The sequence below is a fragment of the Lagopus leucura genome, unplaced genomic scaffold (assembly GCF_019238085.1).
Source record: "Lagopus leucura isolate 7727_CA_CO unplaced genomic scaffold, USGS_WTPT01 Super-Scaffold_100014, whole genome shotgun sequence".
Classification (NCBI taxonomy): domain Eukaryota; kingdom Metazoa; phylum Chordata; class Aves; order Galliformes; family Phasianidae; genus Lagopus; species Lagopus leucura.
In genome coordinates this window covers 3,575,513-3,647,601 of record NW_024962268.1, presented here as the reverse complement: position 1 = coordinate 3,647,601, position 72,089 = coordinate 3,575,513, and the positions used below count along the sequence as shown (strand labels likewise).

General features: G+C 42.5%; 2 protein-coding genes across 2 annotated transcripts; both read right to left on the bottom strand.

Moving 5' to 3' along the window:
• Positions 1-21,933: 21,933 nt before the first annotated feature.
• Positions 21,934-31,374, bottom strand: F2RL1 (F2R like trypsin receptor 1). The gene is made up of 2 exons (XM_042875293.1): positions 31,243-31,374; positions 21,934-24,679 (listed from the first exon to the last, which is right to left on the bottom strand). Exons 1-2 carry the CDS (start codon positions 31,310-31,312, stop codon positions 23,574-23,576), a joined length of 1,176 nt encoding a protein of 391 aa, XP_042731227.1. The 5' UTR covers positions 31,313-31,374; the 3' UTR covers positions 21,934-23,573.
• A 29,145-nt stretch (positions 31,375-60,519) lies between these two features.
• F2R (coagulation factor II thrombin receptor) lies at positions 60,520-69,983 on the bottom strand. The gene is made up of 2 exons (XM_042875503.1): positions 69,867-69,983; positions 60,520-63,463 (listed from the first exon to the last, which is right to left on the bottom strand). The coding sequence occupies exons 1-2, from the start codon at positions 69,943-69,945 to the stop codon at positions 62,268-62,270; spliced, it is 1,275 nt and encodes a 424-aa protein (XP_042731437.1). The 5' UTR covers positions 69,946-69,983; the 3' UTR covers positions 60,520-62,267.
• Positions 69,984-72,089: the final 2,106 nt, after the last annotated feature.

Below are 72,089 nucleotides of genomic sequence, written 5' to 3'. Positions count from 1 at the left end.
TTCATACAGCAGCAGGGCATCCAGTTCGAAGGCCAGAGCACAACTCTCCTTTCTGTAACCAGAGAACATGCACACTGCTCCATCTGGCTATGCTAAGTCACCTTACGATATGTCACCATCTGAGCAAAGCCAAGATAGCAAAACCCCTTGTGATAATTCCACTGGTGCATAAGAGGATCCCACCCTCCTGAGACATGCTATTTCTGTCCGACTCATTCATACTTGTATCAACATTCAGCAGCCTTTGCCCTAATTCATTTCAACGTCCAGTTCCTTCCACAAGGTTTTTGCAGACAGGTACAGCTTGTGCTGCATAACCATTGGTAGCCCTCCTTACAGGGTATGTTGCAGGTGCCTGCTGGCTGTGTCACAGGACAGTGGCCATGTCACCTAGCAGGTTGTAGTAGATGACTAGGAAAATTCCTGTCCCCTTCACATTCTCCAGTGTGTGTGGTTCTCCTAAACTGCCCCTACCTGAATGGCACTTCAGGTCTGACACATGCATGGGCACATGGGAACAAGAAGAGTTTGCCAGTTACTGTTGATGTGAAAGCTGATGGAGATGTATTAGTTAATGAAGATACCTTGGAAGGGCCCAATGTGCAATGGATTCATTTTCTGCTTCATGATGATTTCAACAGCACAGCTGATCCTCTCCCCTGTTGAGCGCTCGGAAACATGTAGGATACCTGCAGACCTTGAACAACGTCCTGCGTGTGCTTTCATTGCTTTGTAGTCTCAAGAAATCACATGCTCACGGAATCACAGGGGTTGGAATGGACCTCAAGAGTCCCTTTGCATACTTCTCTAGTCTCAGGCTAAAAATTCTGCAGCTATTAAATTTAGGAACAAGCTTCCGGTGGCAGTGAGCTCCTCCAAGCAGTTAAGGACCCAGCCCATGTAACTGCACACTTGCACGTATGCTTGGCCATGTCATGATGCATGGGTGGCCACAGAAGTGGAGCTTCTGCAGCTTTTCCATACTCATTTCCATACTCACAGTAAGCTGTGAGATCAAGCAGACCAGTTTTGAGATAAAAGGCAAATAAAATCCCTGGAGGTGTTCAAGGCCAGGTTGGATGGGGCCCTGGGCAGCCTGGTCTGGTATTAAATGGGGAGGTTGGTGGCCCTGCGTGTGGCAGGGGGGTTGGAGATTCATGATCCTTGAGGTCCCTTCCAACCCTGGCCATTCTGTGATTGTGTGTGATTCTGGAATATGACTTCAGAAAAGCTGCTTATCTGACAATAACAAACTCTCCTTCCTTATCTGTTGTGCATGAAGACGAGACTGATTCAATATTTCTGGGTATTGTTGATATGAAGTCAACATATATATATATTTTAAAAAAGAGGTAAATAAAGTTTTCTTCATGTACGAACCAATGAGAAAAACTTATTTTGGTCTGGCGCTGCCCCTTAGTGTCTTGCTGAAGAACTGCTACTTCCAGATCTCAACTCCAGCAGTGACCAGCAACTACTGGCCCTAAACTGCTCCAGGGCACCTAGAAGTGGTTCACTACTGCACCACTACAGCACTGCATAAGGGTCTGCATTATGAACTGCAAGCTAAATGAGAAGAAAAATACAGAAAAAGAAAATGAAAACCAAACTCCAGCTACTTGTGTCTTGTAAGCTAAAGCTACCAACTCTGTAGATAATTTGTGCTTAACACCATTCAGCGTTCAACCTATGGGATTTAGGCACATGCTTTGCAGAACTCAGGCTGTATATCCCACTAATGAGAGGCAGGCAGGCCACAGCAGGCAATTGTGGAAACATCTGGCCCTTAGTAGTGCACCACAAGCTCATCACCTGCTGTGGGAAAACCAAAGTTAATTCCAATCCCAGTGGTTGGGCGGTGACTGAAAGAAGAAAGAACATGGTAATGTAGTATGTGCAAGAGCTGTTACAGAAGCAGACTGTTAAAAAAATAAAAATTAAAATTAAAAAAAGAGTCTTTCTGAAACGCAATGGGATAAAGGAGTCTTAAGAGGGATTTTGGGGGCAGGCAGATGTTCAGGATACAGAACAAGTACCTGGGGAAGGTGAAGCCATAGAAAAAGACGTAAGTATTTTCCAGGTGTTTTCACTGTGGTGAAGCTTGGGGCTTCCAGAGGATGGAGAAAGGGACATGCTGAAGGATCTGTGTCAGACCAAAGTAGAGGAAGAAGCTGTAGGCCAAATCCTCACAACAAGCAGAACGAGTTGATAGGACTGAATGATGTTCACCCCAGAGCTGTAGAGGAACTCAAGGTGGATGAACCATGCACTCTGCCTGGGAGCTGTGTTCTGAAACCTTATTTGGGACTACAGTGCAGGAACTGGGCAGAGAGAGTGTCAATGTGAGAGGTGCCCTGCAATACCCAGAGGGATGCTGACAGTAAATGTTGTTCAGAGTAGATCAAGAGGAGTCCAGCCTCAAAAACAGAATGCTGGGAACATGAATAGAAATAATGTACTGGGGAAAAGTAAAGGGAAGTCATAGCTCAAACCTGCTGATGCTCCCTGGAGGAAACCATAAGTTGATAACCTCTCTCCTTATTGTCTACCTTGTTCACAGAGAGTATTCCTCACTCTTAAAGGAGCTAGGATGCCATGGCATGAGGGAAATGACTGACTGAAAGATAGGATATCAGGAATGAATTATTGATCTGTACAAGTGAACTGAAACTGCCAATGGAATTCTGCAGGAATCTGCACTGTTCAACACGTTTATCAGTGATCTGAGAGGAGGGGTGAATAATGAAGAGATAAAGGTTTTTTGCTGACATAAAACTGTACACACAGAGCAACTGAAAATGTTGGCCCAGTAATAATATGAAAATAAACAGGATTGGGAGAGAAATAGAAAACAGAAAAAGTAAAATAAATAAGTGCAAAAGGGCACAGTGGTGGCCCTGGTGTCCTCATCTTATAAACAGTACAGCAGGATTGGAAAAGGTAAGGAGAAGAGCAGCAAAGAAGATCAAAAGCAGTTTTAATGTTAGAAACAGATAATTACAGAAGGTGTCTCTGTCTGTGGGAGGACATAACTGAGTGAGTATATGACAGAAGTCCATGCAGAAAGTAGCATGGGAAAGATGAGCAAGAGGTAGTTGTTCATAGTGTTTTCCAATATAAAAATAAGGAGAAACAAAAATGAAAAGAAACCAGCTCAAAACAAACTAAATAATATTTTTAATCTGTGAAACTGCTTGATTCGACAAATTCCTGGAAAATATTTATCGATAACTTAGAAATATAAAAGCTTGTGTCATCAAATCATTGTCAAAATGCAAATCACTGGACATGTGATGAGCGTCTGATAGTGTCAGCTTTCCTGGAGGACTGTGGCTGTCTCAGTAGTTTTGCAGCAGGGAGAACATTCATTAAAAAGTTCAGAGCAGACCCAACAGCCATTTCCAGGATTAGACCACAGCAAAGCAGAGCTCTGATGGCAGGAAGCACACATGGCCCTTCCTGGATGGCCCAGTGCTGATATAGCTACAAGTGCTCTGAGGAGTCTGGTCCAGAAGAGTAGATTTTGGATGGCACTAGGAATGAAATCAGACTGGCAATACAGGAGCAATGCGAGTCCTAGCAGGAGCCAGCCAGATTGTTAAAAAAAAAAAAAAAACACAAAAAACTGATGTAGAGTGAGAGCCAGAGGCAGGTGTTTGTGAGGAACAATTGCCTTAATTGTCTTTAAAAGACAAGGAAATTAGGTGGTTGTTCCATGTTTAATGAACACCATAAATAAGGGCCCAGAGATATGTTGCATGCATGTGTGAACCACAAACAACAGAAAAGCCAAGGGGCATCATTGTCTCTCCACATCTTACAGAGTACCTAGAATTTGGGGCTGTGCGTTTCACTTCCATTTGGACAAGAATAAGCAGCACTGTGCAGATACACTCAAGTGGCAGCCAGCCCATGCTGCTGTGCTGTGGTGCCTCCATCCCTCATCTGGCAGAGCACAGCAGGAGCCCCCAGCCCCGCCAGCCCTGCCAGTGCCTTCTCTGAGCCCCAGGCCTGCAGCTGGGTTCCTCCATTGAGTCACACAACACCATAACCCTGAGGGCTGCATGTTGGCCTCCTGACCCACAGCTTCAGCTGCCTTATCAGGGCTCATCTGCAGGTTGTGAGTCATACATATCCCACGATTTTGCTCAAGACTTTCATGTCCACTATATTAATTGCACAAAAGCAGTCTGAACAGCCTAACTTTCAGAAAGCACTTCTAATGTATAAAACCAGTGACATTAAATAATCATTGGAGGAGAAGAAGTAGACACAAGTGACTGTGGAACTACTACTCAATTGAACGAATCACAACCAAAAATATGTTATTAAAATTTGGAAATAAACCTTCTCCCATTATATTGAGCTAGGTGTTCAAGTATGTTCCTTTTGGTAAAAATATGCAAACATCCTCATTTTCAGTTAGCAAGAAGCAATATTGAACACCTGTGTCTCCTACTTAGAGGAGTCACCATGCTGTGCATTGAGTATGGTGCAGAAGTGTGGCAGAAAACAGTATTGTATTAGCACTGATTACAGCTGTAGGTGGATAGCGCTATAATTGCGATACCTTTATCGATTCTATGCATCTGTTTCATCTTCCAGTGGTCATTGAAACAGGAAGTATAACAGACACTGGATGTGTTTTATTCTAATGGCCATTGAAGGAAAATTATACAGCAAATGAGCAAGGATGTCCAATAACCAAAATTACAAATGTTTCTGCCCCACTTAAATCTCCTAAATAACAGCATGACAAAGCGTCTAGATTTTCTTATCAAGGACTGAATCCAGGCATTCCTCATTCTTGTTTGCTATCAAGAGAAATTTGAATTAAAATAAATGTACAAAAGAGATTCTGATATTGTTCAGAGTGGAAAAGATTCTTTTTTTTTTTTTTTTTTTTTTTTTTCTTAAGAAATACATTTATTTCTTGTTTAACTCCATTCTTAACTTGTGAAGAAACCTAAGTTACCACCAACAGAGAACTGTAGAATCAAAGTATGACAGAACCATAGAATCATAGGATCGTAGAACAGCTTTGGCTGGGAGTGAACTTAAGGACCACGTAGTTCCAATCCCTGCCATTGGCAGTATTGCCACCCACCAGATCAGCATAGCCTCTGAAGTACTCAGGACTAAACAGTGGGCCTCGAACCAAAGATGACCTCTTGATGAATCTCACAGCTCAGCATTATATATCATCAGTATTGAATCATTTGTGAAAAATGTATGACGATTAGCAAAATACATATCTTGGACAAAACATCTCTTTAGCAAAAGATGTAGCTTAGATAAAAGGATATGAGAACGTATTAATCTTTCCTCATTTAGAAGCATAGTGTCAAGGCCTACTAGTACACAAACTTCCTTGGTTTCTCCTTGAACTCTGTCCAGGCTCAAGGGAGAATGAAACCAGATGTTTCCGCCTAATTGTCACATAAACTTGTTTATTCAACGAAGTAAAAGCTGGCCTCTCTTTTAGTGAAGTTGGAGACTTCACATATGAGAGGATGTACTGCATAGGATCTCCCAATTGCTGGGAAAGGCTCTCCAAATCCTCACTGTAACAGGGGCTCCCCAGCGACAGCAGCTCTGGATGATGTTAAAGTATTAGGGCAATTGATGATATATTTTTCTTAATCCCTGTCACTATCCACATGTAGTAATGGTTAGGTGCATTGTCTGGTTCTGTTTTATTCTTGCTGTATCATTTCACTTATTTTCTCATTGCTTCAAAATTAAGTAAAGATAAACACACTTCTTTAACTCGGTGCCTGTGACCTTTGTGCCGATCTATCCACAGCAATGCACCATCCAACCTGGCTTTGAATGCTTCCGTGATGGGGCACGCACAGTGTCTCTGGGGAACCTGCCTCTGGCCTCACTACCCTCTGAGTGAAAAATTTCCTCCTAGCATCTAATCTGAATTTCCCTCTATTATTTTAAGACCATTACCTTATCACTATCTGTACATGTAAGAAGTCAGTTACTCTCCTGTTTATAAGCTCCCTTTTAGCAATGAAAGGTCACAGTAGTTCTCCCTGGAACCTTCTCCAGACTGAACAAGCCCAACTACCTCAGCCTGCCATTGTAGGAGAGGTGCTCCAGCCCTTCAATCATCTTAGTGGCCCTCCTCTGGACCCACTCCAACAGCTCCATGTCCTTCTTGTGCTGGGGGCCCCAGGTCAGGATGCTATTTTCCAGACAGGGCCTGAGCAAAGGAGAACAGTATTCCCCCCCTCCTTGATCACTCATGTCCTGCTTTTCATTCATCAGAACCCCCAGGTCCTTCTCTACAGGGCTGCTCTCCACAAGATCTTCTCCCAGTCTGTACTCACATCCGGGACTACAGTGATCCAAGTGCAACACCTTGCACTTGTCTTTGTTGAACCTCACTAGGTTCATGTGAACCCACTTTTCAAACTTGTTGAGGTCCTTCTAGAGGGCATCCCTTCTACTTTATCAACTGCATCATGCAGCTTGATGTCAGCAAACTTGCTGAGGGTGCACTCAATCTCACTGTCTGGGTTATTGATAATGATCTTAAAGAATACGAATCTCAAGATAGACCACTGGGAGACACCACTCATTACCATTCTTCACTTATATGTAGAGCTGTTGATCAGAACTCTCTAGCTGTGACCATGTAACCAATTCCTTATCCATTAAACAGTCCAGTCTTTCCAATTTAGAGATTACAGTTATTTGTAGCTATAGTGGCCATTGTAAACCTGTGTTTTCAGCCAGACATTTGAAGACAAAGCAAATGTCTTTCCATGCTAGCAATCTTCACATGGACTCAGAAACTGTGAAAATAAAGAAAAATAATCATCTATTACAGGTAACAAACTTCTGCATATCATACTAGTTCAGAAAGCTGAGGATTGTGAAGGTAAACAACAGTATTTTTTGCTCAGATAAGATTACACTTGGAAGAATTCGGCTTGTGTTTTAGATCAAAGAATGGGGAGACTGAAAGACGTTATGAGAGTACCCTACTTCAGAAAGTAACCTTCAGGAGCCCTGTATCCCTTAGCAGTCTCCTTCCCCAATCCCAAGCTTAGTGGGGATATTTAATATCAGATGTTAAGTCCTTCTCTAGCATCTGATTTCTGTGTTTTGAAGTGATGAATTGCAAAATTATCTGCACAGCACAGGGAAAGCTGGGTTGTCTTTCATATTTGTTCATATTAAAGAAAATATGCAATATCATCTAGACACAGAAGAGGGAGCATTTCATCATGGTATTGTTCCTTTTTTTTTTTTTTTTTTTTCTTTTTTTCTTTTTTTTTCTGTTTTTGGTCAAACATGATTCTATATTTAAAATTCTTTTCCCTTGAGATGCATCTGATGAACAACAGCTCTTAAATACCACCAGGATGATCTTGGGCATACAGGTTGGCTGATAAAGTGTATCTCTGACTGCTGCCTGAGAAGCCATGATCCCACATCATACTTTTTGCTCTTTTTCTGCAGATACGTTGTGATAAGTCTTCTACTGATAGGAATTTAATAGGCAAAAGCAAGAGTGCATGTTCACAGGGAAGGTTCATGGGAAAACCCTGCACAGAAAGCCACAGAGGCACCAGCACCTCCAACTTAAATGCTGCAGCTTTGGCTTCTCCTATGAGTGGTGGAAGGAAGGTGCTCTAGGAGGAATGAGGAAAGCTTCCAGACTAGACTTACGCAGCTGCCCTCTGTACTATCTATCTACCAGATGTTTAGATACCAAAGCAGAGATGTGCCTTGTCTCCCTGCTCAAGTGCCAAGGAACTGGGAGCAAGCCTGAGATTGACCAATTCAACACAAAGGCACTGAGTTCATATAGCTCAGTGCTCAGTATGATGACTTCAGTAGGTGAATGGTCCTCTGGCCACAGTGCCCTGTAGGCACCATTTTTCCCAAGTGCATTCAATAGGTCTATTTTTTGGTGTTTTGTGTCAAAAAGGAACTCTATGGTTAGTATTCATACCACATACTGTTTTAAACTTACACTTAGCATGAAAGAGAAAAGGATCTTGAAATATCAGGGCTGCTAACACATCTTTTATTTGAAATCTTGCTATCTTGATTTGAGGTGTAGACAGTGGCAGCCATCTTAAGCAGTAGAGCTAGGCACTGCCATTTCCCCATTTTGGACTCTGCTCCACAATGTCCCATTCTTAGATCCAAAATTTTCATTAAGTGCCCACCTGAGCCCACAAGAATAACCAGAATGAAAGTACAGCATTGCCAAAATGAATGTAGCTGTGGGAGGATGACCTCCTCTTCTCCCTCTCTTACCATCCCTCCTTCTATAAGTACCTGCTTGGCTACTGCTACATGATATAACCCGGTAGAGATCGCCCTAAGCTGAGTTTTGTCTGTGCTGAAGACAGCTCTACATTCTTCAGTAGCAAATCAGAGCAAAGTCAACTGCACTCTTCATAGAATCACTGAATCATAGAATCAGAGAATAGCCCAGGTTTGAAGGGATCCCAAGGGTCATCAAGCTCCAACCCCATTACTGCAGGCAGGGCCACCAACTTCCTTAGTTAATACTAGATCAGGCTGCCAGGGCCCCATCCAACGTGGCCTTGAACACCTTCAGGGATGGGGCATCCACGGCCTCTCTGGGCAGCCTGCTCCAGCACCTCATCATTCTCTTGGTATAGAACTTAAAGAACACTTCAGAGACACTGGTGCAAAAAGCCCCCTTACAAGCAGCCTGCCAGCAGTACCTTAGAGAATGACATCGTGCTCTCCATGGCCAATCCTGCTAACTAAAACCCATGCAGGAGGACTGTAGCAGCTAGAAGAGGATTCTCAGACTCAGTTACTCACCCATAGTCCAGCAGCAGTTCAGGCATTTACTGTGGAGTGTTGTGCTCTCAGGTACTTTTGTCTTTCCTTGTGTGTTCCATGGCTGCCAATTTAAACACACGCTGGGAGCCTCCAGGTAACTAGCCCAGTATGCACAACACAGTATTCATAAATTATGACAAAGCATCTCCATAATTTCATTGTATGGTTGCATTTTACCATCAAATCCCTCTTCATAACAACGGAATCCTCTGCACGAGCTCATAATTGCATCACCAAAATGCAGTCCCATCCCTGGAGGTGTTCAAGGCCAGGTTGGATGGGCCTTGGGGGAGCCTGGTCTAGTTTTAGATATGGAGGTTGATGGCCCTGCCTGCAGCAGGGGAGGTTGGGGCTTGATGAACTGTGAGGTCCCTTCCAACCCAAGCCATTGTATGATTGTATGATGATTCTATAAACACAGCCACCTCTGGCCTTTCCAGTTGGCACACATTGTACCCTGAAATTACATGAGAGACAATGATTTAACCCAAAGAAGTCCACATATGAATGCAATACAGAATCACTTGCATCCAACATGCTACAAATTTATGTCTTGTCCTTAATATTTTAGACTGAAGCACATCACTCAGTTCAACCACTCAGAAAAAAAAGATGGATTTGACTGACTGGGAATTCAAGACAAAATGTCAGGAGGTCAGGCATGTCAAGCTTTAGATACACGCTGGTCCTGAGCCACTGCCAGCCACATGCCAGTGAGCATTAGAGCATGGTGTTCTCTTCCCAGCCCACACTCTTCTGAGTCATCTATTGCTTCTTTTGTTTTCTTCCTATTCCCCTTCTTTCTGCCTTTTGTAAATGTGTGACATAGGAGACTCCTGTGGAAACTCCTTTTACATTGTATCTTTTATTTATTTTTATTTTAGTTATATAAGCTAATGTGTTTTTTCTGTTTCTTTTTTTCATTTTTATTTTTAGGTAGGCCAGCCTCTCTAAAGAGGAGAGCATGCCCTTTGTTTTCCTATGTTAGTTTTCTAGGTGCTCCAAAATGCAGACCCAGGCCTATTACAAATTTTCTCTACTGCATCCCACAGTGCATTAAGTGATAGGGCAGTCACCCTCACAGACATTCAGCCAGGAGCAACACATATTATTGCTAAAACACAGCACTAGAAGTACTTACTGCCCTAGATTCAGACCCAGCGTAGAGAAAATCTGAATGCTGTTGCTATATGTCACTGCAGCAATACTTCCATGCACTACTTTCTTCTTCTGTGTGGTCAGAGAGCTGACAAGCACCCTAACTTGAGGGGTTATCAAGTGAACTGCACTAAAGATTCATCTCAGACATGCAGACCACACAATTCCTAGCACTTTGCTTCTTCCAGGTGAGGCAAAAAGCAGAACTGAAGTCACCGAAACAAAGGTAGCAGCTAACTGCAATAGGCAGTCATCCCTCACATGTGCCAGCTCATGCTTGTTCTCAGACAGAAGACTTGTTGCTTGATGGATACAATATTTGATCAAATGCCATCAGCCATGGACAGCAGCTCCCATTCAGCTGTCTGGTTTCATGCATCTGTCTCGGGGCTGGAGGTAACCAGCTGCCAGAGCTGAGAGTTGTTACCCTACTAGATCATTTCTCTTAACTCCTTAATGCAGATTGGTTGCATACAGACTTTTGTTCTCCTCCCACACTAAGTTCTCTTGCTTCATTATACAGGTGCTCACTAATGCTCATCACTGCATATTATTAATACATTCAAAATAAAGGAATGAGGTTTAGCCCACGTGAAGAGCACAGTACCAGCAAACTGCTGGTAAAGCACTCCAAACATTTACATAACTTTTGCTATAAACCTGTCCTTCACAATCAGAGTAACAATCCCATGGAGACCAGATGGAACAAATTTTACCTGCAAAGGTGCTGCCTGTGAGTTACAGTTCCCTTAGGGTTCTTGCTATCATGGCTCATCAGGGATTGCACCAGTTTTCTCACATGGATCATCTACTGGAGTCTGCTGTGGCAAAACACAGTACCCAGATGAGTGTTAAGCAGCTTCACATTACATTCAACAGCTGGCAGTGTATGTGACAAGAAAGCAGCTTGCACAGAGAGATGGCACTGGACACATCCAGCCCAGAAACACAGGAAAATTGTAATTTTATTTGCATTCAGGTGTGCAGCCTCTCTACTGAAGCACACAAATTAGAACTTGGCCCTGATAGAACTTATTACTCAGTAACAGCACAGATCATAGCATCACAGGTCCACAGAAACATTTGGGTTAGAAGGAAACTTGAATATCATCCAGTTGCAGATCCTCTGAAATGAGCAGGGACACTTCCCACTGGATCAGGTTGCCCAAAGGCCAAGGTTCAACCTGGCCTTGGACAATTCCAAGGATGGGGTATCTCTTTCTCTTATAGCTTTCTCGTATAGCCTTCTCTTCTCCAGGCTGAACAAGCCCAGCTCCCTCAGCCTTTCTTCATAGCAGAGGTGCTCCAGCCCTTTGATCATTTTCTTAGCTTTCCTCTGGACCTGTTCTAACAGCTCCACACCTTTCTAGCCCTGGGGGTCCCAGGCCTGGACATAGTATTCCACATAGGGCTTCACAGGGGCAGAACAGAGGGGGACAACCATTTCCCTCTCCCTCCTGGCCACTTCTCCTTTGATGCAGCCCGGAATACTTTGGCCTTCTGAGCTGCAAGTGCACACTGCTGGCTCATGTCCAGTTTTTCATCTGCCAACAGATCTAAATCCTTCTCCACAAACTTTCCTCAATTGACTCATCACCCAGTCTGTATTTGTGGTTGGGATTGCCTCTTATCACTGCTGAATTTCATAAGTTTTGCGTAGGCCCTCCTTTCAAGTCTTCCATGATCCTTCTGGATGGCATCCTTTCCCTCTAGTATGTCAATCACACCACTCAGCTTAGTGTCATCAGAAAACTTGCAGAGAGTGCACTCAATCCTACTGTCCACAATCCCAACAAAGACATTAGATAATATCAGTCCCAATACTGACTGTCCTGTTAGCAGTTGGGATGGAATTAATTTTCTTCCTAGTAGCTGGTATGGTGCTGTATCTTGGATTTAGAATAATATTGGTTACACACCGTTGTTTTAGTTGTTGCTGAGCAGTGCTTACACAAAGCCAAGGATATTTCAGCTTCTTGTGTTTCCCTGTCAATGAGGAGGCTGCAGTTGCACAGAGCTGGAAGGGGACACAGCCAAGATGAGTGACCAAAGGGAAGGGTGGCCAACAGGAAATTCTATACCATTTGATGCCATGCCCAGTAGTAAACCTGGGGGGAGTTGATTGGTGGTGGGGAGCTGCTGCTTAGGCATCAGTCAGTCGGTGTTGAGTAACAGCACTGATTGCATCACATGTTTTGCTTATTATTTTATCTTCATTATAATTATTATGATTCCCTTTCTTTTCTATCCTATTAAACTTTCTTTATGTCAATCCAAATGTTAACTTCTTTTTCTAATTCTCTCCTCCAACACATTGAGAAAGAGTGAATAAACAACAGTGTGGTGCTGAGCCACAACACAACTCCCAAGGGACACCATTCGTTACTGATCTCCACCAGTTTGAGCATGACCACCCAAGCGATTCCTTATCCATTGAATGCTCCATCCATCACATCCATGTCTCTTCAGTTTTTTGTGTGGGACAGTGTCAAATGCTTTGCACTAGTCCAGATAATCCCAGGTAGATCTTGGCAGACTTGAGCTGGTTCTTTTCTAGTATTTGAATCACATCAACAGTTGCAAGTGGTTTGCAGGCTCTAGCACTACTACAATCCTATTTACCTCCATGTACGTACAGGACCAAGTACATCTTTCCTTCTTCCCCCAGTCACCACAGGGGGACTAACAGGCTAACAGGGAAGCTGTTTGTAGCCCCACTTAAATGACTGTGAAGTTCGTGTCATGCTGACTGGCACTGGAACGGATAGGCCTCGTGGATCCAAGTCACAGAGTTTCTGCAGGGCACTCAATGCACCCTTCACAATCACTGGTGTTTTTTCCAATATCCAATGTATCTCCACCTCCTTTGGCCTAGATAACAGTGAACTGACTACATAGTCATCCTGTTATACCGGTCCTGCCAGCAAACAATGCTTGGAAAATGTTTGTCTCTAAGTCTACAGAAGGTTATTGATACTGAGAAAAACGACAGTGCTTGATTCTCAGGAGAGCTACCTGTTTAGAGACGTGTTACACGTCTACAGTCAATTTAAAATGAATGTTTAAATTGTTGATGGTGTTCAAAAGGGATTACTGTGAAAACTCAGGAATAAAATAACTGAATTTGTAACAGTTGGACATTACCTCTTACAGAAATTGCACTTGAGTTCTAGAAACCAATGTCTTAACCTATAATTAAAAGCAAGTTCTTTAGGGTCCAAGAGAGTGTGATCCCATAAGTCAAATATATATACTTACATCTATATGTGCTTATAGCCAGAGCCATCACTAAGGAATGTTTGCATCCTTTGAGGAAAGGCCACTATAGCCTTTGTAAAGAGAAGTCTGGGCTTAATAACTTTTTGGAGTTATTGGAAGAGGAAGAACACACACGAAGTCAAGAGCAGATACAGTCTACCTGAATTTCCAGACAGGAACAAAGGGCAGCAGGAAAATGTTTGGTCTTCACAACAAAGGGAGCTTACCAGCGTAGTGCTGGACCTGTTCTGCACATTCATAGCTGGTCTGAAAAGGTTTAAGCAGTGAGGAATAAAAGTTTGCTGAAGACACAATGTTAGTCAAGACAGTAGGGACTTTGGCAGACTGCAAAGACTTGCAGAAGAGCTTTGCAACACTGAGCAATGAATTGACAGATGAACTAAGTTAAACAACTGTAAAGTGAGCTTCACAAAGAAAAAAACATCTTGCTTTATGCAATTATTATAAGATAAAACTACTGTAGTCACTCTGGAGTGCAGTACTGAATTACAAGCAGTTCTACGGAAACATCAACCCAGTGCAGATTAAAAAACATAATTCTAATAGGAGAACTAAATGTTGCAAGGTACTGGGAAAATAACTGGGAGTAAAAAAACAGCACTCATCACTCTGTCATCTGTGGAGTGGATATTGTATGTAGCTGAGGGACAGAGCAGAGGAAATAAATAGAATTATCACATGTTGAATTGTGTCTGAATTGGAGTGACTGAATTGGCCAGAAAGCCTAAGCCTGGGAAGTAGCTTACAGGAGGAATGTGATACTGGCCTACAGAATTCCAACAGGCATGGACAAGGTGGCCAGAGACTCATTTGCATGCTTTTCTTCTTTAAGAAGCAAGTGCCATCAAGGCACTGATTCAAAGCAAGTAGGATGAGTTTGATTTTCACTGCAAAACAACTCACTGACGTTTCTAACAGACCAGCCATATCGGACTTCAGCAGCTGGATTTTGTGAGTGTACTTTTCTCATTTTTTATTCTGAGGTCCATAGCACACCACTCTTACGGTGGTGAAATGTGACGAACTTCACCTGCCCCATCTTATGTGAATATGTCATGTTGTCCTTGCGCCCTGCTCAGCAGTTCTGCTGCCTGCTGGCACAGTTAACTGTCTCAGGGCATGGTGAGTAGGTGGTGGGCCCTGGGTCTGTGCCACCAAAGCCATTCCTATCTTCTCACATGGGGCTTCACCGCTTTCTGCTTAGGCATTAGACAGAGGCTTTGCAGTTCCTGCGCTTCAACTTGCTTTGCACATCCACAGTGTGAACTGGTGCTGACAGTGAAAGACAGGCTGCTTCTCTTCCTCATGCTGAGCCAATCCCTTAGCAACTACACAAATGCTGTTAATATATAAATCAAACCTTTGCCTCACTCTCAACTCCAGGTTTAACTTCAACTGATTACTCTTCATTGATTCATTCCACCACAAGGTCATGCATGCCTGTGACAGCATGAGGGAATGGTGTGATCTGGCAGCCAGGGCAGGGCAAACATGGCATTACAGCCTATTAGCAGCAACACGTGCTTGAGACGTTTGTGTAACCATGACAGTGTGCACATAAATTACACTGATTTTGAGTTCCTTGACACTTGAAAAGGACTGTTTTTATAGCATCCAAGCCTTCTCTCAGCCATAGGTGTGGAGGGATTTGTTCCACCTTTTGGTGTTCGAATTGCAAGGTTAGTACTGTAACTGCTCAGAATTCATTTGCTATTATCTGAAGGTGACCACCTTCATACCAACTGGTCCTGCTTTAGTGTACAGTTAGCAGCCAATTTCACCTTCCTGGGCTAACTGTGCTTGCCCCATCTCTGTCTGGCTGCATAGGAACTCAACTGTCAATTCACATGTGCTTAATTCAGCTAAGTACTACATTTCAGTAGTGTTAGTTTTCTACTGAATCAGCCCTCTAACCTTTCCTACTCAGCTGCATAACACCAATGCCTCAGAAAGGAGGGGAAGAGAAACAGGATTGTGTCAAGCCAACATAAGATGCTCCTCCAGGATATCAAGTCGCATACAGCACTCTAACTATAGGCATGTTTTATTCAAACTTGCAACCTCTTTTATTATCCTGTGTGCCACAGATAGCCTGGTCTACCTGCCCACTTAATGGGAGCAAAATTAACTCTTCATAAATTCAGGATAGGGACTTGCATTGCAGATATAGATGGGAAAATCTGTATTAAAAACAACACCACTGTTTTAATTAAAGCTTCCCACAATTTGTCATTGCTTTAAGAAGAAATAAAACAAACAAACAAAAAATTCTTACATAGGTTTGTTCCTCTTCTGTATCTGCAAATTAACTTGCTCTCCATCATACTTGGGTCAAGGCACACGAAGAAACACACAGGATTGTTTACCTAGAAGTTAAAGATCTTAAAAACTATTGGACGCTTGATTAAGTTCTCAGTAGCTGTTCTTTTCTTCTTCTCCTAACCCTGCAATAGTTTGATGCTGAGGGAGATGACCCCAACATGCATTAGAAAATAGAATGAATCTCAGCCTCCCAAAACAAAAAACCCATTCTATCAGTAAAACAGTGAATGCAAATAAAAAATGGAGATTAGTAATCTATATTAAAAAAGAAACATGACTGAAGATATCTGCTCAGTGAGAGCAAAGTTGATCATGAGCCTTGAACAGTGTTCATAGAATCACAGAATCATAGAATCATACAATCACAGAATCACAGAATGGTTTGGGTTGGAAGAGACATTCAAGATCACCTATTTCCAACCCCCTGCTACAGGCAGGGACACCTCCCTCTAGATCAGGTTGCACAAAGCCCCATCCAGCTTGGCCTGAATGCTTCCATGGAGGGGGCATCCCCAACCTCACTAGGTAACCTATTCCAGTGTCTCACCATTCTCACAGCAAGAATTTCTTCTTGATATCTAATCTAAATCTACCTTCTTCCAGTTCAAATCAATTTCCCCCATCCTGTCACTACATGCCCTTATAAAAGTCCCTCCCCAGCTTTCTTGTAGGGCCTCTTCCTGAAGGTCTCTATAAGGTCTCCTCGGAGCCTTTTCTTCTACAGGCTGAAGAACCCCATCTCTCTCAGCCTGTCCTCGTAGGAGGGATGCTCCAGCCCTCTCATCATCTTTGTGGCCCTCTTCAGGATCCACTCCAACATCTCCATGTCCTTCTTGTGATGGGGGCCCAGAACTGGATGCAGTACTCCAGGTGAGGTCTCATGAGTGCAGAGTATAGAAGGGCTCCCATCCCCTTGACCTGCTGGTCACGCTTCTCTTGACGAGAACCCAGGATAAATATACCCAAGATAGGCCTTCTGGGCTGCAAGCGCACACTGCTGGCTCATGTTGAATCTTTCCTCAACTGACACTCCTAAATCTTTCTCAGCATGGTTGCTCTCAAGCCATTCTCTGCCCAACCTGTGTCTGTGTTTGGGACTGTCCCAATCCAGGTGCAGGACCTTGCACTTGGCCTTGTTGAACTTCATGAGGTTGCCATGGGCCCACCTCTCAAGGCTGTCCAGGTCCCTCTGGATGTCATCCCTTCCCTCTAGGCGCATCAGCTTCACCACTCATCTTGGTGTCATCTACTGAGTTGCTGAGAGTTCACTTGATCTCACTGTTTGTGCTACCTCCAAGGCTGTAGCATTGGTCTCAACACCGATCCCTGAGGAAAGCCACTTGTCACTTGTCTCCACTTCAACACTGAGCTGTTGATCACAACTCTCTGAGTACGACCATCCAGCCAATTCCTTATCTAGTGAGTGGTCCATCCATCAAATCCATTTTTCTCCCAGATGGGTGACCAGGATGTCATTCCCCAAACTGTATCACATACAGTGAAATCTCTTTTAAAAATAAATCATTCTGCTAATTAAAACTTTTCCTCAGAAAGTTTTCAGTCACACCACAATAACATCTAACTCACAGACCTCTGCTGTTGCTTCAGGTAAAAGGTGAGATTCTTCGTTGCTACCTGCTTTGAAAATCAATGATTGAAGCAGGCCACAGGGAACAAGTACTAAAGCATATCAACACTCTTTCATATGAGCTGCAGTGCTCTGATGTGACTACTTCATTTTCCCCAGCTCTGATCCTATCAATGACAGGAAAAGAACAAAAAGTGAGGGTACATGCAATATTTGGTGCACTTCTAAGTACACCATACACAATATAATGGCAAGAATTAAACTGTACATATTGTCAGGAATAAGCAATGGAAAGCACTAAATTGGGTTAGAGATTTTCAAAGCACTGTCCACCAAGGAAAAATTTTCAGCAGCCTAGTGTGAAACAAGACAATTGATGTTTCAGAATGCACTGAAAAGACACACTTTTAACTTCTGGAATGTTACAGAAAAGTTAGTTAAATAGCTAAAGAACTGTTTTAGATATTTCTGATGCAGTATAGAATGTTACACAAGACTGTACGGCACATATATCCATAAATTGTAGTTTCTGTGTTTTCCGTAACTTCAGGCATGCAAGTGTCCCCCTGGATTTAATGGATATATTTAACACATTACAATAATATAACTCTCACCCGTGGCTTATGAGTGGTATTGTTGTGGCACTATGTGGATGCTCATACAATTCATCACCTTTACAACATTGTGGTTTAACCTTGAAGGCACCACACATCCACTTGCTCACTCTCTGTAGTTAACAAAATACGCAAGTTAGAGATGTAGTCAACGAAATACGTAAAGCGGGGGCTGTCAAGGTCACCAAGCGTAACCAGGCGTAATCTGTGTGGGCCTCCTTGTGTGATTAGCGAATATGTGAAAGGGGGGCTGTGGAAGATATCAGGCTCTGCGGGGGCTCCTTGACTCATGAGAAACCATGATGAGACATGGCAAGACAAGACATGCTGCACGTCTATTGGGCACAGATAACCGTAGCAAGGGTGATTGGTAGCACTGTGATATAAGGGACAACTATAAGAAGAGTGTGTTGCTTGCAATAAACGCCATTTTGGCGCTCACCACATTGGTGTCATAAAAGCGTGTGATTTGGCCGTGGCTGTCTGAGCACTTTACGACGGGACATTAATCAGAGGTTGCCGAAGCAAAGGCAACAACTCTCCCCAAGTGGGATGAAGGAGACAATCAGGGAGGTAAAAGTGTGAGAATTTGTGCATTAAGACTATTTACTAGATAAAGCAAAAGCCACAATCACAAATAAAGCAAAGCGAGGAACTAATTCATTACCTCCCTTTGGCAGACAGCTGTTCAGCTGCTTCCAGGAAAGCACAGCTCATCATATGTAAAAGTTTATTGGGAAGACAAACACAGTCATTCCAAGCATCCCCCTCATTCCTCCTCCTTCTTTATCTCAGCTTTTATTTCTGGGTATGATGTTGTACGGTACAGAACTTCCCATTGGTCAGTCTGGCTCAGCTGCCCTTGCTGACCCTTCCCAACTCTTTGTGCATCCCTCAATCCCCTCACTGACAGGGCATCATGAGATGCTGATCAGTCCATGTCTCGGTATAAGCACTGTTCTGCAACAACTGAAACATCAAGTCATTATCACCAAAAATCCTGAACAGCATCATGTGAGCCTCTACAGAGAGAATTTACTCTACTCAGCCAAACTCACACTGTTATCCACTCCTTTTCCCACATCAGTAACATCGCGTTCAGGTTCTACACTTTTCTACACATCTTTGTTAATCATCACCCTTCAATTAATACACATGTATGGTTCCCCCAGCCTATGATCCACACCTGTGAATCATCCATTAAAAGTCCATAAAATATCTACTGTGTTCTTTTAGTCCATGATTTCACTTCTGTCTCTTATGGTGATTGTTCAGGACAGGAGAGGCAGTATGATACGTGGATGCCAAAGCCAGCTCAGGTCAGGTCTCGTATTACCTTCTATGAGGCTTCTGTTGGTTTGAGTGGACTATAGGATTTCCTCTAACAACTCAAATCATGGGTTACAACAGTTTAAAGGTGTACTCACTATAATCTCCACCCCACATCCCTTTGGACCAGGCTGAAGAATTTAGCATTGCAATGAACTCACTCCCTGTTGCAGTCTGGGCTGGTCCATCTGCTGTGGTTTAACCCAGCAGGCAGCTCAGCATCACACAGCATTTCACTTACTCCCCCTCTTACCAGTGCAATGGGGAGAAAAACTGGGGGAAAAAAAAAGGTAGAATTTTGAAGCAGAAAATGAAGAGAGAAATAGTAGAGCAATGACATATAACAATAAAGATAACAGTATATATTTATATTAAACAAACAATGCTCAGTGTAATTGCTCACCACCCATCGACCAGTGCCCAGCCAGTCCCCAGCAGTCTGCTCCCCAGCCCCCGCCTCTCAGTTTTATATTGTTTTCACATGCTTTCATATGGTACAGAATATCCCTTTGGCCAAGGTAGGTCAGCTGCCTTGGTTCTGTCCCCTCCCAGCTCCTTGTGCTCCCCAGCCCCTTGCTAGCAGGACAGCATGAAGAACTGAAAAATGAAATGTCCTGGGCTCTGTGCAGCATTCCTCAGCAATAACTGAAACATCAGTGTGTTATCAGCATTTTTTCTTCTAAAATCAAGACAGAGCATCATACCAGACATTATGAAGAAAATCAACACTGTCCTAGCAGAAACCAGAATACCATCCTCAACATCCCTGAGAGGTGTACCTGCTTCAGCATGGCCTCATCCTTGAATCACAGTCTACTGTCCATGTTGTGTACCTATCCTGTCTACTGCGTAGACAGTCACAGATGCTTTGAGGTCTACCTGTTCTAGTGTACACAACAATTATTAACAGGCCACAGCTTTCTCAGAAGTATACTTTCTGTGGCATGGACTTATCCACATTCAGAGTTGTTTTGAGGTATAAGTACAAAAAAAAAAAAAAAAAAAAAAAAAAGGCTGCTCTGGTACAGCTTTTTTCATTCATAATAGATCCTTCAGAGGTCCTTTCAGACACTGATGTGTCACAGTCTAATCCATGACCACAGACATTTCAAGGTATACTCGCATGGCCTAATCCATAGACTTGGATGCTGCAAGGTGTACATGCTGTGACACAGACTTTACCATGGCCACAAACGCTCTGATGAATACTTGCTCCAGAGTGGACTTACCTGTGGCCACAGATGCCTCAAGGTGTATGTGTTCCCATGTGGGCTCATCCACAGGTCAGTCATTCAGTGATGACTTCAGTTTGGTCTGGAGTCTCAAGCTGTATCATCAAGCTGTGTCATCAGCACAGAGACAGCACTGACACCATGGCCATCTGCCAGCCCAGGGACATGGCTGTTATCAAGACACCTCCAGGCAAAGCAAAGCAAGGTGATAGGGAGTAGAGCAAACAGCAAGAAAAAAAAAGTATCCACTAATAAGCCCTGGACTCTAACATATAGTAAGGCAAGCCAGGCCAGTAACAACCATAGGAGTCTACCGATTAGCAGTACAACAGCTTTAATATCTTTAAATTTGGTGTAGCACAATCCACAGTCTAACTGTATGTGTCAACATCTCTAACCCTTTGTGTCCCATGTTGGGCAGCAAAAGGACTACTGTAGATTAATCTCGAAGGCATCTCAGCACCACAAAGCCGTTCACTCACTCTCCCCCAGTGGATGGGGAAATCAATCAGGAAAGTAAAAGCTTGCAAACTTGTGAGCTGTGACAATTTACTAGGTAAAGCAAAAGTTGCACAGACAAGCAAAGCAAAACAAGGAACTCATTTGCTACTTTCTATTGGCAGACAGCTATTCAGCCACTTCCAGGAGAGCGCAGCTCATCATATATGAAGGTTTGCTGTGAAGACAAACACTATTTCCTCCTTTACCCCAGCTATTATTGCTAAATATGGCACCTCAAGCTACAGAATATCCCTTTGGTCAGCCTAGTTCAGCTGTCCTGGCTGTATCCTCTTCAACAGGGCAGCATGAGAAAATCCTTGGCTCTGTGTGAGCACTGCTCTGCAATAGCTGAGGACATCAGTGTACCAACACCGAAAATTGCAAACACACCATCATACGAGCCTCTAGAAAGAAAATTTACTGTATCCTAGCCAAAATCATGACAAATACAGCCTTTAACCCTTGGACTCCTTGCAGAACTCAGGTAGTGCTCAGGGCACCACTCCAATCACATGAACTGCATGCCATTCGAGTTACTCATTACTGCATATAAAGCAGGAAGCACATTAGGCTATTCAGAAAGAAAAAAAAAATAGACCTTCTCATACTCTGTTTATTGTGCACAGAATAAGGAAAGAATTTAGATGTTAAATCTTTGCAGTAAGGTATGGCCTTTTTTGAACAGTTATTTTCCATTAAGGACGCTACATTACATCTTCAGTTCAATAATAAACAAGCAATTGTTTCCCTACTTGCTCTTCATGTTTCCTGACAGAAACACAACTTTCACACCTAAAAAGCACTTGTGTTCTGTGTGACCTAAAAAGCTGTACACTCTGCTCTTCAGACATCCATTAAAATGACTTGCTGTTTTAGTTAGGACCCACTGGGATACCATAACATTTCACTGTTGTATTAAGTATCTGTTTAGAATCGGTAGACAAGATTGCAGCAAACAAAAGGAGGGCTAGAGCTTTTTTAGCCCTCAAAAGGAGTGGTCAAACACATTAAACAAACTTCTTAGATTTTACTATGTGTGAAAGAAAACTACTGAATCTGCAGATGCTTAGAAAAAATGTTTGTTGACTTTATTAACAATTCCAAGTTTATCACAACAGAGTGAAAGTTCTAACGAACACATCTTCATACAGGGTGATGAATGAGCTCATCAGAAAAGCAGGGGGAGAACGTGGAAACAAAAGAATAAAAGAAGGGACTGAACTGACTAGAATAAAAGCAAGCAATCACAAGAGAACAAAAAAAGCACATAACACAGTATTTATTATAGGAATACTTGCAGCCTTTAAACTGTACATAACTGCTCTGATTCTAGCTGCAGTTGAAGATCCCCAAAAGGCTGGCTATTTCCCATCTATGTATCAGTTGTTCCAGAGTGTTGTTTGGACTGACAGCTTCTCTATTTGCTTACGTTTGTAGGGATGCAGCTCCACCTAAGTGCAGTGTACAGCTTGGTGAGACTTAGGAGGACTGGAAGATTTGAAAAAATCTGGAAGATTTGAGAAACCACCTGTATAACAGCAGCTTTTCAGATTGTTGAGTAAATGCATTTCCATATTCCTGAGTGGTCACAAATATTACAGATGGGGGAGAAGGGTTTAAGATATTTTAGAAATCCAATAATGTTTAAGTTCTGTATCTTTATTAATCTGTTTTATATCTCATAATTTTCCCTGAGTTCTGAACCATTTGGTTTAGTTATCTGAAGGAGACAGAGGTATGTTCTAATGAAATGCATCAACAAGTAATCCTACTTGACAAATTCATATGTTATAGCTGTAGCTGTCAGGCTTCCAATTCACTATGGAACAATCTCTCTGAAACCAGGCAAGTTGAACTGCTGAGCCATTTGAAAAATATATAAAAGCATTAAAGAAAGCAGGCAATTCAAATTTGTTACACATAAAAAAGTCTTATTTAGATACCTTAAAAAATACAAGGCGTTATATAAAAAAAATAAAATCAAAGCTACTTATCAAAATTTTGTTAAATAGACTCATTTAAGATCTGGTTCTGGCAAGCACTAGGTAACAGTATATAATCTCAACTAACATTTTATTTATCCAGTGCTAGCTGATAACAGGTTCAGCTTGCCAACTTAACACAATAATCTCACCAGGCTTCTACAACGTTAGTATTTAAAACATTTGGAAAACAATGTAAGATTGTATTATACAGCAAATAATAAGCACTCATGTTGCTGGACCCACAACAACATAGTGAAGTAGATTCTCCTTTCACTGTGTTTAAACAATATTCAGTGTAAGCATGTACAGAGAGCAATGCCGGATGTAAATAATGTGCTTCACTGTTCATTACAGTTAAAGCCAAACAAAACAGATTTATCTGTTAATTAAATATACTAGTGACTCTACATAACACCCCAGTGACATTCTGCTTTTAGACAACTTCAATATTGAACAAAAATGTCTTCAACCCCAGCACACTGAGGCCAGCAGCACTTTTGCAAAGCATCAGAAATGCCATGATTTTTTTTTCCAGTCTGGTTAGAAGACTTATCAGTTTGCTAATTCTGTACAAGATCACCTGTGAGTTCTGACATCTAGGCTTCAAATGTGAATAAAAAAGCAAAGTTATTATTTCTTCAAACTGTTATACAAAATAACTTTCTTGTCACTGCCTTCCTTAGAATAGTAAAAAGTCCACTTTTTTCTAGGACTGAAGTCAGTAGGTTGATTTAGTGGTTCCATTTGAGTTTGAAGAGTAAGAATTAGATTTCTTGGGGTATCTGCCTGATGAGAGAGAGACTTGCATCCTCCGTGTAGTTCGCACGCTTCGGCAAATAAGAGCATTTTTAAGATTGTCTCTGAAGTCTTTTGAAATATAGTAGTAAATGAATGGATCAATACAACTGTTCAGTGTGGACAGACACAGTGCAGTTATGTATGACATGTACAGAGAGCTCTCATTATTGTTTCTGAGTTGCAGATAGTGCACAACAAGTAGCACATTGCTTGGTGTAAAACATATGAGATACATGGACAGGACAGCAATAATGAGCTTGATTGCTCTTTTTCGTTTCTTCCCAGTGCTTATATCTGAGATTGAAGCATTCAGAGTCTTAATCATTAGTATGTAAGCAACAGCAGTGATGAGAGCTGGAATTAGGAAGAGTCCAATTGCAAGTGAGAGGAAGTAATTGAACATGTCATGAGCTAAAACATTGTTAGGTAACACATCATGGCAGGTTGTGATGTTAAGGTCTGAAATATACGCTGTCTGATTAACAAGATACAGTGGAATGGTTCCCAGCAAAATCAGTATCCAGATAGCAAGGGAGATGCCCAGGGCAATTTCAAACTTCTTTCTTGAATGCACTATGGGGTTCACTACAACCCAATACCTTTGCACACTGAGACATGTCATAAAAAGAATGGAGCAGTACATATTTCCATAAAAAAATCCAACAAGCACTTTGCAGAGACCTTCCCCAAATAGCCAGTTATTGCCATTTACATGGTATGCAATCTTCAGTGGGAACCAGACAACGAAGAGAAGGTCTGCCAATGCCAAGTTAAGCATATAAATCACAGCTGGATGTTTCTTCTTTGTTCTGAAAAAAAAGACCCAGATGGCCATAGCATTGCTTGGCAAACCAATGATAAAGACAATGACATAGACAATGGGAAGAAAAACTGTAGTCAGTTTTCCTGTAAGGACTTTTGCTGCAAAGTCATCCACTTTGTATGTCTCCTCAGAGGCATTATCAGTATTTGGAACCCTCTGGCCAGCAAAACTTCTTCCTTTTGAACTGCTGTTTCCACTTCTCTCTAGAAAAAGAAATAAAAATTGAGAAATTGCTGTTATTTATTTTTCTTGATTTTTCTTAATATTTTTTGAAATCTTTAAGATAAACTAGGTAGCATGATTTACACTGTACAATTAAAGAGGGCCTTATCAATAAAAAAAATTAAACATTTTCAAATACTTGACAATTTTTCTTCCCTTTCTTTAGTTTATTAACCAAACAATACCTATATCCTTATTCAAGGATTGTATCATCTACCAAAAAACCTTCCCACATCATCAGGTGCTTCTACTAGCTCAACAGTTGAAATAGAAACTGCTTTAAGTATTCCACAGCACTATTATCCTTTTCCATGGTGCTGCCAGATTGCTCAAGTGCTGAGATTCATAAAACTCTGTAGCAGGCATCCAACATATATGCAGTACAAGTTTCTTAGATGAGATGGCCTCAAAATCAGCTAGGCAGAAAATAGAGCATGGAATCATAGAATGGCTTGGGTTGGAAGGGACCTCAAAGATCGTATAGTTCCAAGCCCCCGTGCTGTGAGCAGTAACCAATGAGGCACTAGACCAAACTGCCCAAGGGCCCATCCAACCTCACCTTGATTGCCTCCAGGAAAGGGGCCCACTGTCCTCAGACTAGCTGGAACTGAAACATCTGGAATGCAATGCAGGAAGCTATGTGTGCAGGAACCAGGGAATTGACGGTTGAATCACCATCCCTGGATGTGTTTAAAAACTGTTTGGGTGCGGTGCTCAGGGACATGATTTAGCGGAGGGTTGTTAGAGTTAGGGTAGGATGGTTAGGTCACAGTTGGACTCGATGATCTTTATCGTCTTTTCCAACCTGAGCAGTTCTGTGATTCTATGACTCTATGTGTAAAAGACTTCTGAAGAAAGATGTTGTACCATATCCACAGCTAAATATAAACACACTAACTTTGCCTGAGAAGATGCAGAAGGGGCAGATATCTGTAATCTCCTTCCAGTTCTCAGGTAAGGTAGTTAAGCAGTCCCTACAATTTCCACCCAAATCACTATGCTGCTAGAACTAGCAGCCTAGACTGCTTTGTACACCAGAAAGTTATTACATCAGGTTTTGCTCTGTCTCTTTGTATGCCACATAAACCTGAAAACCATATAGGTAAACCAGACACTCCTGACTGCTCTGCCTTGTATGAGAGCCCTCATACGGCTCAGTCCATAGACTCCCACTACAACACCTTCCATACCCAGTGCAGTCCACTTGCACAGACTAGTCAAAATGCACTAACAGAAAATGACAGTGCAATTACTCTGTTCCAGAGAGTCAGCCAAAAATCCACAGAGGTAGACAGAGTGGACACGAAACACGACTGTTGGTGGTAGAAGTATTTTAACCTTATCACAGTTTCTATCAATATCTGAGGACAGCTGTAGTGGGAAAACAAACAAACAAACAAAAAAACCCAGCTCCAACTCCTCCACTCAAAACAACACAACAAAAACAAACAAACAAAACCAAACCACACACACACAGAAAAACCCCACAGGAGTATAGAGAGCTTTCTTAACGAAGCAGGTTTGTGCGTAAGAAGACAAAAACAATGTTTAAGGATGAAACTTTTTTCTTTCAGGGATGTCTGTTTTTGATATAATTCAAAAATAAAAAATGCTTAACAGCTTAAATTTTGAAGCATAAGAATTATCAGACAAGAACCAGATAAATACACAACTATCCATGTTTCCAACACAGAGTGTCAAAATAGATTCTCAGAAATAGACATATAATGTGTATCAATTCTTGGCTATATAGCTGGTACGCGTATGAGGGTTTTGGTTTTTAAGATGATGGGGACTTTCTATGAAATACATAATCCACCAGAGAGGGATTGCCTAGGAGAGGCATCTCCTAGGAGAGATGCCTCTGCCTAGGAGAGGCAGGACAATTTCTGGCAACAGGAAGGCCAACATAGTGAGCCAGGCTTTTAAAAGAAAGACTTGTAGGGGAAGCTCCAAAAATCACAGAATCACAGGGGCTGAGTGACCTTAAGAGATGATCAAGTCCAACTCCCCTGCTAAAGTGAATTCTATACAGTAGGTTGTACAAGTAGGTGTCCAGACGGGTCTTGAATATCTCTATAGGAGACTCCACAACTTTTCTAGGCAACCTGTTTTCCTGAGTCATCACCCTTACCTTGAAGTTCTTCCATATGTCAGTATGGAACTTCCAATGCTCAAGATTTGGGTCACTGATTCTCATCTTATCACTGCACACCACTGAGAAGAGCTGGGCCTCATCCATTTGCCTCCTACCTCCCTTTAGACATTCATAAAATATAAAAATATATAAAAAATGGCAATGCTCATGCTTTTGCAACCAAATGGGGAATAAGTCAGGCCAATCCAAACAGTGATAAACATTCCTTAGTTGCCTCTTGCAATATGAGCCAGAAGGTCAGCTACCTCAAAGGTGCATATAGCTACAGATGATCCTCTTGCATTCTTCTAGAGAAATATGCATCTTCTACTCCCATCTCCTCCCTAGAGTGTCTATATACCAATGCATACAGCATGGGGAGTAAACAGAAAGAACTAGAAATATGTGTGAGGCCTCAGGATCACAGTCCCCCTGTAATCACAGAGATACGATGGGAGAGCTTGCATGACTGGAATGCTGTAATGGATGGCTAGGTACTCTTTAGGAAACACAAGCCAGCAAGGTGAGGTGATGGAGTTGTTCTTTTTGTGAGACAGCAACTGGAATACATCAAGCTCTGCCTAGTAATGAATGAGTGGAGACCTTATAGATCAGAACTAAGGGGGAGGCTCACACGGCTGACACCACTGTGGGTTTTACTACTGACTGATCAGAGGAAGAAGCTGACGAGGCCTTCTACAGAAAGCCAAAAAGTAGCCTCACTATCAGAGGCACTTATGGCTCTTATGGGGTATTTCAGCCATCCTGACATTTGCTGGAAAAGCAACACAGCCAGGCAAACACAGTCCAGGAGGTTCCTCCAGAGAATTAAAAAAAAATTTCTGACATAAATGGTGGTGGACCCAATAAGAAGTGTGCAGCTGGACCTTGTTCTTACTGCTTGACAATGTGAAGGCTGGGGGCAGTCTTGGATGCAGAGACCACAAGATAGTGGAGTTCAGGTCCTTACATGGACATACAAGGCAATAAGTAGGATTGCAACCCTGAACTTCAGCAGAGTCAACTATGACCTGTTCAAGGACCTACTTGGAGGTATCTCATAGGTTACAGCACTGGATTGTAAATAGGCCCAAGAGAGTTGGTAGACATTCAAATCCACTTTTTCCAAGCTTATGACTGCTGTACCCCTAAGAGTAAGAAATCAGGCAAAGGTGGCAGGAGTCCTGCATGAATGAGAAAGGAGCTCAGTGAAAATCTCAAGTGGAAGAAGAAAGTCTATGGAATATGAAAAAGGGGTCTGGCTGTTTGGGAAGAATACGAGAATATTACCAGGGCACAAATGGATGCACTGAGAAAGGCTAAGGCCCGCTTTGAATTAAATCTGGTTTGGGAGGTCAAGGACAACAAGAAATGTTTCCTTAAGTATATCAGTAGCAAATGTAAGATGAGGGAAAATGTGGGGCCACTGCCATGTGTAGTGATTGCTCTGGTAATGAAGGACTCCAAAAAGGCACAGTTACTGAGGACATAAGGAAAGGCACTGTCACTCCAGTCTTCATAAAAGGCAAGGAAGAGGAGTTGAGAAACTACGAGTCAGTCAGGCTCACCTCCATCCCTGGGACTTAATGGAAAAACTTACTCCTTATGTAACATCCAAGCAAGTGGAAGAAAAGGTGATTGTCATGAGCAGACAACATAGATTCACAAAGGGGAAACCATGCTTGTCCAATCTGGTAGTGATCTATGATGTCATCACAGTCTGAGTAGATGGGAGTGAGCAGTGCATGTTTTCTACCTTGACTTCAGCAAACTTTTTACACTATATTCCATAACATACCCATAGGTAAACTGAGAAAGTGTGGGATAGATGAGTGGATGGTGCAGTGGACTGAGAAGGAACTGGGCTTGTTTAGCTTGGAGAAAAGAAGACTCCAGGGAGACCTCATTGTGGCCTTCCAATACATGAAGGGAGCAAGAACGACTGTTTAAATGGGTCGATAGCGATAGGATAAGGGGGAGTGCTAGGACAAGTTTTAAACTAAGACAGAGGAGATTTAAGTTTGATATTAGGAAGAAGTTTTTCACTCAGAGGGTGGTAGCACACTGGGAACAGGTTGCCCAAGGAGGTCCGAACCTTGGAAGCATTCAAGGCCAGGCTGGATGTGGCTCTGGGCAGCCTGATCTAGTGGTTGGTAACCCTGCCCACAGCACGGGTGTTGAAAGTAAATCTTTGAGGACCTTTTAACCCAGGCTATTCTACGATTCTATCAGTACGTGTTACGGTCTGACCTGCTCAAAAGGAGCCCTGTGGAGAAGGACCTGGGTGTTCCAGTAGACAGTATGAGCTTTGCCGCTGATGTTCACAGGCTTGTTTGAAATGTATAATCAAAAATATTCTCCAAAAACACTATAGTGTTAGCACAACACTGAAGAACAAAAGCAACACAAAGTAGATTGAAGAGCTCATGACCCACAATTAGTATTGCAAGAGTGACAAAACAGAGACAATAGTTTTATTGTTGCTATCCTTTGTTCTGTTTTGGAAGACATGGTCAAATTAAACGGATTGTTTCAGACAACAAGTTTGGCTTTCACGCTCACTTCTTTTGGTTTCGGCTTCAAAATTTGACTGTTACTGGTCAGCTTTTATTAGCCCAGCTGGCATGCATAGGGAGGCAGTTCTGCATCCTGTTTCTGTAGCAGTTAATGCTCCCTCCCAGGGCAACCAATCCTTTGTTAGGTATGTGCATTTTCTACAACCCTTTCATACTCGCTGTTTTCCATAACAATTGCTGGTTTTTTCCAAGCAGAGTTTCACCCCGCCTGACTCAAAGGCAGAGAATGCAGTTAACTTGCTTATCTGCCCACGGGAAAAGCTTACCAGCCATCAGGGGGACGAAATATTCCTTCCACACCAAAAGATCGTTTCAACACTGTTGCTATTTGTCCAGTATCACAGAATTACAGAATTCCCCAAGATGGAAAAGACCCACAAGGATCACTGAGTCCAACTCCTGGCTCCACAAGGAACCACCCAAAAACGGGACTGTGTTTCTGAGAGTGTTGTCCAAATGCTTCTTCATATACAACCCACAGCGCAAAAAATGAACTACTATGCCCGCCCTGCAGATACAGAAGTGGTGGTACTACACGGTATCTAGTTCAACTATTGCAGCTCACGGTGGTAATATCCACACGGGACTACAGTTAGGACTATCCCAGTGCTTGGTTCAGCAGCACAGATTCACTGTAAATCCACAACGTCATGAGCCTATTGGACAACAGCCATGTCTCCTGACTTAGAATTGTAGAATCATTAAGGTTGGAAAAAAGGACTAAGAACATAGACTAACTTGGGTTGGAAAAGACCTCAAAGATCATCCAGTTCCAAACCCCCTGCTTTGGGCAGCTCACTAAATCAGGCACTAGATCATGTTGGCCATCACCTGGTAATAGTCCCAGCGATCACCTATTCCAACCGTGGACCCATCAAGCACCATGCCCCCTGAACCATGTCCTCTGCAGCACATCTTGGCACAGAGGGAATCCTATCACTAGCTCTCTCCTGTCCCAACATCAGAACATCAAGCACCTGGCTTCAGTGCTGAAGCTTGCCACTTTCTCCTGCCGAGCTGTTTCCACAGTCACAGCTCAGATAACAGGGATACCAGGAGGCAGACCCACATCACCAACTCCGTGCTCAACCACGAAATTTGCACCTAACGCCTCACTGATTTTCACACCCTGAGGATTTCACGCTGCCTTCCGTCTGTGAAACTTACAACAGCTCCAGACAGCACAGACGAACACTGAGCCAAAACGTACCAATGCACAGCAAAGCAGAACGCATCTGTTGCTATCGCGTCCCGGTGTCGAGCACGCAGCTGATAACCGCGTAATAAAAATTCAGCGTTTGCGTGTTGAGAAAGCACGACCTACCACGAAGCTGACTTCATTATTTACACAGTCCTTATGCATATACTTTTACTACATAAGAAGGCACGGTAGGAACGAATGCAGGACGGCACAGAGCAAAGTGCACGCTGAGGTACAGCCCTGGGGCTTGCTGCAAAGGCAGGGAAGTGCGAACATTAAAGCAGCAAAATCCCAAAATCCCACTTTTTTTTTTTTTTCCCCCCTTCCAAATAACACTTATGTCCAAAAAAGCAACATAAACTAACAAAAGTAGGAATTAAAATTAGAGAAAAAGCAAAAACAAAAACAAACAAAAAAAACCCCAACCGGAACAAAAAGTGAGAACAGTCTTTAAAGATCGCTGTCTTGTTTGCGGTTTTTTTTCTGATACAGCCTCAGTCCGGCCGCTAGCCGATCGCGAACAGCCGGTTATGTGAAGCGCCGGCAGCCACCGAACGCCGCGCTGCCCGATGGAGGAGCCGCCAGGAGAGCCCGCCCGCCCCACAGCCCGCGGACCCCGCGCCGTCTCACCTGTGGGAGCGGCAGCAGCCAGCAGGGCGCTGAGCAGCAGCAGCACGCACAGCCCGCGGCGCCCAGCCATCCTCCCTCCACTCCGGACGCTGCCGCCGATCTACCGCACGCCCGACCAGTTTCGCCCGATACCTGAACTAGGAGGGGCGGAGGGGGCGGAGGGGGCGGAGGGGGCGGAGGGGGCGGAGGGGGCGGAGGGCGCGGCCTGCCCGGCAGCGGGCGGGAGGGCGGGGCCGCGCCTCCAGGGCTGAGCGGGGCAGCGCCTATAAATGGCGGGGGGAGCCCCGCTGCGGGGTTCCTTCGCGGCTCCGCCTCGTAGCCTGCGCATCGGTTGGGACTGCGCTGCTGCTGCAGGTGTCCTGCGGGGAGCCCAGGCCGGTGTCCGCAGCAGGGGCGGCCGCTGGGGCTGCTTTTGTATTGCAAGTTTTGAATCATCGAATCGTAATCGTAGAATTATAGAGTGGCCTGGGTTAAAAAGGACCTCAAAGATCGTCTGGTTTCAACCCCCTGTGAGCAGGGTTGCTAACCACTTGAGCAGGCTGCCCAGATTTTTGCACCAGCTTTGGGTGGTGAGGCTCACAGCGCAGAGCCAGAAGTCGCACCAGAACACCTCTGTTGTTCCTCATGTACACCTGGTGAAGTGAATGGCCCTGTGCATCACCGGGGTATGGTGGTGAGGGTGTCTGAGCTGTAGGAGGGGAACACCTTCCACATCACCTTTGTTTTTTCCCCATGTTCTTCTGACACTGCTTGCTGATCAGGTTTGTATTAGAAGAACAGCAGTATGTGTACTTAAGTAACATTTTTATCAGAATAGCCCAGCAGCGTGTTGTTTGATCTGCTCTGTGTTGGGACATCGCCATGATTCGCACTGACCAACACCTCAGCTGGAAAAGACCACAATGTGTTAGCAAGGAAGGGGCTGAGGGGCGTTTTTGGAGTCTTACTACTCCTGCTGACTCATAAAGTGCTTGTTTATGTTTGCCAGGTTTCAAACTATTCTTCAATGTGTTGTCATATGAAAAACAAGCAGGAATATGTGTAATGGTTGCTTAACCCATTGCATTTGCGTGTAACAACACAAGAGGGATGTTTTTGCTGTTGGCCTCATTTAGGTTTGGGGAACACCAGGTTCCTTTCATTTTTGCAAATACAGGTCTCAGGAATAATGCGACTAAGCGTAATGTGATGCTAGCCATGTTTTCAATTTTTTCAACGTATTTTAGGAGTGTATTTAGACTTGTAAAAATCAAGCGTGCAAGCTATCAAATTCAGAAATTAAAACCCTTTCAGCTGTAATTCATACCTCTGGACATGGAAATGGCTTTCTGGTCACATCAGTGGTGTCCTCTCCCTCTTGGTTAGTATGCAGAATGCTTAGTGTTTAGCTAGTGATAAACTTGTTGCTTTCTTCCATTCTTTTATTTATGTAAATGAATGAATATATTATGAATATATTGCTCTTATTCTATGCTGCTCTGAAGACAAAATTGTTCTTTTTGTGTACTGTGATGTTTGTGAAGTCTCACTGCAAGTGCATGGAGTCTGCATTGCTCATACGTTACAGGTGGAAAGTGGAGCATAGAGGTAACAAGGTAAATACACTTGGAAGTGTTAGGTATCTAGGTTGTGCTCAAGGGCCTTTTTTTTTGGCTGGGGGGGTGGGGGTGGGGAAGTTCTTTGTTATAAGTTAGTCACTCAAAGCATGTATTTGCTCCTGTTTGTCATCACTCACAGCTCCTGTTGGTTCCTATTTGTCATCCACCCAGTGAAGTCTGCTCATCTGAATCTCAGCTTCCTCCTGAGCACTGAGAAAGCAATAGACCATCTCTATGGACACCCCTGTCTTCTTTCTTACGTGCTGTGTTGTTCTGTTAACTTTACAGGCTGCTTCATGAGTACTTAGTCTCCAGCTCCTAATCACCTTGTTCAGTGAGTTGTAATCTTCCCACCTGGATTTTATCTAATCTCCCTTTCAAATTGGCATGCATATATGTGCTGGCTTTCAATTTCTATGGTGTTTTCCCTCTCTTTTTACGGTGGTTTCCCTCTCAGACCTGAAGTACTAAGACCTATTTAGCCCTCCTCTCATCTGGGTCTGCTCCAGCCGGTGCTCTCATGCTGTCTGCCAGCACCTAATTTTCACTGCTCGTTATTTCTTGATTTATTCTATCCAGTCTGTCTTCTTGTTACTTTACATTCAAAGCAGATGGCTTATCCCTTATTTGCCTGGATCTAGCAACAGTGGAAGGAATTGAGAACAAGGTAAAAGGATTAATTGCTGTCAATAAACAAAATCTGCTGCAGGCTGTCCCATGAGGGGTTGGAGCAGCGTCTGAAAAAGTTCTGTAGCTCTCTGCAGAGTAAAGTGTCACTGCAGGCATGTTTTCTGCAAATGAAACTCTGAGCTTAGCCTGTAAGTACAAGAAGACCAAGCTGATGTACGTTTCTAACTTGGCTAGGTCTTTGTAGGAATGTCAGTAATTGACAGAAGGAATATCTCCTTTCAAAATCTCAGAAGAAATTATTGAAATTCACTGGCAATCAAACAGTGGAGCTTATAAGACTGTATGCAGGGCATCTGTAATGCTGGAGAATTGTCAACTTGCTTTTCAGGAAACTACTGATCTTGGGTATATTTAAGCTGTGGATTCTAGAGCTCCATCAATGCCTTGGTAACAAGGCTTTTCTTCTGATTTTGTTCTCTTTATTTACTTTTATCTAGAAGTTAAGTGTTTTTAGCTAACATTGTCAGCATGCATTTTATTTTTCTAGCAAAATTACACATTCATAGCATGCAGATTAGTTCTGCCTCAAAACTTAAAATGTATGTAATAGAAACTGGATACTTTTTGTAGCTAGAGCTTTCTTTCTGCACTTCAATCACACTGTGAATTTCTGAATTCCGTCAGTGAATGGGTTTATAGTCTCTGCTTTACTGTAATCCAATCACATGCCTTTTGGGGAAAAAGGTACCATATGTCTTAAATGTTAGCATCTTAAATGCTTTCTTAAGGTGCAAGAAGAGCTTGTTTTTAGAAGACAGAGGACATAAAGATCTCCCACCTTTAAAAATCAGTGCCTTGTAGTGATGGCACAAGCACTTGCCTTACATTTCAAACACTGTGACTGTGCTACGGTCCAAGGACAGAGTGGGAAGTTTGGTTTGAATGAAATAATAATTTCATTTTGGTAACTTCAGTATTGTGAAGCCTTCCTCCTTGTGTTTCTTGTTCGTAAGGTGACACTTTCTTGCATCTTAAGTAGTCTTTTCCTTTGTGATTTTTTTTTTTTTTTTCTTCAGAATCTTTGAATAGGTCTTAGACTATCTTCTGCCCAGTTCTTGGTCAGCTTTGCTGGCAGACTTATTGGGTACTACATACTGGTCACTAAATGTCCATGACACTCATGTGTTCATCCAGGATTTCAGAAGCAGGGGGTAATGGGCAGCAACTGTGTTTTATTTCGTTGATAGCAAAGCTCAGTTTTATTTTATTTTTTTTTATTTTATTTCTTACTTTGTGCTTAAGAATTCACTTCCATTGCCTTTCTTATCGTGTCCACCCTAAGACGCTTGCAATTTTTGGGAATTCTGGCTGTCATGAATGTGTGTTTTGTGAGTATTGTAGTGATGTTAGTGCTGGGGATGCCAGTGTGGTCAGTGTATTAATTCATGGCATTTTAGGATCATTGTGTTGGAAGAAGGGTTATGTAGTATGAGTTGTTTAAGGAAGTCCATTAATGGTTATTGGGTATCTTCCTGATTTTTCTGACCTTCTGTAAGCTGTGTCCTGTATTTATTCCTGATTTTTGACCTTTAACACTAACTGTATTTGCACCTTTCCAAAAGTGAGGAGACAGGCTTTGGTCTGGAAGCATCACAAAGAGAAGTGGCAAAGGTCTAGAACAAAATGTTAGGTATGTCTGGTGTGTGGAGGATACAAACAAAAGGTAGCCCAAGCCTTGTTTCACTCTGCATGGAGCTAGAGCTGTGACTCCTGTTTACAGTGACCTTTCCGTAATAAAGGACACATGAAGTAAACAAGAATGCTGGGGCTAAGCAGAGTACGAAGCAGTGCTTCTGCACTTATGCTGGCAGTTGCTTATCCTGCAGTACATGTACCTTCAAGTGTGCATAGGGATACACTTAAAAGAAACAAAACAAAACCCCAAACAACAAAAGTATGTTGTGGCTCAAATTAAGAAATTGGAAATTAGGAAATGCTGTAATTTGGGCTTCCTGTACTTTCTCAATTCAGCCCACTTATGCGTGTGCATTTTGAAAGGAGTTTAGTTATAACATTACATCCAGTCTGTGGTGCACTGGATGGATTGTGGGCTCCTGAATGAGCAGATAATCTCAAGTACCTCCATTTACAAGTACAGATAGTATCAAGATACCAGGATTTAGCTGGTACTGACTTATTATACTACTGCTGTTGTGAGCTGGGAAAGTACTCTCTCTGCATAGATAGGAATTCAGAGAAAAGGATATGCAGATAGCTTACAACTGATCAGTGAAAATGAGTGCTTGCATGTCTGCTATACATAATAGCACTATGTCACCTGTGCTGAGTAAATGAAGCAGTAGTTCATTATTAAGTTTAGGAAGAAAAAAAAAAAGTAATACCTCAACAAAAAGGAGCACTGTCACTGTGCTGGCGTGTTTGGCATGAATGGGTGCTACTGTGCCCTTCTGTAATAGCCAGCTACTCTCCAGAGCGTACCACCTGCAAAGAGTGCTGGATGAGCTTGCATTGACACCTGGACTTAAAAACAAGTTCAGCCTTACAGCAATAGAGAGAAGATTATTAAGGAGCTGTATGCTTACATATGCAAGCTATTTAATGCAGAAATAAAACAAGGAAGGCTCTGGGAGGAAATTATGCACTGTGTTAATCATTCTGAACTAGATAAGGATATTTCACATCTTTCTCTTTCACAGTCCTAGTTGTCTGTTTATTTACAAAGAAGCTTATTTACAGTTAATTGCAAATGTAATTTGGTTTCTGCTGACACCATGGAACTATCCAAACAACAAATTACTTTTAGGAGAAATCTTAATTACCTAATCATTAAGAGCAATAACTGAAAATATTGAAAGCACAGTGAAAAATGGTAAAAGCCATTTCTACTCACTATATTCCTTTTGGAAATACAGTGAAGCCACATTGGTTCCAAGGGAGAGTTTAAGTTAAAAATTATGGCAAAAAACTTTTTTGATCCAAGAATGTGTTGCAAAGGGATGAGCACAGTGAAGCATTAAGCCTGTCCAGCGGGAAGAGATAAATGGCTTTTCCTTCTGGAGATAAATTAAATGAATCTATATTGATTTAATTTTGGAGATACAGTCTCCAAACAGAGGAGGCACTCCTGTTTTCTCCTTTATCTTTTTTTGTGCTACTGTTTGCATGTATTGGTTTGTAAAACTGTTCTGAAAGGGACTGATGGATGATTTCAGTGTTGCAGTTCTTTTCTAGTCCATGTACATCTGCACTGGAAGGAATATAGTGTATGTGAAGTGTATAAAGCTATTCCTCTTAGAATAGTCTAAATTATTGCAGTTGATCACAGAATTAATGAATGCAAATAGTATTGTCCCACAGCAAACAGGATTCCTGTTTAATGTGTGTGGAAAAAGTTCTTCCTTTATTCAGCACCAGTAAGTTGTTTGTTGAAAGATATTTCCAGCTCTTTCAACATTTTCCTTAAAACTGGATATAGTCCAGAGAAGATATGAGCAATCAGGACAATCTGAAAAATGTTTGGAGCAGTTAATTTTTCTTGGTCTAAAGAAGGTCACAACGGAAATGATAACATACTTAAAATATTCCATGTCTGAAGCATGTCTTCAGTGTACACTGGATTGATTGGAAAAATAGCTAAGTTAGACATTAGCAAAAAGTTTCTTACAATTCTCACTAATTGTATTGAGCTCTTCCTAAGGAATCAGTGTGCCACTAATCACTGGCGGCTTTAAATTAGTTTAGACAAGCGGGAATTATGTAGGAATGTGTAGTTTACCCTGGCAGGAGAAGTAGGTAAAGTTTCACCTAATTCAAGGTGAAGTCAGTGAAATCACTAACCTCAGTGATTTTAATCCTTTCAGGTTCTGAATTCAGTAAGGTTCTTCATGGTATTCTGTGCTGTGCGTCAAGCTGTGGTCCTGCACTCATGCATCTCTCTTCAGAAACAGATGCTACTAGAATGCTATCCAAATCCTATCTTATCTGATTCTATCTTGGGAAGTGTTCAGATCCTCAGGTCACATTTATCATTTCTGAGCAATCATGACTCAGATGATGGAAGTTTTTGACTCCAGAGAGAGGAGCCTGTACAAACCCCTCTGCATTCTTTCTTCCTTACCAGACAGAGATTACAGCAGTGCTCTGAATAAAGAACCAGGAGCCCAGAGGGAGGGCTGCAATGCATTCCTGGTTGGATGGTGCTGAGAGGGAACGTCAAATAGGTTTTGGAGCAGTAATAGACCTCCGGGAAATTAGTCTATACCCATTTTGAAGAGCTAGACAATAGTTGCAGGAAGATTCTGATTCCAATCCACAAAGTTTGGTGGACACGAGGAGAGCTGTGTGTTGTAAATACAAGATAAAAATATGTGAAGCAGCTGATACTAAGCCACAAACCTAGTCACCTTCAAAAAAGCAGCATCAAGATGCAGTCTCAGATTTAGGAGCTGACTAAATCATAGACAGATTTCAGAAAGAGAGGAGACTCAAACCTAAATGTGGATAGGGGACTGAAGGAAGTGTGTTGCCAGGTATTTGAATTGTCTTCTGACAAGGCAGATATCTATAAGAAACTAATCATGTAGGCAAAGCAAACATCATTGTAGTTGTATGTGATTTATGTTTTTCACAAGAGGGTAGGCAGGAATTTTTATGTACTTATTGTTTGTATTTCTGCTTATTTTTACTTATTTTGCATTTAAAACACAAATGAATAAAATAAAGAGATCATTAGGGCACTAAAGGAATGCTTTGTGTTCTCCCTTCTTTCACTTTCTGGGCAGCCAAGTTAAATCTTTAAATAATTCTAAAGTTAGATTATGTGATTACGAACAGTCTCTAAGAGTTGACCCTTCTGCTTGTGTTGATCTAATCCAGACTGGGAGAACACTCTACAGTCAAACAGGAATATAACATGCCTTTTGGGTTTTATCACGACCATTTGGAACTGTCTCCTTATCTGCCTTGTGGGTGTATGTGTTAGATGATTAGCAATCTATCCAAGCATATAAGAATAATCCAAGTAGAAATAACCCAGAAACACAGTTATTAGCCTGATTATTGTTTTCCTTACTGCCTTGTTTGTTTGCTTTAGCTCTCCTTCTACTGTCAGCCTGCAGAATGACATTGCCTGCCTGATGCATCTGCTTTCACTTGCTCTTTGCATTTCCCAGTTTGGTAGAAACACATGCATTTTTTCAGTGTTCTGCTAGCACACGGTTATTATTCCTCACACTATAGTCCCCGGAACACTTTCAAAAGAGGATTTTTTTTCTATGTCTTCTAGGTCAACTCTACCTGAGGGATACCTGTGGAAAGAGAAGGTAAAAAGCAATGTTTTGTGAGTTGCATCCTGGAAATGCATTTTAAATTTGTGATTCCTTCATGTCTTGAGAACTCAACAGAGTTCCAGTGTACTGTGCAATGCTTAAGTAGATCTGTGGCAAATCTACAGAGGAGGAAAGTGGAATTGGAGACATAGGAATGAGTGGAACAAGAGTGTAAAAGGAAGAATAGTCAGACTTCAAGAAGAAGAGGGAAGAGCAGAATGACTTGCAGAGAGAGCTTTAAACTAGATAGGAAGAGGGAAGGGGATAAAGCCAGGTCTACTAGAGAGCAGCCTGGGGAAGTGGTATTGGGATTAGGTGAGAGGCGAGGGGCTCAGCTGAGGTGCGTCTACACTAATGCACGCAGCATGGGCAACAAACAAGAAGAGTTGGAAGCCATTGTGCAGCAGGCGAACTATGACCTAGTTGCCGTAACGGAAACGTGGTGGGATTGCTCCCACGATTGGAGCGCTGCAATGGATGGCTATAAACTCTTCAGGAAAGATAGGCAAGGAAGGTGGGGTGGTGGTGTGGCTCTCTATGTCAGGGAATACTTCTACACTACTGAGATTATGAGTGGGGACGATAACGTTGAATCCCTATGGGTAAAGATCAGAGGAAGGGCTGACAAGACAGGCACCCTGGTGGGCGTCTGTTATAGACCTCCAAATCAGGATGAAGAGACAGACGAGGTATTCTATAAGCAGCTGGCACGAGCTGCACAGTCGCCTGCCCTTGTCCTCATGGGGGACTTTAACTTTCCTGACATATGCTGGGAGTACAGCACAGCACAGAGGAAGCAGTCTAGGAGGTTTCTGGAATGCGTAGAGGACAACTTCCTGATACAGCTGGTCAGAGAGCCCACAAGAGGAACTGCCCCACTAGACCTGCTGTTCACAAACAGGGAAGGTTTGGTGGGAGATGTGGAGGTTGGAGGCTGTCTTGGACAGAGTGACCATGAAATGATAGACTTTTCGATTCATGGTGGAGCCTGGAAGGGGAATAGTAAAATTGCTTCCTTGGACTTCAGGAGGGCGGACTTTGAATTGTTCAGGGGACTAATAGGGGGAGTCCCCTGGCATTCAGTCTTAGCGAGTAAAGGGGTCCAAGAGAGCTGGTTGCTCTTCAAGAAGGAAGTCTTAAGGGCGCAGGAGCAGGCAGTCCCCCTGAGCTGCAAAATGAGCTGGCGGGGAAGAAGACCAGCGTGGATGAATAGGGAGCTATTCCTGAGGCTCCGAGAGAAAAAGAGAATCTACCGCCTGTGGAAAGAGGGACAGGCTGCTCAGAATGAATACAAGGAAGTTGTTAGGATGTGTAGAGGTGAAATCAGAAAGGCAAAAGCCCAGCTTGAATTTAACCTAGCCGCTGGTGTGAAAAGGAATAAGAAACTCTTTTATAAATACATTAACAGTAAGAGGAGAACAAAGGAGAATGTCCACTCTTTGCTGGATGAGGCTGGGAATGTGACCACTGAGGATAAGGAAAAGGCAGAGGTTCTGAATGCCTTCTTTACGTCTGTCTTTAAAAGTCAGACCAGTTATCCTCAGGATACCCCTCTCTCTGACCTGGTAATCTCGGCTGGGGAGCACACTAACCCCCCTGTGATTCTGAAAGAAACAGTCAGAGACCTACTGCTCCAGCTGGACTGTCACAAGTCGATGGGGCCAGATGAGATCCACCCGAGAGTGCTGAGGGAACTGGCGGAGGTGATAGCCGAGCCGCTTTCCATCATCTGTCAGCGCTCCTTGTTGACTGGTGAGGTCCCAGAAGACTGGAGGCTTGCCAATGTGACTCCCATTTACAAGAAAGGTGGTAAGGAGGATCTGGGGAACTACAGGCCTGTTAGCCTGACCTCGGTGCCAGGGAAGGTTATGGAGCAGATTGTCTTGAGGGAGATCATGCTGCACGTGCGGGATGACCAGGGGATCAGGCCTAGCCAGCATGGGTTCGTGAAGGGCAGGTCCTGTTTGACCAACCTGATCTTCTATGATCTAGTGACCCATCTGGTGGATGAGGGAAAGGCTGTTGATGTGGTCTACCTAGACTTCAGGAAAGCCTTTGACACTGTCTCCCACAGCATTCTCCTGCAGAAGCTGGCAGCCCGAGGCTTGGATGGGTACACTCTTGGCTGGGTAAGGAGCTGGCTGGAGGGCCGGGCACAGAGAGTGGGGGTGAATGGAGTCAAATCCAGCTGGCGACCAGTCGTGAGTGGTGTTCCCCAGGGGTCGGTGCTGGGGCCTGTCCTCTTCAATATCTTTATTGATGACCTCGATGAGGGCATCGAGTGCACCCTCAGTAAATTCGCAGATGACACCAAATTGGCTGGAAGTGTGGATCTGCCTGGGGGTAGCGAGGCCCTACAGAGGGATCTGGACAGGCTGGAGAGCTGGGCTGAAGCCAATGGGATGAGGTTCAACAAGGCCAAATGCCGGGTCCTGCACTTCGGCCACAACAACCCCAGGCGACGCTACAGGCTTGGGGCGGTGTGGCTGGAGGACTGCGTAGAGGAAATGGACCTGGGGGTATTGATTGATGCTCAGCTGAACATGAGCCGACAGTGTGCCCAGGTGGCCAAGGAGGCCAATGGCATCCTGGCTTGCATCAGAAACAGTGTTGCAAGCAGGAGCAGAGAGGTGATTGTTCCCCTATATTCAGCACTGGTGAGGCCGCACCTCGAGTACTGTGTCCAGTTTTGGGCCCCTCACTGCAAGAAAGACATTGAGGCCCTGGAACGTGTTCAAAGGAGGGCAACAAAGCTGGTGAGGGGTCTGGAACGCAGGCCATATGAGGAGAGGCTGAAGGAGCTGGGAATGTTCAGCCTGGAGAAGAGGAGGCTCAGGGGAGACCTCATTGCTCTCTATAACTTCCTGAAGGGAGGTTGTAGTGAGCTGGGGGTCGGCCTCTTCTCTCGTGTCATCAGTGATAGGACCAGAGGGAATGGCTTCAAGCTACGGCAGGGGAGATTCAGGCTGGACATTAGGAAGTATTACTTTTCAGAAAGGGTGGTCAGGCACTGGAATGGACTGCCCAGGGAGGTGGTGGAGTCACCGACCCTGTGGGTGTTCAAGGAAAGGCTGGATGTTGTGTTGAGGGACATGGTTTAGTGGGAGCTATTGGTGATAGGTGAACGGTTGGACTGGGTGATCTTTTAGGTCTTTTCCAACCTTGGTGATTCTATGATTCTATGACTGAGATTTCAGAAACGGGATACTGTTAGTAGGCTAAGGGTCCATCAACCATCACAAGAGGGAGCGGTGTTCCCAACTTCACACTCCCAACACTTCACCTGTGCCAAGACTGACGTTTCTTTGTCTCAAGAGATACAAAACAATCTCCAATCCAAAAGCTAGGAAAAAAGTAATCCAAAGTGGTATAGTGGTAATGAATGGCAGTCCTGCTTCCCAAGGGATCAGAGCTGGTATGAAGCAGGCAGAACGTTGTATGTTAGAAACAGTGAGATTACATGGCCGAAACTGTAAGGGCAGATCAAGTCCGAGAGTGCCTCCTTAGACTGAATGAATACAAGTCTATGGGGCCAGATGGCGTGCATCCCAGGGTCCTGAAGGAGCTGGCTGAGGTGGTTGCCGAGCCGCTCTCCGTCATATTTGAGAAGTCGTGGCTGTCAGGTGAGGTCCCGGACGACTGGAGGAAGGGTCATGTCACTCCCATATACAAGAAGGGGAGCAGGGAGGACCCGGGGAACTACAGGCCGGTGAGTCTCACCTCCGTGCCTGGGAAGATCATGGAACAGATCCTCCTGGACAACATGCTCGGTCACATAAAGAATGAGCATGTGATCCGAGACAGCCAGCACGGCTTCACCAAAGGAAGGTCATGCCTAACTAATCTTGTGGCCTTCTATGATGGAGTGACGGCATTGGTGGACGAAGGGAAGGCGACCGATGTCATTTACCTGGACCTGAGCAAGGCCTTTGACATGGTCCCCCACCACATCCTCATCTCCAAATTGGAGGGAAGTGGATTTGATGGGTGGACGACCCGATGGATAAGCAATTGGTTGAAAGGCCGCAGACAGAGGGTGGTGGTCAATGGCTCTATGTCCAGGTGGAGGCCGGTAACAAGTGGTGTCCCCCAAGGGTCTGTCTTGGGACCGGTGCTCTTTAACATCTTTATTAATGACATCGATGAGGGAATTGAGTGCACCCTCAGCAAGTTTGCTGACGACACCAAGCTGAGTGGTGCGGTTGATACGGTGGAAGGAAGGGATACCATTCAGAGGGACCTCGACAGGCTGGAGGGCTGGGCTCGGGTGAACCTGATGAGGTTCAACACGGCAAAGTGCAAGGTTTTGCATTTGGGCCGGAAGAACCCCAGGCACCTGTACAGGCTGGGAGGAGTGGTCCTTGAGAGCAGCTCGGCAGAGAAGGACCTGGGGGTCCTGATGGACGAGAGACTGAATATGAGCCAGCAGTGCGCTCTGGCAGCTCGAAAGGCAAATGGGATCCTGGGCTCCATCAGGAGAGGGGTGGTCATCAGGGACGGGGAGGTGATTGTCCCTCTCTACTCGGCTCTTGTGAGGCCCCATCTGGAGTACTGTGTCCAGGTGTGGAGCCCTCAGTACAAGAAAGACCTAGAGATTTTGGAAAGGGTCCAGAGGAGGGCGACTAAGATGATCAGGGGGCTGGAGCACCTCCCCTATGAGGACAGGCTGAGGGAGTTGGGCTTGTTCAGCCTGGAGAAGAGAAGGCTGCGGGGTGACCTCATTGCAGCCTATCAATACCTGAAGGGAACCTACACCCAGGAGGGGAGTAAACTCTTCAAAAGGGCTGACAACAGCAGGACTAGGGGAAATGGATCCAAGTTGAAGGAGGGAAGATTTAGGTTGGATGTTAGGGGGAAGTTCTTTACTAGGAGAGTGGTTAGGCCCTGGAACGGGCTGCCCAGGGAGGTTGTGGATGCCCCGTCCTTGGACGTGTTTAAGGCCAGGTTGGACGGGGTCCTGGGCAACCTGATCTGAATGTGTATGTTTGGTGGCCCTGCTAGGCAGGGGGGTTGGAACTACATGATCCTTGAGGTCCCTTCCAACCCGGGTGATTCTGTGATTCTGTGATTCTGTGTGAAATGCTAAATGCTCTTTGTGGGGAAAAAGGTGACCATGTTCTGAAAAAAGGGGGAGATAAAATGATTTTGACAGCAGGTGAGGAGTTCTCCAAATTGTCTACACAACCATTCTTTCAGGTAGTTGAAACAAGGTCTTGTGACATGTATACCAAGCTGTAGACATATTCCAAGTTAGCCATTGTCAGTAAAAGGCAGGTTGTACTTTCACACATGCCAAAAGGTAGAAATTAACTGTCTTCAGAATTTGAGATGTAATTTGGCTAGAGAATCTTGCCCGTTTCAGGTTCAGATGTTAATTTCAATTACCTTAGCTTTATTGACATTATGTAAACACTTCAGTGTGGATAAGGCTTGTGACAGCTGGAGGGAATGAACTCATGGCTCCTTAGGAACTTAGCACTTGTCCAAGGAGTAGGGCTGTTCTCAGTTGTAATAGGATGCTAGGGCTCAGAATCCAAGAAGTTACTGGCAACCATCAGATCCTGTTCATACCACTAAATGCTTGCTAATGCTGGGGTGTGTCTAGTCAGTATCTTTTTAAGCTCCAATTGGTATTAAAAAAAAAATAAATAGAAATTTAGGTCTTAACAGAAAGTCTCAATGACAAGTTCATTTGAACCGATGGATATCACATACTGACTCAAAGCATTGGTGACTGATATCAAAATTATATGAATGATTCCAGTGCTGGAGCCATTCTCCAAAATTTCCAGATCTGAAAATCTCAAACTAAATAATGTCTATCAATCTATGATCATCTAATCAAATCTCTAGCTTGTGACCTGTCTCTGAGACTTCCTTAATATTTCCTTGATATTTATGATGACCAATGCAAATTATAGCTGCATTAAGAGGTTAGAAAATGACTTGCTGAATCATAATATTATTTTTATAAATGAGAAAGTGAACTTAATCCAGTGTTCATACAGTATCAATCTATCCATTTTTAAAAAATTCCGTACTCTCTGGAAACTGGCTATGCTACTAGTCTGAATTGCTCTGTCCATTATGTATATGGAATACAGCATGGTAGCCACATTTTTTGGCTAATTATATATGCCTTCCTTTTAACAAAATAATGCATTTAATAACCTCTGACTTCAAATTCCACTTCAAGGGTTTGGCGTGACTAGTTTGCTTATCTGTCAATGTGATGTTTTCTGAAGTCTCATCATGTTCTATCAAAATATTCTTAATTTATCAGTGATCTAAATAACATGGGAAAGAATGATCTGGAATTTATAACTTTTCTAGTAATCCTGAGAGTGAAATGTTACAATAGCCATCTCTTTGGAGTAAGGGTGAAAAGCATGCGTACTTCTAAGGTCACAGCTTTTTCTACTGTCAGTGTGCGCACAGGCTTGTACTGTCCCACTCCTTCCCACTGTGCTGGCCCATGGGTTGATACAATCACTCACATATCTTGGGAAACTAATCCAGAAAGGGGCAAAATTTTACCAGGATCAGTTATCCAATCCAGTTTGCATGCTTGTATCAGCATAAGAGTGCTTCAGAGACATGCATGAATGTCCAAGGGCATTGGAAAGTCGGGCAGTTCATGTAATTGCAGTCCTGGCTTACAACAATTTTAAACAGTACAAGAAATTAGCATTAAAGAGGCTGCATAGCTAGTAGAAAGAAAGAGTTGTTGTTTTGTGACTGTCTGGTTTATCAGAAAATTAGTATTTTACCTCTTGCAGTTTTATGCTGATAAATTAAATTAAAGAAGTTAAGCAACAGATACCTCTTAAATCTTGTTCAATCTAGTCTTTTATTTCCACATCTGAGAGTGATAGGTGATGTGGTGGTATAGTCACGTTAACAGTTTAGGCTCTGACAGAGACCAATAATATTTATGGTGTGTGTTTGAAAGTGTTGAGTAACTTCTCCTTGAGACCTGACAAAGCAGGCAAGAATGTTTCAGTCTGAAATGAAGACCGTGTAGCAGTCAGTCTTTCCATCTTCTGCCAGTGCGGTGCCATCTACAGAGAAATGCAGAGAATCAGTTCCGAACATTGCACAGAGACCAATCAGCAAGTAGGAGATCTATGGAGCTCTTTGCTAAAGGGTGCTGAGGATAGGAGAGATTTTCACGAGTTGCTGGGAAGATGTAGATGGTATCCAAGGCAGTGAGCCTTCCTTTGAATAGTGACCATGTGCCTCGGTTCTCACTCTCACATGAAAGAGATGTGTCTGTCTGTCTGGTTTTGAGCATACTTGGTCTTTTCATAGTTTGTGTGACCTCTCCCTCTAGCTTTAGTAAATGTTGTTTTGCTATAGCTCAAGAGGTTTACAAATTGCCTTTTGTGAATTCTTGTCATCATTGTCATAGAGATGAAAAGGGACTACTTATTTACTGCTTTGTCAAAAGCAGATAGGAAACTTTTATGTAACTACTGTATCTGCCTAGAAACAAAGGACAATGTCCACAAAGAAGTGAGTTTAATGCAAAAAATATGCTGCTTAGCTTAGATACCAGAAAACCTTTTTAATACTCCCCTTCCTGAGAAAGGATATGAAGAGAAATACTGAGCCACTCTGAGTCACACACTTTCCACACAGTTATCCATTTGTTCTCACACTGTTTATTCAGTGGGGCAGGAACCAGTCTCATCTCCTCCCACCTTTTCAGCCCACCTCCTGCTGTTTGCACAGTGAGACAAAACTCACAAGCTCCTTATCAGATCTGATGCAGTCATCTGGCCTGAGTGTGAGGACCACTATGCTACCCATCTACCACAAAAAAGCTAGCACTAAAAACAAAGCTGTACTTATTATTTAGGTTTAGAAAAGTTAATTTTTGTTTTGTTTTAAATCTGTCAAGCATCTAAACTAGAGATATGTAGTAGTCTCACATAAATATTTTTGTAGTTAACATCTAGTCAACTTGCATTTAGAAATCAAATGAACAGAGTTGCGAGGGTTTGAAAGTGATTAACCTTGTGTGCACAGCAGTCATTTTTTGCCATTAGTTTACTGTGAAAAACCATGAGAGGAGAGGAAGGACAGAAGATTCTCCCTTTGGCCTTGCTACATCCTCTTCACGCCATTTTATCCCTGCACCTATCCAATCTTTCATTAGAGTGACAGGGGAAAGTCACTACACACAACACTGAACGTGGCAGTCCTGCCCTGATCACCTGAGCACTGCCTGTTGATAGAAGAGCCCACTGCAAACATGGGGCTACTGCTGAAAGGTACAGAATCAAGACTGACTTCAGTTTTCCCTGCTACTGAGAATTGTTCTGTGTCCTGGGTGATACAGGATTTAGATTTTATGATGAAGTTCCCAGTTCTGGCTCTTTGAGAGTGAGAAGCTACATATTTTCTCCTTTCTGTCTCCTCCTTCATCTCCCAAATCCCAAGTGAGCATCATGTTGGGTGGATGAAGGCAGAGACCTCCTTGACTTCCACGCTCCTCCTCACTGGGGGATGATTCCTCAATCTCAGCCATGAATGAAATTCAAGTCTCCAGCTCACTGGACCTGTGTGGAGTGGATCATTCTCTGAGTGTGAGAATTTGATGGCACCTTCTTCCCTCACCTGTGTCTATCTGCAGTAATGCCAGAGGATCCTCAGCTCTATGGCCCAGAGGCTGTTGTCCCACTGTGCAGCATGGCTGCTGTGAGGCCATAAGCTGCCTGCCCCTTCATCTGTCCTCTGATGCAGGAGTTTCAGCCAGTGCCCTTACTCACGTTATGCTAAAGCACGTCCTATGTAGTAATCACCAGGGCATTAGTAAGCTTAGGGAAGTATCAGAGTGGTCACTCATGCATACTGATCCAGGTGCAAGGTGTGTTTCAGGCTGGATCACCTTGCCTCCACGAAACCATGAAAGTGCCCCAGAGCCCAGGACCCTGTGAATGTGACGTATAATGCCCTTCCTGATCTGCAGGATGTGAATTTGATCCTCCCCTTCAGCTTCCCGCTACAGTTAATAATTTAATCTATAGAAAGTGTAGTCTTATACAGTTCTCTAGCAGTTGATGAATGTCTTGCAAAACAGTATAAAAGGCTGAAGTGCAAGAGCACTTACATTTCAATTGCACAGAAATTCTGCAGGATTGCTTCAAATATTCAGTGTTTTGGTTATCATCACTGATTTGATGGCAAATTAATGAAGAGTGAAAATGAAGAAAGTCTAAACGTTTCACAAATATTTGATCAGTGAAAGCTGTAATTTTTAGGATTTCGAAGGTTGATTTCCCATATCTAATTCACTTGATGGTAACAGCTTCAGTACTCTATCTTGCTCTGACTCTGTTCATTTTCTGCAGAATGAGGCATAAGTCTTCTACCCAATTTTGTCTACTGCAGTACCCAGGATTGGAACCAAGGAAAATTTTGGAGTTTATGCTCTCCACTGTGCTCAGGTTTGTTTATGCTTTGGCAGAAAAGCTGGTTTAACTGGTTTTTCTAGGATAGAGTCATTCCTATATTATGTTTCCTGAGTTGGTGAAAGACTCCTTTTTTATAGCGTGCTCGTCATGGTCTATCCACAAAAATAATTGAAGTAGGATTAAATTACTTATAGAGATAAATTACACTTAAAGTATTTAATTAAATAGTTGGTACAGGTTATAGGAGGTTACAATGGAGTATTGTATGAAGTTTTGAAGGATTTATGAAAGATAATTAGGTGATGGTTCATGGTGGGGACCTGTTCCAAAGAGCTAAAAATCATCGTATTTGGCTTCAGCCTTCTCAGAGGGAGAGGAGCAGGCAGCCTCAGCGAGCTAGGGCATGACTTGTAAACTCTGAGTGAACCTCTGGCTCAGTTTATGCATTAAGTTTTCTTTTGGCCTAATTGGGAGTTATTTGTAACCTTCTGTGGAGTAGATGAGGTCGAGGTGAGCTGCAGAAGTAGAGCCAGAGGACAATATGTCCCTCTGGGCTCCGCGAGAGCCTAGCTGCAGAGTAAACCGGAAAACAGAAAAACAAGAGGGAAAATATCTCCACCATGGGGTGGGATTTGTGCAGGTACCCAGCTAGTACAAGCAGGGCTGAGGAGCTCTGGAGAGGGTTTGCCCTGTGTGAGTGGTGTTGATATCCAGCACAGAAAACCCTGCTTCTGCTCTGCATCACTGTCTGTGACAAAACTCAGCTTTTCCTCACTGAAAGCCTTCTCTGATACAGAAAGATCAGGAACAGCAACAGTCCTCTTTTTTACCCACAACCTTAAGTGGTGGGAAGAGCTGGGATTAATGTATAAAGGGGGTTTCAGCCTAGGTACGTCCTTATCCTAACACCGTGCCCCAACTCCCAGGTAGAGGATGCTGTAATGTCTGAGCATTTTCATTTTCTCCTGGGGAAACGATTCCAATTTGCTTAACAGTTCTAGGTGTTCATTGCCACATGAACACCTAGAAGTGCATCCCTCACCCTACTTATTAACGACGACAAGGCAGGATGTGACTGAACACTACAAGATCTCAAAAAATGTGAAATAAAAGTGCTAAAGGAAGATCTGTGCATTGCTTTCAACCTCATGAGTGCCTTAAATAATGAAGTCAACACATGGCAAAACAAAATTTCCAGGTTAATACCTCAAAAGGTACTTATGAGCAATAAATACCCCTATGCTGTCACTGACTGTAACATAATGGCTAATACCACATCCCCACAGCAGGACCAGCCTTTCTTAGAGTATCTGATCATTAATATGTGCAATAGGGATTTGTTTTGATTTGAGCTTAATACTTCATAGCTTTTAACTAATGTGTATTATCTATTTGGGCTTTTTTAAGCCTCTCCTTTTAGTTCTCAAAAGACTACTACATACCAGGCAATTGGAAAACTTCACATCTGTTGAAAGCTAGACAGTGGTTAACAGTGTCTGTATTCAGAAGTTAAAAAGAATGTGCTGACTGTCCCCACCCAGTCTCATAATGCTTTACAAATAATAAGCATTACCTTTTCATTTATTGTCTGTAGCAGAGTATTACAGTAAAAACAAACTGTGTTTTTAAGTGACTTCTATTTTGTCTGGGAAAATAAGGAAGTTTTTATTTTAAATAAAAAACAAGATTCTCATGTAACTAAGCCCAGCATTAAAACATTATAAAAAAAAAAAAATAATGTAATGATTATGATCTTCATAATATAAATCGTCTTGGCTGATAATTACCAGTTCTTCAGGGCAAAGACTGCATAGAGTTTTAGCCATTAAGTGCTCTGTTTTTGCTTGCGTTTTATAGGAGCTGTCAAAACACCCATTCATCTCACTATGAGGAAAGTGGAGAGAAAAGGAAGCAATCTGGATTGATGCCAGCTGTGCACTAGTGCCATTCCTGAGCTGTTGACACAGAGTTCAAATGGCACAGAAGGCAACTGGGAAATGTGCTGCTGGGTACAGCTTTCCCTTTCCTGTTCCCCACCCACCTGCAAGTATTTCCGAGACAGTACAGTGTGTGGTTCAGGTGATACTGTGCAGCATCTTCCCTTCTGCAGGAGTCAGAATGCTTTTCCCACTGCATGGTACTGAAGGAGAGGACGTCTGGTGACTTAGTTCACTCGTGAGCTGTGCTTGAGGACACCATCAGGTTTTTTTTCTGTTGATTTTCAGAAGTCAGATGAGTCTAAATGATCCGTGATAGGCTGTTCTCTTATTCATATTTACACATTCTCAGTTTTAACCCACCTAATGTTATCCCTCAGAACAATTTCTTATCTCACTTTTTACTGCAATTAAAGTCATGTTCCAGCTGATGCTAATGGATATTTGCCCTCATCAAACTGAAGCTCTCAACTAATGATGACTATACAAAAAAAAGGCATTGAGAATCTGGCTAACAGGAATTTTGCCATTAACTTTCATCACACTGAATCCTCACCGGCTGGACTTCAAAGGAACTGAGGCTTGTGGATTGTGTGACATATCTTCTAGCTATTAATTACTTTCAAGAGGCTTGAAAAGGATATGTTATTGTGTTTAAATTATAAGACAATCATCTCAGGGTGCTTTACAAAACAAAAGTACTAGCTTTCGAATAATTCAGAAAATTGTGTAGTAATAAATCATGATAGATTAAATGTTAAAACTGTGATTAATTGTTTTTTTTTTTAATTTGGGGAATTCAATGGATCTCATTTCACCATGTGCTTTACCAGAGTGAGGAGTTTTATGACTGCAACTTTAAAAAATGAAATGACAGACTTTTGAATTTGGCTGGGGACCATGAATGCAATACTTGTCTCATGGAAAAAAAATGAAAAGGGAAAAGTGAGAACAGTGCACACAGCCCTCTGAACAGTCTTGCCCACCCAATTCAAAAGGTCTGTCTTCCAGTGTATCTATTTTTAGTTCAGTTTGGATAATGCTTGTGAAATGTTAAAATCAAATCCATGGATTGTGATGTTTTAGTTAGTCTGTTAAGGTACAGCACAAGTTTTACCACCAATATCTTTTGAGTCTGTAGTGTGTTCAGTCTGGGTAGCCTAGTGGTCACTGGTAGTGATAGGAATGTTAAAAGAAGGTTTGAGGGAAAAATGCCTTATTTTATTCACCCACTTCTAAGACACAGTTAGTCTCCAGTGTGAAAAGCATAAGAGCAAAAGCTGATTTTAACAGTTAGCTCTGTTGTGCTTTTGCAAAAAACAAAAAAAAAAAAAGGCAAACATCTTATTAGGTTTAGCAAAAGAGCACAAGCCAAGTCAATGTATTCACCATTTATGAAGTGTAACCTGGAGTATGGTGTATGCACTGCATTTCAGAAAATACAGAGAAGAAAACACAAAGGCCAGGTAAGGAGAATGAGATGTCAAGACAACCTGGTAAGGAGAATTTGAAAGATTTTGTATAGTTCAATCTAGAAGTGATTAGACTGGTAGGGACCATTAAATACACAGAATAAGAAAGGGAAAGAAAAGAGAAGGGAAGGAGAAGGGAAGGAGAGAGGAGAGAGAGAAGAAGTAAAGAGGCTGGCATCAAACGTGGAGGCAGGGGTGGAAGTCTCCATCACTGAAGATTTCTGAAAATAGATTAGATGAGCATCAGTGAGGAGTGACATGGTGACTGCTATTTTCAGGCAATTTGATAGACATATGCTTTCCTGAAGAGCCTTCCTTTGATCCAATCTTTAGTGACTACTACTTGAGCATTGCCATTCCTCTGTATTCCATAATTAGTGGTAGGGTCATCTTTCCATGAGATGCCTGGGTGCAATTTCTATCCTCTGTCTGACTCCTGATTAGGTTCTTCATTGCTTCTTGTTGCCATGTGGACCATGTATCACAGAAATGTGACAGCTGAACCTATTTCTTGGCTATAGCTGGAGGAAGTAACTTCTGACCCTGGCCGGAGCATAGATTCTAGCTCTTCATTCTTTTTTGTCTTGACATTTCCACATCAGCTGGGCTGCAGACCCAGGAATCTATGGGGATAGAGCTGGGATGATTAACCATTTATTAGAAGGGAAGGTTTTATGGCCATTAACTTCATTGTGATACTGTACATGTCATGGCATTTCTGACTCACTCTGACAACTACAGTTACACAATACTCTGACTAAGACACTTATGTTGTGGATGTTCTGGGTAACAGCACTATTAGAACAGATTGTTTGTGGATATATGGTGACCTGATTAAATAAGGACAGGACTACAAGTAGGACTTGTTAGGGGATCTTCCTAAGAAATGACATTCCTGTGTGTCTCAGTGAAATCACAGTGGAAGAGAGGAGAAGGAGTGACAGTCACCAGTGTGCGCTGACAGGGTAAGGGGGCTCTTCTTTCGCACAGAAACACTGAGGGCAGTGTTTTTTAGCTTAGGCTAAAACCTTCTGAAACCTTTGGTGGAAATTGGCTAAATAGGTAAATCTTGCCCATCTGTAGAAATGCGTATGCTCTTCTTCCCTTCACCCTGGCAATGAAGGGACTGGAAGATGTGTGCAAAGGGAGAGGCCTCCCAGTGGCCTACAGGGCAGAAACCAGCAAGAACTGCAGATGGCTAGGAGTAGAACTTCATTAGGTAAAAGGCTCTGCAATCTGCCTAAGATGGCGTGAAAAGAAGGGAAAGTCCTTTGAATACAACAGAGGAAGTTATTAAGGTGGCAATCTCATAGCTCAGTATTACCATATCCTCTAGCCAGATTGAAAGATAAATTTATTTCATTAACTGGTTGAGAATGTTTCTTTGCTGTTAGCTTTTCTCATGCCTGCTTATTTGTAGAGTGAAGGTACTGTGATGAGAAACGCAGCAAGAATACCATGTAAAGGGAAGTTATCTGCAAAACAGTGTTTTAGGGGCTAAACAGTCATGCTTTCTACCTGGCAGTGAATTTTACAAAATAACTACTATTTTAGAGTGAGCATTCTGACACACTTGGCTAAGTGGGTATGGGTTGTGCCAAGTTTCTCAAATTGCAAGGTGTGACAGCTTGCCTACAATTAAAGAAACAGTTATACATCTTACAGAGCAGTCTGCTACACCCTGCACGCATGCTCATGATAACAAAACTAAGGTATGTGTGACACTTACAGGTGCTGACTCTTATAAAAATCTCAGCAACGAGGCTTAGAATGCTTTTCAGGGTTGAGCACTGAGCAGGCAGAAAAACAGAGCCCTGCTGCTGTCTGGCTAATACCTTCAGCCTTTGTGCAGTTTACATTTTTATTGCAATGACCGGAATTGCCACACCAAACAAATGACAAGTGTCATTTGTACCTTTCCAGATGAATTATGTAATACACTCAGAAGTGTCTCAGAATATACAGCAAAGAGTTGGACAGAAGATGGTGAGAGTGACCTGTCTTGGTCACAGTGCAAACCATGCCTTCCTTGCTGTGATGTGTTTAAAACATACATCACCAATACAGTAGTTTCTTGTCTAGTACAATGAGCAAGAGTAAAAAATCTGTAACCAAACTCTTGCTGCTTGTCCCTACTTTTGTTGCAAAACCTTTGGTGAGATGAATGAGCTAACAGGACCCCTCACAAAATGCAGCTATTTGATTATTAAAGTTAGCTCGGGATATTTCCCCATCTAACATCTGTTTCTGGTGAACCATATAAGAAGTTCACCCTTAAAATGTCCTCGCTTTTTGCATGCAGTCTCACTGCTGCAGAATGTAACCTGTGGTTTGCTGGAGAAGCCGTAGGTTTAGTCTCTGGGGCTGGATATCTTTATCAGTGTCATTACGAAAAGTGATCAACTATGTCTATGGCTTGTAAAACATCTGGGTTATGTATTCAAAAAAGAAATACAGGAAATGCCTGCTTGAGCACACTGCTGTTTTAATTACAGCAATGGTTTTAAATAAAACTGTCTGATAAGTGGCTGTACATACAGACAATTATATGCATACTGACACGTAGACCTACATATATGCATGCAGGCAGGCTGAATTCCCTCCTCACATGCTCTAGCTCAGCTGCAGCATGGACACAGCAGTGTTTGCTAAGATTGCCCCATGCTCTGTAGCCTCAGAGCTGGCCTGATCCCATTGCTCAGCCCATAGGTCCTGGGCTGGTAGAGAGGCAGTGCTTGCTCCTCACAAATAGAGTGATACCTCCTCTGCCACCACAGTTCCACATCCCTCACCGATTTCCTTCCTCCCCGGTTAGAAGATCTCAAGCAGGCTGTTCCTCTTAGCAGACATGTAAATGTAGGCCATTTGCACATTGCTCACACTGAAATAAGATGCTGGAGTGAAACTGAAGGTAGTCAGGCTCTTTTCTGTGACACTGTGACTGAGAGAGGTTATTCATCAAAGGAAGGTCCTAAATTAGTCTATCTAAGACAAATGACACGGGCAAAACCACACAATTTCAGGCAGTAAGCCTCATTTGCTTTACCATTGCAAGCCAAGTCCTGTTCCATCACAAGAGAACTGGATAAATCTTAATGTAAGTCTCATTACAACTCATGGCAGAGACTAAGCAAGCTCCTCATTGGTCTGTCTTTAACAAAAGTAATAAAAATTAGAGAAAAACATAAAACTTCAGTAAGATCTCTTTATCAGCGTCCAGCCACTACTGTCAGTTTGTGTCTCTCTTCCTTGGCACCTAAGCACTCACAAATCTCAAAGAAGACATAGTGAACACCTTTGTGGAGTTTTATGTATATTCTTAAGAGAGACATAAAACTCATTCGTCCATGGGCATTGCTTTTACAGACTTCATTTTACCCCCAGTCTCAACAGCCGTCCCCAGTAGAGATGTGGCTTCTCCTCAGTGCCGCATGTTTCTCCATCTCCTGTCAGCTGATACTTGATGCCAGTCCAGAAGGAGGAGGTGAGGAAAGAAGAAAACATCTTGTTTCAGTATGAAACAAACAGGAAGTACTGTGAATGAGCAAAGATAAAATATTTGGATAAAAATAGTAGTAGCTTTTGATGACTGATTTTCAGGTTTTGAAATACTTCCACTGTGTTAACAAAGCACGCCAGCAGCGAGCAGAGCATGCTGCACTACTGACTGTGTGTTAGAAACTAACATTAGAAAATGTGAACCTGGAAGGTTTGTACCAGGATGATATGAAGCACCCAACACAATGTCTTTTTTTTCCTTTTTTTTCCTCACCAAAATGTGTCAACGAGACTTAGGAAAGATAATACATCTTTAGACAAGCTCATCTCATGAATTGTCTAGCATTTCAAATGGAGTTTTGAAAGAATTCTACATAACAAAATTCCATATCTCTGGTAAGGAGACACAAAAGGTGTAGAAATGTTTAAACTTAACCATTTTATAGAACATGTGCATGCAGTTCACAGCAGATTTACAGATATGTGCTATGTACTAAGTAAAACATAGTAGGTCCCTCCTTTCAAAAGAGTTTTCTAAAGATAATTTGCAGTGAGAACCTGGAAGCGTTAAAGCAAATTAGGAGACCTAAGCTGAATTTCAGAGATTATATAAATATAAACAAGTATTTTTGCTGGTAGAATACTATTTTCTTGGTCACACCTAGGTATATATATATATATATAATTTTTTTTGCCATATTTTGCCTTTCCACAGGCATTTAGTTTTGCAGGAAAAGCAGTGACAGTTAACTGGATTCATTATGTTCTTTGTTCTCTAGAATTACATGTACCTCTCAAAGTCAGCAAAGGTGGAGGCAAAAGAAAGAAAGAAAAAAAAAAGGGAAGAAAGAAATTACTCAATTGGCACAAATATTATGGCTTTTTACTGCTATGATGTATAGTAAAAGCATGCAATATTTTTTTTTCTTGGAAACACTGTGAAAATATTACTCTGAAGGAGAGAGATTTATTACCTATTGATTAAACAAAATGCAAGTTTGAGTAATGGTGTTCTCTCTCTCCGTGTTTATTCTTCTCCAGAGCTGGGTTTGCAGTACGATGCATTACATACAGCTGTGAAGTTTTATTGACACGCATGTGGTGCAGTTATTCCAGTTATGCCAGCTGAAGGGATGTTTCAGTTTAACAAATTTATTGTGTTTTATGGTTCCTGGAAAAACCTGTCAGATGTGAATAGTACCATATTACAAAAACACAAGGTTGCTGCGAACAAGAACACATCTTCTTTTATTCAGATTTGCAACAATATGGATGAGGAACAAAAAAAAGAAAAAACTGGAATAGGCAGTAATTATTTTTAGCTGTAAAAGAGAAAGATGTAGGAGTGACCATATCAGGAAAAAAGTATTTAAATCAGGGAGTTAAACTGTACCAAGTAAAGCTGATGGTAAAACTCATTTTGAGAAGCAAATCCTCAGGGTACTTTGCTTGTAAATGGTGAGAAAGACTGTGAGGGAAATATCTTCGACTAGAAATAATCAGTGCTTAGGGTGGTATCAGTAAGTGTGACTTTACAGCAGAGGTGGCAGTGATGAAACACATGCCCTCCAGATCATGTGCCTGTTTCCAAGATCCACGCTGCCTAAAGGGAGCAAACCTGTGTTTGTGCACAGCAGTGTCAGCTCCCCAGCTCATGTAGCACCCCATCCCTATCCTGAAGGGCCCAAGGAAGGCGCCACGCCTGCCAAGGCATAAATTGAGGGAATTAACTTAGATGTCTTCTGAAAGGTTTGATGTTAGGATCCAAGTCCAGTCTGTGCGTTGCTGACAGTGATTTGTTCTACAATACTCCAAGGATCTAACAGTGCTAATGGTTACAGACAATCTTGCTCTCCAAGTCCATTCAGTTATTTCCCTTCTCTGTTTTCAGGCTCATGAGGGAAGAAGCAGTGTACTGTCTGCCATCATCAGCTGAATCAAAGGGAGAAACAAAGGGTTGCTGGGATTATCTGTGCGCAATCCCTGTAGGCCCATTCAGAAGGATGAAGAAATGTATGTAGAGTTCCCAAGAGCTGCTGCCTGTAGTGCAGCATGATACAGCAGAAACAAGCCAACCAAACAAGAAACAGAAAACCCCAATATGATCAAAGAATGGCAAGGACAGTGATTTTAGACTTACAGTGGGATGGAGATTAATTTGAATAGTGTAATTATTATAGCCTTTTATTTTGGTGAGGGAGCACAGCAGGCCAGATTGTCACTGTTGACCCTATGTCTGCATGTTGAATTCATCATGTCTGACTTCAGTAGAGGAATGCTGCTGTCTGTAGTGCATTGCAGACCTGTGTCACACACGAAATGGCAGGGCTTGCTTTTCAGGAGAGGAAATTAGCTGTGCTGCTTCAGTGCAAGAGGAACCATGATTACTATAAGGGTATTATGTACAAAGGGAGGAAAAATGATTCCTCAAAGTCATGCTGAAACTTTTACAGAATCTGTTCCAAATAAAGGTACCCATTTTTTCCAAGAAACTTCCAATATTTTTCACATTTCCAGATCTACCGAGAATGATTTTTTCACAGTTCAGCATATTTTTCCGTATCTGGTTACTAATGATCTCCCCAGCAAGCCGAATTCCAACAGCTGTACCTAATCATTGTAATGCTCCCTCGTGGTGACTTGGATTATAGCATGTTATTTCTGTTCACTTCTCCAGCTGTGTTAGTTATCTCTAAACCAGGTCTAGCACTTGCTAAATGCAAAATGTCATGCAAATGCATTAAGTGCATGAGAGGTCCCATTAAGACTTCCATTTTCACTTCACTTTACAGGATCAAACTGTGATCAAATAAAAAATGGTGATGATTAAGAAAAAAAAAAAAAAAAAAAAGCATTAGCAAGCAACTTACTTGAATATCTCACCTGACCCTGCTCGCTCTTCCCCCAGCTGTAAACGATCTCCATTGCAGAGCTGTAGTTGGTGACCTGCTGTCTCTAAAACTTTCTGTCTGTCTCTGCATCCCATTGCAACATGGGAGAGATCCAGTGGCAACAGCCTGTGTCCAACTGTCATAAAAATGTTTCACAGTCATGCTCATGTTTCTGGATGGATTACACTAAATTTGGTAAACAGAGGTAACAAACAGCAACTCATCTGTCTGCAGCCTAGCTGCAGGGAGCAGCTTGTTGTTGCAACTGTGTGCTTGGAATTAATTGATGCAGGTAATGTGTGAATGCACCAGACCCTGCAAAACGGTTGCCTTGCTACATCAAGCCAGTCTTACCCCTGTGAAATCAGTTTTACTGACAGCAGCTGTATGAGATGTTTTGCCAACAGAAACCATGCTGATTACAAATTTCACCCCCACACATCTGCAGCCAATATTTCTATAACACAGTCAGGTTGGTAACATTAACAAGCTTTGAAAGGCATTTTTGCCTGACACCTCCTCACTTCCAAATATCATTTGGCACAAGTTTGTTTGCTTCCTGCATGCAGAAAGTGATGCACATTAGTCCTCACCTCATGAAGAAAATGAAGAATGTGAAGAGGGCTCAAGAAAAAACAGCATGTGATCATGGCTAGGTTTCATTTCATTGTAGTTAGATTTTCACTCTGAAACAGTTACTTTCATTGCCAGCTAGCAATGCAAGGGTGCATTAAGCATGAAAAGGTGGTTAGCTTTTTCTGTTAGCTTGATCATGCCAGTCTAAATGCAGTAATAACTTCCTCAAACGGTGACCACATTGCTTCACTGCTCCTCTCAGCAGTTACAAGCTCATTTTAAATGTTCAGATTTCTGAGATTGGCTTGAAATAAACCCATGCTGCACGAACAGGTCCTTCCTTTAAATCTTGCCACGAAGTGCAGCAGCAAAAGCAGACACTGAGAAATGCAACAGTTTCTAACTACATAGTTGGTTGCACAGGAATGATAAGCTCAGTAAGGCTTCAGTTGTCATTTTCTGGGTATGAGACTTGCCTGCTCACATTAATTTTCTAGTTCTTGCAGTAGGTGGACCCTGCAGTAGATCTTCTGGTTACTTTTGCAATCACATGAAGCTGAAACTTTAGCAAAACACAACCAGAAGAAATGTGACACTAGCTCTATGAAGTTAAAAGAAGAAATTCTTCATTTACTAGAAAAAAAGAAAAAAAAAAAAAGCATTTGCTTAATGTTAGCACAGGTATTATTCTATGCAGGAATTACAGATCACCTCTAAACATGCAGCAGAGATGTATTTGCAGGCTTGCTGAAGCCCTTGCAGAGGATCAATGTGAGTGGGATACTTCTGCACATGAAGGGTTGTGTTTTCAAATATGCTTGGACAAAAAAATACTTTTCAAAGGCAACCAGCATTTAGTTTAGTTACAGAGAAGTCAAGAGATGCACTTTGTTTGTAAAGCCTTTTTATTAAAGAATTTCATGTTAACAGTGTTTTTGGGTTGTCGGTTTGTTGGTGTTTTCATTGTTGTTTCAGTTTGGCCTTGGCATTTGTACATAAGCTAGAATTACCAGCAAAACCAACCTTGGTACCGTGTATAGCAGAGATGGAATAACAGTTTACAAACACGTAGATAAAATCCCTTTTAATTGTTATTTGGAATCTTTGTTGATGTTCTTATTCATGAGGATAAGCATTTGCTTATTTTTTTTTCACCCTACAGCATAGGAAGAAGTTGCTTGCTTGCAAACATTCTCAAGCATACAAAGGTTATGATAACACCATCTGTTCAGATGGTGGAATAACTTTGTTTGCTGCAGTGTAAATTTGCATGTTTTGCAGTCAAAGTTGTATAATGTTGCAAAATGTCATCCTTAAAAACACAATTAAACAGTTTTAACTTCATTGTTTGGGATGTTTTGCCAGCTGATGTACTTACTTCTTTTCAGGTTTTCTTGCTATGAAACTTTCATATAAAACCGTGGACACTGGTGTTCTGTAACATCAGTCTAGAGCCATGTCAGGATTCAGTTTTGGATTGGAACCAAAATATTCAGGGGGTTTTGTATAAGCAACTGCAATTTCCAGGCCCATGCGAGGCCTTGGGTTTCACTCTACACTATGTACCTATTGCACAAATACCTTATGGCACTGAGGAAAAATTAAAGAAAAACACAACTCAAACTCCCCTGCGGCATACATATGTATGTATCTATATGTATGTATCTATGTGTATGTATCTATGTGTATGTATCTATGTGTACGTATCTATGCGTGCACTTATGAGTCAATGCTGGTTATGCTTTCTTCCATTCTTAAAACGTCCCAAGAAGAACATGTGGTTTTGTGACTCTTGAGCATCTGTGGCTGGACCAACGTACAGCAATCTCTTTTACATAACACGGAGCCCAGCAAATTTTCAGAGGCTTACAGGTTTAGCATTAGAAAACCAAGCAGTAGAACTATATCTCAAAGATGTAGAGACTAATTTATTTGGTTAAGATAGGAATATGTAACAAGAAATGAACACAATGAGTTAACATTTATGTATTTTACTTAAGTTTATAATACAGAAAGTTAAAATATTAAGTACCTTCCCTCCTATCTTGTAATACTGTTCTTGCAAAACTGACCAGATAGTCTCTTCTGGCTATGTAAGAGTAAACAAAATACCACAGCATTGAAATAACTTCCAATTACTGATAAACCTAAAAAAGCAGTACCCCAGCTTATACCTACAGGAAGCACAGAGGTAACTTTTCATCGAGCAGAAAGCTGTTTCCCATAGCTTTAAGATAAACTTTTTACTGAAAAAACAGAACAAGCCAACCTATCAACCAGCAACTGGTAACATAATATTAAACAAAATGTGAATGTATCTTATTGTTTCATATAAACATTTGTGGATTTTACCCTTACAAACAATACATACGTACATTTTTATTTTGTTTACTTATTCAGAAATTACTTTTGATTACTGTTTGAGAACAAAAATCAGTGACTGGTAATTCAGCATTTAATTGTGTTTAAGTCTGATAAGAAGTGGGTAAAAAATAACAAGAGAAGATCATTACAAAGAAACTTCTCTCACACAGTACCTGCAGGAAGATTAAGTTTATCCTTTGTGATGGACCGAAGGCAACACTTAGCCACTGCTGTTGTTCTTGGCTGATTCCTGTGGCAAAACCTACATTAACCAAATTTCTACTTAATTTTGGTTCCAGCTTTGTGTAAAGTCCTATTATCTACACATTTGTTTCTAACACTGAATTCCTCTTACTTAGCTTTATTGTCTTTTGTAGTAAAAGAATGCTACAGAGGGTAAAGTTAGCTATTTACTTGCATATGACAGCAATTTTAGTTGATGTATGCACAACCAAAAATATAAAAAACATTCAGAGTTGGCAGAGATAAAGGATACTTCCAAGTCCTAATCATTAAATGATGACTAATAATGTGCAAGAAAGCATACATTTTCAAACTGCATAAGAAGGTGATTCATTATGCTTTTTCAGTGTATTTTCAGAGGTGCTGTTCAACACTGATCTACTGTGGAATCTGGTTCTACCATTGTTATAACCAAGACACTTAGCATAAACTAATGGTAAGAATACTGAAAGAAAAGCTACTCTGAGCCACTGAGGGCAATTTTCTTTGACAAAATGCAATAACTAATAGCTGTTTTTTATTTGTTCAAATTGCTAACACCACATAAACATAAATAAAAATGTAAAATATACAGTCTCAGGGCCCACAGTACAAGACAACACTATAAAAATATGGGATATGGACTATTTCAGAAATAAAGGAAAAAAATCTACCTGGAAAGATATTTTCACTTTCTTCATAGAATAACGGTTAGATGGACACACTCCTTAAGTAAGAAATTTAACCTGTATGATACAGTTGAAAATCCTACAATAGGATTTCATGATATCCCCATAATAAATTGCACTAACAATTTAAATATTTGTCTGTAAAAAGGACTTCATCTAAAAAACAGTCAACAGATACTATTAAGAAATACTTTTCTCCTCAACACTAATCTATTTACAAATACAGTACACAAATACATACACTTGTACTAAATTGGGTTGTGCATTACTGTAATGAAACTATGTTGCACAACTTGGTATAAGCTTCTGCACTTCTTGGATATAGTATCTCCTTATTTGACTGAACTGTATACAAACTAAGCATGTGTAAGACACATGATCTCACTGTATTACTAGTAATTTGCTGTAGACACTGTTATTTGCGTTAGTAGAGCACGTGCCTCTTCTGCTAGTGGTAGACATTGATTGGCCACTGCTGTTACTGCTGTTAGGATCTAAAGTCTCTTTACAACTCAAGAGACTAAACAGTTGTCTCTGATACTGAGAGGAAGCATAGTAGTAAATAAAGGGATCAATGCAACAGCTAACACTGCTGATGCATACACAGAGTAGATAGGCAAAGTAGAGATACTCTAAACTGTTGTTGTATGAAAAATGGATATAGTGAATTAATAGCAGGACATTGGTTGGCCCAAAACAAATGACAAAGACTGAAAAAACGGCCACACACAGGAGCAAGGCACGTGTCTTCTTATTTTGTCTTGCAACAATACTAGAAGAACTCAGGCACCGAATGATACACACATAACAGATGGTAGATATTATAAATGGCACTACAAAGAAAACAGATGAGAAGACAGAGAAAAAGTGTACGTAATAGCCGTGAAGCTCAGATTCCCTTAACACGTCATGGCAGGTTGTGATATTCAACTTGGGTATTTCCATAGTTTGCTCTCTGATGAGAAAAGGTACAACTCCAGTTATTGCTACCAACCATATGATGAAACAAATCACTGAGGCACGTGTTAACGTACGCCAGCCAAGAGCCTGCATGGGGTACACCACTGCCAAGAAGCGATCAAAGCTTATGCTTGTCATGAGCATTATTGAGCAGTACATGTTACAGTAGAAAGCAGCAGTGACGAAGCGGCACATCCGAGGTCCAAATACCCAGTTGTTTCCAGAGAAATGGTAAGCAATCTTGAAAGGGAGCACACTTACAAACAGTACATCTGCAAGAGCCAAATTCAGCATGTAAACTACAGCTGGCTTTTCAATTTTCATTTTTTTCAGAAACACAAATATGGCTGTAACGTTCAGAGGAAGGCTGAGCACAACCACTAATGTGTAAACCGAAGGAACAAAACGGGTCAGCCACGGACTAGTGAGATATCTTGCTGTTTCCACTGACACTGTTCGTTGTTCATGTGGAGGTGATCTACTCTGATTGGTAGATCCTAATCCAACCTCTGAATCATTTTCAGCACTGTTTTCAATATCTTCCACAGGTATAGGTTCACCACGGTCAGGTATCAGGAAAGTTCTGCCCCTTACGCTGCTGTTGTTGTATGCGTGGTCTGAAACATAAGAAGGCACTGAGATTAGAAAGCAAATATATACATGCAGTGAAGTGAAAATATCTTTCAATGAGGAAATCTAAAATCATATTAGTAACACAAAATAATGCAGCTAATTTCTTATTCAAAGCGTGGTCTGCTCACAGATATTGGTCCATCTTTTTTTGTTTAGGTCCTGTTACATGTTTGGGTAAAATGCCCTCCACAAACACTTAACTCTCATCTTCTAAGCTCCTTCTGACAGCAACTGAATTCTCTTTCTGCTTAAGAAATCAATCTCATATATGTGGGCTACTTTAACACAAGAACTATAAAGTTGCCATCCACTGATTTTCTTTGTCTGACCTTTCATACGTTTTCTAAGAAATGAGGTACTGGGATAAACATGGCACTCATACCCAGAATTCCTGTTAGAATTATATGTCACTAAAGTAACAAAAAGCTAAAATGCAACTGAAACACTGAGTTACTGAGATATTTCTGTAGTCTCTGGAGACATCCCAATGGCCTGATGAAGCTAAAGTTAGATGGCAGATGCCTTCCTGCAGCTGTCCTTGCTGGCATGAATCAGCTTTCTGCCTATGCTGAACAGGTAGCCACAGCTTGCATTGATTGAAACACTCCAGCAGCTCTACTTATTGTAATCTGCAGTGTACTGAGGATGGCATGCTGGATAGTGCTTTATAGCACTTCCAAAACCTGCCACGAGGGTTGTCTCCACAGCCAGTTCCTCTGCAGTATGGTTCAGCGACTGCTAGTGAAGATGAGTCAGAAAAGGGTGTCTGCCTTTGGAATGTAGCCATAGCAAGTTAGGAAAGTGAGAATTACAGGGAGTTGAACGTGTGGCAAAGGCATACATACGTAAAAACAAACAAAACAAACATCAGGAGAGTTACCGTAGATACTATTTCAGATAATTTTTTGGAGAACTGTTCTGGAAGACCATCATTTTCAGCTTACTGTAGTTAGGTGTAGGTTACTTGAGATGTTCTGTAAGCTGACAGAAGTGACAGCTACTACTGCTTATAGTAGCACTGCTTATAGTAGGCAAATGATCTCTTGAATTCTAGACTACCAAAATAAAAATTAAGTTGAGTAAGCTTGAATCAGTGAGCTGAAAATACTTAGGCGTAACTCACCCATCTAAAGATGCTGTTCTTTAGATGCAGTTGCTTGTTCTACAGTAATTTAAATCATTTATTTTTCAATGCAGATGAGAACAAAAGCATCTTAACGAAGCAGGTGGTAACAAGAGCAGTTGTAAACAGCCAACTGCTAACCTTTGTGAGCAGCTACACGAGAGGAACCTTGTGCATCTTGAACGTTAGTAAAATGTGGGATGAAATCATAGCAGTGGTAGAGGGACTTGGGGATTTTTAGTTTTTAAAGCAGTATCACACTGCATCACAGCAGCATCCTGGGAGATGGGGGGAGGGGTGGGTAGCACAAAAGAGGGGATGTTTGAGATAACTGTTTTTGTGTATGATGTTATTTGATTGCATCCTCTAAAGTTCGGAGAGAAAAAAAAAAGTTGCTGGGAAAAATTCAAACCTCGGAAATTGCTGTGTAAACTGAAGTGGGAACTATCTACGAAAACACAAAAGGCAAAGAAGTACAAGAGATTTAGTATACAGTGTTTGCACAGAAGGGCACTACACAAGGATCTACTACAGAAGGATCTGGAGTTCATTCCAACAGAAAAGATTATCAAAAGGCAGAACTACAGATCCCCCGTCTTTCGTGATTTTAGACCTTTAGTCCAAGTCATTAGACGGCTTGAATACTCAGCTCTTAGTTAAGCAGTTCAGATGCAGTGTAAGTTATTTTTAACATCTCTAACTTGAGCCTGCAGCTATCTGAATAGTCATGCAATTTCCACTGCTTAGTGATTATGGCAAGAGAAACCTGTCACAATTGACACCGATGGTGTTCACCTCCCTTGGAAAAATCAGAACTGTATGCAACTGAAAAATAAGAACACCCTGATTTCTCCTGCCGAGAGACAAGTCTCATAGTAAAGCTTTGAGACATCAGTAGGAGTGATGAAAAAGCTCTAATTGTACCTCTCATCTCTCCAGTACACACCTGTTTTATAACTTCAAATACCTGTTTCTTCCATTGCTGTTTCTAAAACCAAAAACTTCAGGAAAGGACAAAGATGACATCCCAGACCCCAGAGCTCCTTTCTGGTTCCTCCTTAGCCAAAGCACAAGGAAGACGTGACACGGTTTCACATCAGGCAAGCATGTTTCAGAGGAGAGCACAGATATAAACACCTTGGTGAGAACAGAGCTGTATTTGGAGACGAGAACTGTGCTACTGAGGTCTACAGGACATGGGAACTGAAGTGTTGCTGAAAAGCACTTCTCATTTCCCTGAACCCCAAACTGCAAAGCACTCCACCTCTGCTGCCTCACCACAGCTGGCAGTGCTGCAGTGAAGCAACGCTGCTATGTCTCACTTTTTGAGGACTTGCAAGTGAACTATGTGAACCCACAAATCCATAGTGACTGGCAGTTAAGTCACTTACAGCCAAAATTCTTGCCAGTAACTCGTCTTACTTCTTTGCAGTGACTCATCAGAACAGTATGAATAAGCTGTGAGAAAAATGACTACTGGGAGAGTTTCTATTTACCAGCCACTGAACTCTGTTTGGCTATTCCTTATAGTTACCTAAACATTGCTAATAATTTTATTACGTGCTGAATTCCTGGAGCTAACCTATTTACAAGATGAATTAGAGACTGAAGTATTTTGAGTTTGCATTACTCCATTATCAAACTTTTCTAGAAGTAGAAACCTATTAGAATAATTCAGGACAAGAACATTCCGTAAGTAAATCGAATTCTATTAACATTATCTGAAATAACACTTAGCAAAAACTACGTATTCTTCATGTAAGCAGTGACTTAATTTTGAGCTTAAAACTCAACCCTGACGCTGTTACAACACCATGTCCTTACCTTAAACTTAGATGATACTTGAAACTCAGCAGCACGGGAAAATGGGATGAGACCTTAACCTTGCTGTTAATCCACCTCTCTTGAGAGAGCAGGAATTTAAACTTTCTTAATGAAGTTCAATTTAATCTTAAGATATCGACAGCCACATACCAGCTCTTTTCCTTTACAAAGATATTTGTTTGAACAACCCACGTGTGTACACCATTAGAAAAACCAACAGTGCTTTTCATGCATGATAAAACAGAAAGGAAGAATGTTACTGCCCGGGGGTTCTGGATTCCTTGTGTGTCAGTGTTTACTCGAAAAAGCCAATGATCAGATCGGGCAGAGGATGAAATGGCAACGTATTATTTTAAAAGATTTTAATGAACCTTGACAGTAAATGTATGATGATCTGTAACAGGAAACAAACTTTACTTATAAGCTATGACAGCATAGCAAAACAAATGCAGCAGCTCTACAGAAAAGATTTTAAAACTACCAGTTACAGCTATGCCAGAATCTTCTTGGTATTGTCTGAGCTGTATAAGATGTCACACTGTATGTCTCTAAAATACATTTGGCTACAGCTTAAGTCATTTTTAGCCACAGAAATAATTTGTTAGAACAGAAATAAAGGTTTGATAGCATAATGATCACAAGCATTTAAACAGTCATCCTGCTTTTGCTAGGCTGACACCCAATCCTCTGGAAAGAGGTCAAAACTCCAGGATTATTATTTTGATAATTAATGGCATTCTAACTGACTTAATAGCTGCCTGTACTTATGATGTATGAAAGAGCCCTGGTTTAATAAGAATGATGGGATAAATCACTGAAGTTGTATCCTCGTGGTTTGTCATCAGGACACTGCGCTACACACACAGTTTGCTTCTAACAAAAAACTTCAAAAGGTAAAAATACTCAGTAGCTTGAATTTTCCTTTTACCGCCTGTGATCCTTACACTAATTCAACAGGGCACAGGGAAATGACACAGAAAGCTCAGTAAGTTGGGGACCGTTTGTCTTTAACAAACTATAGTGTTCTGTCTTCCACTGAATGCTGTTATTGGATTTGTGGTTATCATTCACATATTCTGCTTACCCTGACAGATGATGCTTTGTTTTACACAGCGCTATTTTGTAATTTCATTTCACGTCTGCTCTCATAGGTAAGGAGCTACTGAGTACTGTACTGTGCGAAGAAAAGTAGAGAGCAAACAATACAACAGCTTCAACCAATCTCTAAAATTGCCCCACATCACCCGAGCACCAGGAGAAAATCTGAAGTATTTCTACATACTCATTTATAAACAAGCAATATTTATCTTCATCTCCCAGTGGTTGTTTTTATGAAGTGGAAACTAAACATTGGTTAAGCCAGTTAAAGATGTGCCACTGGACAACCATTTATACTGATTTCTGGACATTACTCGTTGTGGTGCTGCACCACTGGCTTACAACAAAAACTGTTTCTTGTATCTCCCCTTTGTATAACCTGCATCTAGAATCTAAATTTTTTAGTGGCACATAAATTAGGTAAAGATTGATTGAGATGTGCAAGTGAGACATGTTCATAAGGAAGATAATTTTATAGGAGAGATAACACTGCTTTTGTAACAATAAACACCATTTTTTTTTTTTAAAAGATATTCTTTGTCACATCTCTCCATTTATACAGTATTCATTGCTGTATGACACAAATGATGCAGTAGCAGTTTTAACACACCTTACTGAAGTAGCATTTTCTTGCACACTGTTCCTTTTTGCTTTCCTTTCTCCATAGTTTTCACTACAGGTGCTGGTTCCGAGCCATGGTAACATCTCTCTTTTCACCCACCTATCCCCACACAGGAAAGCGTGGGCCAGTTCAGACCTCAGCCAGCATGCTGATTGGCCCTTCAGAGGCAAAACCTGAAGAGCTCACAAACAAGTGCCCAGCACCCACTGCAAAACTGCCTTTTATTCTGTTTGCAGGACCAGCTGAGGCCAACGAGGTGGGAACTGTGGATACTGAGGGAACAAGGAGACAGCAGGGGTGAAGCTGCAGGTGCAAGGGCAGAGTGAGCCTAGGGACAGAACAATGCAAATGAAATGGGAACTAAGTACATTGTGGTGAAAACAGGGCTGCTGTATGGGACAGTGGGGAAGTGACACTGCTGTGGGAGTGGGTGAAAGGAGAGAGAAGACATGCTCAGGTGTTGGGCTTTAATGCTTCTACTGTGCATCAAATAATGTGAGTTCTTCTTCCCTTAGCCTGAGTGATATCATACAGTAACTATGTTCTTCATTGTTTCCTAAGGAAGCAGCAAATGAATGATGAGCTTTAGGATGTTCTTTAATGCAGTCTACACTGCAGAAGGCAGGAAAACAAGCTTGGATGTTTCTTAAACTGGAATAAGAGCATTCAGCAGAACAGTCTTCTTCCAACATTAACTTCTGTAGTTTGTGATTACCTCCCACGCATACATTCCCCCCTTTTCTTTCAACAGGGACACTTCCGTTCCCTGCCAGCATAAACACAGTCGTGGCCTCTCTATTCCCTCATGTCTTTGTGAGGATAAGCTGTATAACAGCACTAGGTTTCTCCCTCTGGTCCTCTCCTCCCAGCACAAGCACCAGCTCAGTTCTCTTTCAACCCGTTTCAGCAGGCCTACCCCCAGCTGCAGACCCTCCATTCTTCTGACCAGCTCCCTTGGCAGGAGCACTGCGCTGAAAGAAGCGTTAAACAGCACCCTGCAGAAGAAGAACCCTTGCTATCTGCAAGTGCTTAACTCAGTTCTGCACCACTGCACCTCGGCTAGAATCCACGAGGCTCCACACACGTCTTCAGCACTCCTTCCTTGCGCACTGCACTGTCAAGTCGGGATCTGAGCCAGACTGGTCCGAGGTCTCACCTGGCAGAGCGCAGGCTGTCATTAGCGCTACTGCTAGTTAAACAAAGAAGAAAGCCAACTAATCGGGGAGCACGCTCTGAGCTGGCTGGTGCTGGCACATCTCCCCGCCCGGCGCTACCTGTACAGCTCCTCTGGGGGCTCCCGGAGCTGTCAACGCGCTGCCGGGGCACCCAGCGCCGCATCCCGCCTCCTCGCCCCTTCCTTCCTCCATCACCTGCTACCGCTCGGCCGCCCCTCAGCCGCGGGATGGACCACTCTTTGTCTTCAAGCACCTCTCCTGCGGCACGGCCGGAGCTTTCCGGCATCTGTATTCCAGAACTACGGCGCATACTAAAAAAAACCAAACCCAATCAACAGTTATCTGACCAAAGCGCAGCTATCCGCCCGGCGCCCGGGCTCTCACGTTTTGGCCACAACGCCTCACGAGCACACCCACCGCAGCGCTTCAGGGCGCCGAAGCGAGCGGGCTCTCCCCCCGCCCGCCCAGTCCGGCTGCACAACCGAGCCGAGCCGAGCTCCCGCCCGCCTCCAGGCAGCCCGCAGAGTGGCGACCCCGCGACTCACCGGTTCGGGCGGCAGCGGCGGGCGGTGAGATCGGGCAGCTGAGGACGGCTAGGGCGCAGAGCAGCGCGGGCAGCCCCATGGCCGCCGCCTCCCTGCTGTCCGTCCGTCCCGGCCGTGCCGGGAAAGCGAGTGAGGCCCGGGCGGAGCAGGGCCGCCCCTCGGCCGCCGCTGGGAGAGGCGGGGGCGCCTTCCTGCCTGGCGGGGCGGGACGGACTCCGGTGGGAGGGCCGAGCGGTGCCGGGTCCGCCGCCGGGGCTGGGGGAGGGGGGAGGGGACAGCGGGAGGTGCTGCTGTCCCGGTGGTGTCCCGCAGGTAACGAGAAACGCAAAACAAAGGGATTCAGCCGAAAGTTTGCGCCACGCTGGATGCACAAAACAACCAGACCCTACTCCTCAACCGCATGGCTCTCACGCCCGCTTTGTTCTGTGCGCGGCTGCGCGCTGGGCGGAGCTGCTCCGAATGCGGCCGCACCTGTGCGGGTGGAGGCACGGGGCTGCCCCTCCGCGTCGCTCGCGGGTGGAGGACTGGTGTGCTGGCAGAACTGCAGTGGGAGACAGCTTTCCCGCTATCGTCTAGGCTGTGTTTGCTGACAATGCTATGGCACTCCACCGGTAGTTTGAGTGTATTTTATTCCTGAGGTATGTGCTGCCGTCGTAAGCATTACGCGTCCCGTGATTTGCTGGGGTGTGCAGCCCTGTCCTCAACTTATACATTTGTGTTTACAGCAATACAGAAATAACGGGAGGAAGGCTCTGTTCAGAACTGGATCACTTACAGGACGTCGTGTCATTGCTGCAGAAACACTGATACTTAACTGAGAATAACAAGGATGGGAAGTCAACTCTTGACAGCGAGTATCGATGCCCAGTCAGTTCCAGTTCTGATCTCATCTTGTCCTGCAGCACACTTCCCACAGTTCTGCCCCTGCTCCACGTTACCACAGTTACGGCTGACCTCTGTTTGCATGAAGCAAGAAGCGTGATAGCCGTACTGCTAGCCAGCACTTCTGCTGCTAGGTAAGAGGTGGTTGCTAGCAAGAGACACATCCACGATCAAATAAATCTCTGTCATCCTTGGGCATAGTGGGGAGCCCACAGAAAATAGCTTATTTAATCACGGACTCAGTTTTTATCAATTCAGAAAATACTTTAATCAGAGGTTAGTGCTTTTTTTTTCTGTTTTGGAAGATCGAGTGAAGCCACAGACGGTACTTCTGCGATCTTGCTGCTGTATAAGAATATGTGAAGGTAGCATAACAGCAGAGGCTTTCATAGCCAATGTTATCTTTTTAGTGTATGAATAAACAGAAGCTATTTGTGATCCGAACTGATCTTCCATGCTGCAGTTTTCATAAAGCTGCAGCAGCCAAGAGACATGCCTTCAACAGTATTTGCTGGTGGGAATGTCTATGCGGGGAAAACTCACTGTGCCACTCATGTAAACACCAATTTTTTTTTAGCTATTACATTGCATACAGTTCTGAAGCATTACTCTGCTCTTCTACAAGTTGAGGAAAATCAACCAAATTCTCTTCACTGAATGAAATTCAGACACCCTGTGAACACTTAGAACTTTGTGTACGTGCTTTCTGTCAGAGGCACTCCATTTATGTAGTCTGTATTTATTAGACTCAAATGTGGTTTTAATCTTTGTAAATGCACACAGCAGAGTGACATTAATGACCTAAATGTAGATGGCCCTGAAAAGAGTATGTATAAACAAACACAGAACTAACTAACACACCATATATAGTAAAAACATGCCATGAACCTATTTCCATTCCTTGCAGATGTAGCAGTATGGTAAGAATTCTGTTTTACTGAGAAATGCAAAAGGAAACATCTTGCCAAGAGTTCAAACTGGAGATTAGAGAAGTGACAGATTAAGATCTGGAGTGGGACTACATCCTCAAGTTGCGAGGATTTTTGTGCTTTGAACACTAGTTTTTTAGAGAAGCATTGCACTGTTTTCCCCAGTATTCACAACAGGCCAAATTACTCTGACACACACTTGAAAATAAGCAGATATTTTCATTCTAGTAGACTCTTTCATAGCAGAAACTGAGGCTTCAGGAAGTCTGTTCTCACTGTTGTTCAGTGCCAGCACAAGAGGCACAAATATGAGCACCACCTAACACTTCTGTGCTATGCTGTGTAGGTGGCAGAGCACTGGCATAGGTTGTCCAGAAGCTGTAGGATCTCACTATTGGAAGTTATTGCGGGT

Excerpts from the sequence above, each read along its gene's own strand:
- F2RL1 (XM_042875293.1), bottom strand. The coding sequence starts at position 31,312 with ATGGCTGGGCGCCGCGGGCTGTGCGTGCTGCTGCTGCTCAGCGCCCTG. Across the intron at positions 24,680-31,242 it reads GGCTGCTGCCGCTCCCACAG|AGAGAAGTGGAAACAGCAGT; the intron begins GTGAGACGGCGC and ends TTCTTTTTCTAG.
- F2R (XM_042875503.1), bottom strand. The coding sequence starts at position 69,945 with ATGGGGCTGCCCGCGCTGCTCTGCGCCCTAGCCGTCCTCAGCTGCCCG. Across the intron at positions 63,464-69,866 it reads CGCCGCTGCCGCCCGAACCG|ACCACGCATACAACAACAGC; the intron begins GTGAGTCGCGGG and ends CTTATGTTTCAG.